The following is a 68740-nucleotide window of genomic DNA, read 5'->3' as shown; positions in this document are numbered from 1 at the left end:
TTCTCTTCTCTCTCTCTCTCTCTCTCTCTCTCTCTCTCTCTCTCTCTCTCTCTCTCTCTCTCTCTCTCTCTCTCTCTCTCTCTCTCTCTCTTTTCGTTTCTTTTTCTTTTCTTATCTTATCTTTTCTTTTCTTTTTTGTTTCTCATTGTCAAGTTTCATTTTTCTCTTTTTTTTACGTTTTCTCATTTTCTTTGGCTTTGTTTATATTTTTTTACCCTTTCACCTTCTCTTTGTTTTGTTTCTCGTTTGTCTTTTGTTTTCTCGTATCGTAAATATGCAGAAAACAGGTCAAGGTGTAAAAGAGACAGTCGTATTTACAAGCTACATGATCGTTGTTGTTGTTTTTCTCTTTCTCTTCCCACGGTAAAGACATAAGTGCGGGGAATTGGAGATGAGATAAGCGAATTTTGTTTTTTCGTGTTGTAAGTATGCAGAAGAGAGGTGAATGAGCTCAGAAGATAATGGTGTATACTCGCTACGTGATGATCCGCTTTTTTTTCTCTCTTCCCGCGGTAAAGCGATCTAGATTAGTGCTGAGAATTGGAAATGAGAGAGGCAAATCTTGTTTTCTCGTGTTGTAAATATGCAGAGGAGAGGTTGAAGAGTAAAGGAGATCATGGTATATACTCGCTGCATGATAATCTGCATTTTTTCTCTCTTCCCGCGGTAAAGCGGTCTAAATTAGTGCTGAGAATTGGAGATGAGGGAAGCAAATATTGTTTTCTCGTGTTGTAAATATGCAGAAACGAGGTCATGGGGGTGAAAGGGATAATGATATATGCTCGCTGTATGATAATCTGCATTTTTCCTCTCTTCCCGCGGTAAAGCAATCTAGATTAGTGCTGAGAATCCGAAATGAGAGAATCAAATATTGTTTTCTCGTATTGAAAGTATGCAGAAGAGAGGTAAAAGAGTAAAGGAGATATTGGTATATGCTCAATACATGGTAATCTGCTTTTTTCATTCTTCCCGCGGTAAAGCGATGTAGATTAGTCCTGAGAATCCGAAATGAGAGAAGCAAATGTTGTGTTTTTGTGTGGTAAAGAAGCAGAGAAGAGATTAAGGGGTAAGAGATAACAGTATGTGGTCGCTACACGATGGTCTTGTTTCTCCTTTCGATGTAGATTAGCCCTGGCAATTGGAAGCGAGAGAGGCAAATTTTGTTTCCTGGTGTGGCAAAAATGCAGAAAAGGAGTAAAGGTGTAAGAGAGATGATTGTATATACTCGCTACAGTTTTTTTTTTCTCTTCTCACGGTAAAAGAGATCCAAGTGGTTAATTAAGGTTGGTATCAAAAGACACTTTCGCTTCTCACATCAGCTATTTCTAAAGGTCAAAGAAGGGGTCAGTCGGGTTCTAATGAGTGTTTCTTCAGGCTCACGGTACAGAAGAAGGGTCAAACCACCACCAGGGTCATGAAACTACTCCTGGAAATGCCCCAAAATCCTACGAAAGCCTTGTCAAATATGTGTTTCTTTAGGTTCATGGTACAGAAGAAGGGTCAAACCACCACCAGGGTCATGAAACTACTCCTGGAAATGCCCCAAAATCCTACGAAAGCCTTGTCAAATATGTGTTTCTTTAGGTTCACGGTACAGAAGAAGGGTCAAACCATCACCAGGGTCATAAAACTACTCCTGGAAATGCCCCAAAATCCTACGAAAGCCTTGTCAAATATGTGTTTCTTTAGGTTCACGGTACAGAAGAAGGGTCATACTACCACCAGGGTCATGAAACTACTCCTGGAAATGCCCCAAAATCCTACGAAAGCCTTGTCAAATATGTGTTTCTTTAGGTTCACGGTACAGAAGAAGGGTCATACTACCACCAGGGTCATAAAACTACTCCTGGAAATGCCCAAAACTCCTACGAAAGCCTTGTCAAATATGTGTTCTTGGGCGATGATATGTCTTTTAATACGACACTTATTAAAGAAACTGGGAGGTGGATAATTGCTTGCAACATGCCGCTCCGAAAAGAGAAAGAAGAGGGCAGGGAAAAAAAGGTTCTCAAGAGGCAATACAAGTGTGAAGGTGTCTGTGTATGATATCCTCTCTTTAACGTGTTTAAGTCGAAGGAAAGTAAAAAAAACAGAGGTTCATTTTATAGACGTTGGTTACGTGTATAATTTTTAGTTGATGTTAAAAGCTGATAATGTCTTCTATTTTATCCCCTTTGAGATTACGAATAAGAGGTTTGATTGTCTTCCCCCCTTTTTAAATCCTTTTTGTGATTCTGAATAAGGGGTTTGATGATTTCCTTTGATCTTTTTTACACACATCCCTGTTGAGATTCTGAATAAGAGGTTTGATTCTCCTCTTCTCTTTTTAAATCCTTTTTGTGATTCTGAATAAGGGGTTTGATGCTTTCCTTTCATCTTTTTTACACACATCCCTTTTGAGATTCTGATTAAGAGGTTTGATTCTCCTCTTTTTACACACATTCCTTTTGAGCATCTAAGTAAGAGGTTTAAGGAGTTTTGATTCTTTCTTCCTCTTCCTACACACACTCGTCCTTGGAGCGTATAACACAGTGTTGCCAGAATGAAAATTGGCAGCCACTTGCGCTCTCAGCTGACAAATGAGAGGCTGTAATATTGACTCATGGGACTTGGCGTGTAATTTCGCTCATGTTGCGTGTCTGTGTGTGTGTGTGTGTGTGTGTGTGTGTGTGTGTGTGTGTTTTCAGGGAAGATATATGCAGGAACATCGGTAGCACGAACTCTGATTAAACTTGGAACGACTTTTTACGAATCTCGCATCGCTTAATTATCTTTTCAACCCAGAGAGAGAGAGAGAGAGAGAGAGAGAGAGAGAGAGAGAGAGAGAGAGAGAGAGAGAGAGAGAGAGAGAGACTCACCCACCCACCCACCCCTCCCACATATCTCTACGCTCCACACATGCTCGTATCTTCATGCATATCATACCTCGTAAATTAAGGGCTATGCAAGTCTTTTCATTAGCTAATCTGGCGCATTCCGGAGGGAGAAAGGACACGAGAGAGAGAGAGAGAGAGAGGGAGAGAGGAGGTGGAGGGGAGATAAACAGAGGGAAGAATGGTGAGGAAGAGAGGAACACAGCAGGGAAGAGACCAAGGGAAGGGAGACTCCAGGTTCATGTATTCTCCGTTGAAACAGGGGGATGAGGAGTGTCGCCAGGGAGTGTACAAGTTCCCCAAGTTTCGGAGTTGTATAATTGTTGGCAAGTGTAAAATAGTGTGTGTGTGTGCGTGTGTGTGTGTGTGTGTGTGTGTGTGTTGTCGCTTATTTATGCTGTGGTAGATGCAGTGTTACCAGAAAAAAGGAGGAGGATACACCGTCTTATTTTTAAAAGTGATCAGTGTTCCCAGGTCGGCGGAAAACCTTAAAATAATCGATATATCCGAGAGTGCAACGCTAAGAAACTAATCTGGCAACGCTGGCGAAGGGAAAGCAAACAGGAAAACAAGCGGAAAAACCAAAAGAAAACCGGTAGGAAGAGGAAGAGGGGGATTGAAGGGAGGACGGAGGAGGAGGAGGAAGAGAGACAGGGAAAGAAAGTGTCGTGTCATGCAAAAGGGACAAGGCAGGCAGAGGTAAAATGACATTCCTGAGGGCGAACAGAAAGCAATTTACGTGAAAACCTTGCATTCCTCGCCTTCCCCCCCCGCTGAGTGCTAGGCGGTGTGACGCTACGAAGGGAAGAGAACGCGTCACAGGCTTGTCATAACACGCATCTGCAGTAAACGTGAAAAAAGGTAAAAAGTGAGAAGAATCTAATTATAACATGGTGTGACGCTACAAAAGGAAGGCGTCTCAGGATTTTCATAACACTCGTACCGACGGAAAACGAGAAACGGAGAAAAAGTGGGAAAAATCTAATTATAACAAGGTGTGACGCTGCGCAAAGAATTGTCTGAGGCTTGCCATAACGTTTGAATCTGCGAAAAACGAAAACAAACTAGAAAAATAAGGAGATAAAGTAGAAATATTTGATTATAACATGGCTTGACGCTGCGAAGGGAAAGAGAAGCGTCACACACAGACTTATCATAACACAGGAATAGACATAACGAAAAAATGAAGGTAAAAAAGTGAAAAAAGAATCTCATTAAAATACGGCTAGACGCTGCAAAGGAGAGACGTCACAGGCAATCTTAACACGAACCGACGAAAAAGGAGAAAATAAAGCAAGAAAAAGTGAGAAGAATTTGATAATAACACGGTTGGAATTGCAGAGGAAAAGCATCATACGCGGAAAAGTAGGAAATAAGGAAAAACAAGTGGGAAGAATCTGATTAAAACGTAGTGTGACGCTGGAAATTAAAGGCATCTCAGGATCGTCATAACACAGAAACCGATGTAACGAAAAAAATAAAGCTGAAAAGATGAGGAAAATCTGATTAAAATACGGCTAGATGCTACAAATGAAAAGCGTCTCTGGATCGTCATAACACACAAAGCGACGTAACAAAAAAACAAAGCTAAAAAAAGTGAGGAAAATCTGATTAAAATACGGCTAGATGCTACAAAGGAAAAGCGTCTCTGGATCGTCATAACACACAAACCGACGGAAAAGCAGAAAATAACGAGAAAAAAGTGAGAAGAATCTAATTATAATACTTTTAGACGCTACAAAGAGACGCGTCACAGGGCTGAGGCTTGTCATAACACCTGAACCTGCGGAAAATGTAATAATAAGGAGAAAAAAAGTGAGAGGTATCTTATTATAATACTTTTAGACGCTACAAAGAAAGGCGTCACAGGGCTGAGGCTGGTCATAACACCTGAAACTGCGGATAATGTAAAAATAAGGAGAAAAAAAAGGTGAGAATCTGCTTATAACGCGGTGTGGCCAGACGAAAGGAAGGCAGCGTAACGAAAAAAGGATAAGAAAAGTGAAAAAATAAATATGAATTGTAGAGTGTAGAGAAAGCGGAAAGAGAAGGAAAATCATAACCAGCCGGAAACTGATGCAAAAAAAAGATAAAAAAGTGAGCCGAATTATTAGTATAGGTACGTGGTGGATTTGAGAGAAAACGAGATTAAGGAAAAGAAAACGGGAGGAAAATCTCAACGCGTCCTTGATCAGAGGGAAGAAAACATCGAGTTAGGAAAAAAGAAAACAAGAAAAACAAACAAAAAGATGAAAACAAACCGAAAAGTATAAACAAATCGAGTAGTAAGAAAATTAAGTGAAAAAAAAGAAAAAAAAGTGCAAAAGAAACCACGAAAAAAAAAAAAATCAAGAAGAAAACATCCCCCCAAAAATCTCAAGGTGGATCATACAGTGTTGCCACGTCCTCTTTTGACTCCAAGCAGTGTTGCCAAGTGCCCCAAAACCCTGGATCCGAACGCTGCGGACATCCATATGGTGGAGGCCGAGCTGGAGCGCGTGCCACTGCTGCAGGTAAGGGGGGGGGGGGAAGAGGAGGAGGAGGAGAACGAACGAAGAAGAAGGAGGAGGAGGAGGAGGTTGCAAGAGAAGGAAGATGCATAAGGGAGGGGATGCTTAAGGGGGAAGGAGAAGAGGTAAAAGAGGAGGAGGAGGAGGAGGAGATGGAAGAGGAGGAGAGGGAACGAAGAAGAAGGAGGAGGAGGAGGAGGTTGCAAGAGAAGGAAAAAGCATAAGAAAAGGGATGTTAGAGGAGGAAGAGGGAGAGAAGGAACAAGAGGAAGAGAAGGAGGAAGGAGAGAAAAATGGGGAAGGAAAAATGAAAATAAAAACAAAAACAAGAACAAGTAAATGAAGATGATGAATTGGAGGACGAAAAAAAAAGAAAGAAAATGCTGAAGAGAAGTAGATGGAGGAGGAGGAGAAGGAAGAAGAGAGGATTCAAGAGGAGGAGGAGGAGGAGGGGGAGGAGGAGGAGGAGGAGAAGGAAGAAGAGAGGATTCAAGGAGGAGGAGGAGGAGGGGGAGGAAGAGGAGGAGGGGGAGGAGGAGGAGGAGGAGAAGGAAGAAGAGAGGATTCAAGGAGGAGGAGGAGGAGTATGAGGAGGGAGGAAGAGGAGGAGGAGGAGGAGGAGGAGGAGGAGGAGGGTTAATAAAAGAAGAAAAAAAAGAGGGGCAATAAGAGGAGGAGGAGGAAGAAAAAGGAAGGAAAAAAGGTCAGATGATGAGATGGAGGAGGAGGAAGAGGAGGAAGGAAAAAAATAGAAAGAAGACGAAAATGAGTAAATAGCTGAAGAAGAAGAAGGAGAATAGAAGAAGAGAGGAATCAAGGAAAAGAAGAAAAAGGGAATAATAAAAGACAGAGTAACAAACGACACAAAAAAACGAGGATAAAAAAATAAAAAAAAGGAAGTCGGAGGAGGAGGAAAAGGCGCAGCAGGCGTTTGTATTTCCCTTCCCTTCCACTTTCGCGTCGTTTAGCTCGTTGTTGTCCCTCAGTTGGCTCGGAATTCCGCTTAGGTGATCGTGTCCTGGGTATTCCTGGCAATGGGAGCGCGGCGGGGAGATGAGGGGAAGGGGGCTGCGCGGGGGAGGCTGTGGAGGGAGATGAAGGGAATGGGAATGCTTGGGTGGAGGCTGTGAAGGGAGATGAAGGGAATGGGGATGCGTGGGGAGGCTGTGGAGGGAGATGAAGGGAATGGGGATGCTTGAGTGGAGGCTGTGGAGGGAGATGAAGGGAATGGGGATGCTTGAGGGATGCTTGGGGGGCTGGATATGAGGATGGGAAGGGATGATGAAGGAATGAGGAAGGATCATGAAGGAATAAGAAAGGATGGTGAAGGAAAGAAGGATGTGTAAGTGAAACTGGGAGAAGATAGGGATAGGGATGAAGGAAGGTGGATGCATTTGTGAAGCTAGTGAGGAAGATGGTGACAGGGATGGAGAAGGCAGGGACGATGAAGGGAAGGAAAGGGGGAGGCGTGGGAGAGGCTGGAGGGGAAGCTGGATATTAGAATGGAGAGGTCAAGGAAAGAGATAGGAAGAAAAACAGCATAAAAGGAGTGTCGGATGAGATAGAAAGTAAACAGGAGAAAAATAGGGATAATCATGGTTGAGGTATGAGTAAATAGATACAGATAAGTTAGATATAGATAAGGGGTGAGTAGATATAGATAAGTTAGACAGAAGAGAGGATGGAGAGGGCAAGGAAGAGATAAGGGGAGAAATAGTGAATGAGAAGTGATAAATGAGATAGACAGGAAATAAATGGTAGGAAAAGAAGATAGGGGTGAAGAACAAACGGATAGTAATCATGATGGAGGAATGAGTGAAGATACAGAGAGACAAGTTAAAGAGGAAATAGGAAAGGAGAGGAGGAAAATGGAGGAAAAGGAAGAATAAGAAGAGAGGAATTATGGAAAAGAAAAAGGAATAGGAGAAGAAAGTGTAACAAGAGACAAAAAACGAGGGATGATAAATGAATAGAGAGGAGGAAAATAGAGGAAGAGGAAGAATAAGAAGAGAGGAATCATGGAAAAGAAGAAAAAGGAATAGGAGAAGAAAGTGTAACAAGAGACAAAAAACGAGGGATGATAAATGAATAGAGAGGAGGAAAATAGAGGAAGAGGAAGAATAAGAAGAGAGGAATCATGGAAAAGAAGAAAAAGGAATAGGAGAAGAAAGTGTAACAAGAGACAAAAAACGAGGGATGATAAATGAATAGAGAGGAGGAAAATGGAGGAAGAGGAAGGAGTCAAGGTAGTGAAAGAGGGATGATAAATGAATAGAGGAGGGAAAAGAAGAGGAGAATAGAAGGATGGATAATAAATGGTAGACATAAGACTAAAAAAAAAAACATGAATGAGAGAAAGAATAATGGAGAAAGGACGAAAGGGAAACAAAACAACAACAAAAAAATTAGTTACAGATGAAAATGAAAAAAAAAAAGAAAAGTGGAGGAACAGAGGCGAGAAAAGCACGTAAATAAGATGAAAACAGGACAGAAGGGACAATTGAGTGGATGCAATTTGGAAAGAGCATGTTAGGAGGGAGAGAGAGTGGGAGGAGGTGAGTGGGGGATGCTGGACTGGGTGTGAGAGAGAAGGGGGGATGGAATATGAGGTGAGTGGGTGGATACGGGAGTGCGTGGGTGTGTTGAGGGCGTAGTGTCTGAAGCGGGTGCGGGGGGAGGATACACAAGAATACACAAGAATATTAGGTGACTACAAGAGGGGAGGAGATTGGTGTAAAGTAAGGGGAAGTAAGGGAAGTGAAGGGAAGGTAAGGTTAGGTTAAGTTAGGTTAGGTTAGGTTGTTAGGTAAGGTTAAGTTAGGTAAGGTTAAGTTAGGTTAGGTTAGGTTAGGTTAGCTGAAGTTAGGTAAGGTTAAGTTAGCTAAGGTTAGGTTAGGTAAGGTTAGGTTAGGTTAGCTTAAGTTAGGTAAGGTTAGGTTATTAGGTTAGGTTAAGTTAGGTTAGGTTAGGTTGTTAGGTAAGGTTAAGTTAGGTAAGGTTAGGTTAGGTAAGGTTAGGTTAGGTAAGGGTAAGTTAGGTAAGGTTAGGTTGTTAGGTAAGGTTAAGTTAGGTAAGGTTAGGTAAGGTTAGGTTAGGTAAGGGTAAGTTAGGTAAAGTTATGTTGTAAGGTAAGGTTAAGTTAGGTAAGGCTAGGTTAGGTTAGGTTAAGTTAGGTTAGGTTAGATGTGAGAGAGCGAGGTGCGTAGGTTGTGAGTGTAATGATTAACGAACGCCGAATTTTCAAACGTCGTATTAGTCATTATTTTATTTCTTCTTGTTATTATTTTACAGTAAGGGAGGCAGCTCAAGGGCAAAGAACGAAAAAAAAAAAAAAAAAAACCCAGCCACAAAAAAACTCACTAGACGCGTAATGTGACTGACAGTAATATGGCTGATTTGTCTTTGTCAACTCGTTTTATCATCCCGTTCGTCTTCCTTTACTCTCCTCGCATTGTGTTTCCCTCGTTGCAATTTTCCTAACAAGCTTCTTTTCGTCTCTTCAAACCTTCCGTGTCTTAGTAATTTTTTCGTTTCCTTTTATATTCTTTTCGTTGTTTCCCTCGTTACAGTTTTCCTACTCACTTCTTTTCGTCTCTTCAATCTTTCCGTGTCTTAGTAATTTTTTCGTTTCCTTTTATATTCTTTTCGTTGTTTCCCTCGTTACAGTTTTCCTACTCACTTCTTTTCGTCTCTTCAAACCTTCCGTGTCTTAGTAATTTTTTCGTTTCCTTTTATATTCTTTTCGATACAGTTTTCCTCACTTCTTTTTCGTCTCTTCAAACCTTTTCGTTTTTTTTTTATATTCTTTTCGTTGTTTCCCTCGTTGCAATTTTCCTCCTAAGATTCTTTTCGTCTCTTCAATCCTTCCGTGTCTTAGTAATTTTTTCGTTTCCTTTTATATTCTTTTCGTTGTTTCCCTCGTTACAGTTTTCCTCCTAAGCTTCTTTTCGTCTCTTCAAACCTTCCGTGTCTTAGTAATTATTTCGTTTCCTTTTATATTCTTTTCGTTGTTTCCCTCGTTACAGTTTTCCTACTAAGCTTCTTTTCGTCTCATCAAACCTTCCGTGTCTTAGTAATTTTTTCGTTTCCTTTTATATTCTTTTCGTTGTTTCCCTCGATACAGTTTGCCTCCTAAGTTTCTTCTTCTCTTCTCTTCTCTTCTCTTCTTATTTGTGGTTAGAGGGCACTCCTGATTTCTTTTAATACAAGTTTTTTTTTTAAGACGGAGTTTGTAATATATCAACTTAATTCTGTGAAAAGCCAACACTTCCAACTGACTTCGTCCCAAAAAGTGGAAATAGAAAGCCAAACTAACGAAAGGTCGACACGAAGATGAGTGGATGGATGCCAGGGTGTGTAGATGGACAGTGGATGTTATGGACTGATATAGGTGGAAAGAGGGAAGGGTATTGAGTATGTGGAAGTGTGGGTGTAGTGACTGACATGGGTGGAACAAAGAGTGGGTGGACTGGATGTATGGGTGGGATGTGGAAGCTGTGGTTGATGTAGGAAGAAGTGGGAAGTGTGTTAAGTGTATAGAATCGTGGTTATAGATACTGATGAAGATGGAAACGGTATAAGTGGAAGCATAAAAAGTATAGCCCGTGACCTGAGTGTGTGTGGTTCAAAGGGCCAATGGGTGGAAGGTTGGACGGGCGGGAAGGGGTGAGTGTGGGTGTGTGGGCGTGTGTGTCATGGTTGCATAGGTGGAAAACGGAGTAAGTGGAAGCGTAAAAAGTATAGCCCGTGACCTGAGTGTATGTGGATCAAAGGGCCGATGGGTGGAAGTGGGGACTGAAGGGAGGGCGCGTGTGAGGGCCTGCAGGAGGGCGTGTGGGCGTGTGGGTCATGGGTATAGAGGTGAAGAAGATAAGGAATGAAAGTGTAGAAATAACAAGAGGAAGAGAAGAGAATATAAAAGAAAAACAGATATCAAGAAAGACTAATAATAGAAGAGAGACAAAAGGAAGGGAGGATGATTGGGAGATGAGAAGGATAGGAAAGGAATAAGAAGGATAAAAGAAGAGGGAAGCAATATGAAAACGGAGAGAGGAGCGACCGTGACCTGAGTGTTTGTGGATCAGAAGAAGGAGGAGGAAGAAGAGGAGGAGGAGGAGGAGGAGGAAGAAAAGGAGAAAGGTTTTAGTAAGTGAGGGATAGGAAGAAAGGAAGAAAGGGGAGCGGGCGGAAGGGTGGACTGAAGGGAGGGCGCGTGTGAGGGCGTGCGGGAGGGCGTGTGGGTTATGGGTATATGCATTTATCGGATTCACAGCCCACAGAGCCACTTTAAATGCAAATCGGAAGCCGGCCACTGATCCTCCTCCCCCTCTTGATGGAGATAACAAAAAAATACATAAACGTTTGATAACCCGCATGCAGTTTGAGGTCAATATTGAATGGCCTGTGGTGGTGGTGTTAGTGGTGAGTGTGGTTAGTGTGGTAGTGGTGGTGATGGTTGGTGGTGATGCTGAGTGTGATAATGGTGGTGGTGTTAATGGTTTTGGTGGTGAGTGTGGTAATGGTGGTGGTGTTAGTGGTTTTGGTGGTGGTGGTAGTGGTGGTGGTAGCGGTGGTGATGATGGTGGTGGGGGTATAATGATTAGAAGTGAGATTTTAATGCATAACTTCTTTTTCCTTCTCTCTTTTTTTTCTCGTTTGTAACTCATGTCATCCCCTTTCGTTATCTTGTTATCAATGCCTTTCTTTATATTTATTATCCCTTTCTTCTTATTCTTTTTTTTTTCCTTTTCTTGTTTCCTGTATTTCAATGATTCCTAATTTTTATTCTTTCCAGTTATTTCTTTTTTTGCATTCAGTATTTTCTTTATATTTGTTTTCCTTTTTAATTCTCTCTTTTTTATATACTTTTTGGTCTTGCTTCGTGTGTTTTTTTTAATGATTCCTACTTTTTTTTTCTCTCCTTTTATTCCATTTTTTATTCTGTATTTTCTTTATATTTTTTTTCCTTTTTAATTCGCTTTTTTTTGGGTTCTTTTTGGTCTTGTTTTGTGTTTTTTTATGATTCTTATTTTCATTCTACCCTTTTATTCCTTTTTCTATTCAGTACTTTCTTTATATTTGTTTTTCTTTATAATTCTCTCTTTTTTATACTTTTTTGTCTTGTTTCGTTTTTTTTTTATCATTCTTATTTTCACGTTCTACTTTTTCCCCCTTTAATGTATTGTTATTTGCATTTTGTTTCCCCTTTTCCTTTTTTTCCCTTCTCTCTCCTCCCCTATTTTATCCCCTCTTCTGTATCGTTTATTAAAGCTTGAGTATCCGTTATTTTCTCATTCTCTTCTCTTCCTGTTCTTTTTTCCTACTCTTCCATTCCCCATCTTCTTCATCTCTCAGCTATTCTCTTCTTTTGATTCGTTTTGCTCCTCTCTTTCCGTTTTCTTATTCCTTCCTTTTTCTTTTATCCTTATTCTTCCTTTCCTATCCTTTCGTCTCTCAATCGTGTCTAAGGAATCATCTTCCCAAAAATACACGCCAATGTTAATCAAATACAAGGAATAAGAAAAAGGAAAGAAAAAACAAACTTATTCACCGCAATCTTGGGAGTGAAGGAAAATCTGAAAGCTTCGAGTTATTTATTCTTTGTCGTCCACGTTTGGTCTTGAGAGATGTATGGATAGCCCCGAGAAGACTGCTGAAGGAGGAGGAGGAGGAGGAGGAGGAGGAGGTGGAGAGGGAAGAGAAGGAAGAGAATATAAAATGATGAAATGGCCAAGAAAGGAAAGCAGAAGGGTGAAGGAGGAATAGTAAGAGGAAGATGAAGAAGAGGAGGAAGAGGAGTATAGGAGGATGCGTAGGTGAAGAGGAAAGAGAAAGACGAGAAGAGGAGGAAGAGAGAATGATAAAATGACCAAGTAAGGAGAAGAGGACGGTGGAGGAAGAGTAGGAAGAACGGAAGGAAGAAGAAAGAGGAGGAAAAGGAGGAGAAACTAAGGCAAAGCACAAATAAGAAGAGAAGGACCGAGTGAAGACAAGAATAGAGAAGAAAAGGACACAAGCAAGAAAATAAACAACCAGACGAAGAGGAGGAGGAGGAGGAGGAGGAGGAAAATCGAAGAACCACACAATGAAGACAAAGCAAAAGACACCAGAAAGAAGACAACCGAAGGAAGAAAGAAAGAAATCAAGAAGGAAGAAAGGAAGAAACAAAGAAGAAAACGAAAGAAGAAAGAACCAGAAAGAAGACAACCGCAGAAATCAATCAATCAATCAAGGAAGAAAGAAAGAAACAAAGAAGAAAACAAAAGAAGAAAGCACCACACAAGAAAAAAAAAGTACCAAAACACACCACGGAAGAAAGGCAACCAAAAGAAGAAAATAAAGAAAACAGAAAGGAAAAAAAGAAGAGAGCGATGTACCTCTATTAGGGACAAGATGAATCACACTCGTCATATAAGGGCAAAAGAAGGTAGATCAGGACCCTCCAAGACCCTCCTTCCTCCCCTCCTACAGACTCCCGAAGGTGCAGTCTCCTCGTGTCCGACCCGGCGTACCCAAGAGAGGGATGCTGAGAGGATGCTGAGCTACCTGTGATCTGTGTAGGATGCCTTGTAATCCCACGATGACATGCCTCTGACCAGCCTCCGTTCACCGTGCAAGGCATCTCTCTATTTTCTCTCTCCCTCTACTTCTACGGCTTATTCTCTCCTTTATTCCTTCAATTGGTGTTTTTCTCCTTTTCCTTTTCTGTTTTTCTTTGGTGATTCTTCCTTTCATTTGTGTTTTTCTTATATTTTTGTTTTGTTTTGTTAGTTATTGTTTTCTCGTGTTCGTTTTTCCTTTGTTATGGTGAAGAAGATCGTTAGGTAAGGTTAGCGTCGAAGAGAATGTTATTACGAAATGTGACATGTAGTGATAACGTTCATAAGTTCGTAAGTAAGTTCGTAAGTAGCCTAATAGTTGTGGTGGTGTTGGTGATGGTAACACTGCTCTCTCTCTCTCTCACCCAACCCACAGAGAGAGAGAGAGAGAGAGAGAGAGAGAGAGAGAGAGAGAGAGAGAGAGAGAGAGAGAGAGATGCTGGTTTGGTATTGATAAGAGGCCATTGAGGTTTGAGGGAGGATAAGGAGGAAGGGAATTAGTGGCGAAGAGGAGGGAGGGAGGAAAGGGAGAAGGAGAGAAAGTGGGAAGAATTGGAGAAAGAGGAAAAAAGAGAAAGGGGGAGAGAGGAAGAGGTGGGAGGGATAAGGAAATTATTAACTGGTTTTATGATGTAAGAGGAAAGGGAGAAAAAAATAAAACAGGAAGAAAAGGAAAAAGACGAAAAAAGAGGGAGGAAGAGGAAAAAGAGGGAGAAAGAGTAAGAGGGAGAGAGGAAGGAAGGGCGAGGAGGATAAGGAGACCAATAACAGATTTTATGATGTAAGAGGAAAGTAAGAAGAAGAAAAGTGTGAGGAAGAGAAGAAAGAGGAAAAAGAGAAAGAGGAAGAGGAAGGAAGGGGAAATAAGGAGACTAACAACAGATTTTATGATGTAATATAAAAAGGAGAAGGAAAAAAGTGAGGAAGAGGAAAAAGGGGAGAAAAAGGGAAAGAGAGGAAAGAAAACGAAAAAAAAAGAGAACGAGGAAGAGGGAGAGAGGAAGGAAAGGGGGGAGGGAGGAGGATAAGGAGACTAACAACAGATTTTATGATGTGATTGAGCTCAAGTAGAATCGGCTTGCTGACAATAGCAGGGACGTGATTACACTAAGAAACACACACACACACACACACACACACACACACACACACACACACACACAGAGGGGAAAGGGGACAGGTGAGTGTTTGTGTAATCCGAGTGTGGCTTTGCTTTATTCAGATTAAAACACCGCCACCACCACCACCACCACCACCACAACCACAACCACCACCACCACCAACAACAACAACAACCACTATTACCACCACTACCTCTGCTTCCCTGCTGCAACTTTTTCCAGCAATATCACCACCACCACCACCACCACCATCACCGCCACCACCACCACCACCACCATCACCGCCACCACCACCACCACCACCACCACCACCATTTCCACCCCACCACCATGACCAATAATTTAACTCGAGGTTAGCAAAAATACGTGCAAGAGAATTATTTCTGATTTATTGGCAAAAGGGGAAGCAGGAGGAGGAGGAGGAGGAGGAGGAGAAAAAGAGGAGAGTAAAGAAGCTCTGGACAAAATGAGAGAAAAACTGAAGTAAAATAATAGGAAGTGGAGAAGAAAGGAGAGTTGAAGGAGGAGGAGGAGGAGGAGGAAGAGGATAAGTAGGAGGAGGAGGAGGAGGTGGAGGATAAAGTGGAGGAGAAGGAAGAGGAGGAGGAGGATTATGACAAGGTGCCGAAAAATGATGGATGAGGTGACGAAGGAAATAATAATATAAAAATCGATCTATTAATATTGAAAGTGAAACTGCAATTAAGTGGTTGACGCTAATTACACAGGTGAAAGGAACCACACTAATTAATAGCAACACTGTCACCAGCTGTGCCACTTATCATTATTATTATTATTATTATTATTATTATTATTATTATTATTATTATTATTATTGTTACTATCATCAGTCTTTGGTGTTTTTCCTTTATTTTGGGTTTCGTATATTCAATCTGTCCGTTTTGAGATTATTTTTATTGTTTCCTTCTTGTTCCTGCTTTTGTTCTTTTCTTCTTGTTCTTTTTCTATTTTGGTCTTTTACTTCTTGTTCTTTTTCTTCTTCTTCTTGTTATTCTTGTTCTTTTTATTCTTCTTTTTTGTTCTTGTTCGTAATATTCTTTATGTTGATGTTGTTCTTGTTCTTGTTCTTCTTGTTCTTGTTCTTGTTCTTCTTCTTCTCACCTCTTCCTCAAAAACCTCACTCCCCAATCATTTCAAATCTTGCCAAATCCACCTGTAATCAATATTTGGAAACTATTTCAATCTCTCTCTCTCTCTCTGGATTACGAGTTTTCTCCCTTTCTTCCCTGTTTTTCTAATCCACTTGCTTTCCTCCCTTCGTCTTTTATCTTCGTTTCCTCTCCCAGTATTATCCCCCCCCCCCTCTCTCTCTCTCTCTCTCTCTGGATTACGAGTTTTCTGCCTTTCTTTCCTCCCCTCTTTTTTTCTATCTCCGTTTTCTCCCACTATGATTCCCCCTACCCCCTCTCTCTCTCTCTCTCTCTGAATCTCTCTCCATATCTAAAGCGCAGACAACAGGCGACATCTAACGGCAGGCATTCGTTACACATTCCAGGCTGTCCGTCCGAGTATGAAATTCTCTTAATATAATGAACAGACGCGCTCATTCCGTATGCACTGGGCGGGTTGTAATGCAAGGTCCCTGGTTTAATATGAGGAATGAACCGCTGTGCTCTCTCTCTCTCTCTCTCTCTCTCTCTTGCCAAGTCTTACATATTTGTGTGGTGACGCGTTTTGCATACTGTTTGGCGAACGTCTATTGCCTGTTTTCTCTTCGCTTTCTTTATTTTGTTTTGCTTGAATGTTAGTATCAGGATCAAGGGATTATCAAGGTTAGTAGTTAAGTAGGTAGTTAGTCTTCAGTCAGTAGTGCATGTTCGTTAGTATGTAGATTATCGATATTAATATGTAGGTTAGTATTTACGTAAGTAGTTAGCCTTTAGTTAGTAGTGGCTTCTTTGTATTTAGATTATCAAAGTTAGTATGTAGGTTAGTAGTTAGGTAAGTAGTCAGCCTTTAGTTAGTAGTGGATTCATTGTATTTAGATTATCAAAGTTAGTATGTAGGTTAGTATTTAGTATTTTAGTAAGTAGAAGTTAGTATTTAGATTATCAAAGTCTGTATGTATGTTAGTAGGCTAGTCACTATTCAGAAAAGTTAGTATTTAGATCAAGGTTGGTAAGTAGGTTAGAAGTTAGTATTTCGTAAGTAGCAGTTAGTATTTAGATTAAGGTTTGTTTTAATTTCTTCTGTTCGAATGTCACAGTATCAAGACCAGAAGATTATCAAGTTCAGTTTTCCAGTGCCGTTCTTTTCGTCTCTTTTACGTATTCGGCCTCACGCGATCGTCTTGTGAAATTGTGACAAGCTTTTTCGTACTCGTCCACTTTATTTCTTTTTCTGGTGATATTATATTTTTTTTCGTGTATTTGATGTCCGCCTCGTCTGAAATGGCGTTCGTTCAAGCCCTCGGCCGATACCTCTTTCGTTTTATAGCGCATCTTTAAGCGTTATTACCGTATCGCAGTTTCGTCTTTTTTTTCTATTTCGCTATGCCTTCACATCCCCTGTTTTGCTTTAGTACACATTAATTCATCTTTTATCGTCGCATTTTCGCAGTTTTTCCTTTATTTACGCGTTTGGATCACAATTAGAGTCTTATTTTTTTCTTCTGCACGTGTGAACATTAATACGATTCCATCCCTTGCCTGTTGTAGAAATTCATGTATGTATTCCACTTTCCTTTGAGTCCTATTAGTGATAACATTATTCAATCCCTTTTGTTTTCTTGGTGGATTTAAGTGTTTCTGGTTATGATGGTTTGATTGAATGGGAGAAAGCGTGAAGGTGCGATGGGAATAGACAGGAATAGATAATAGGTAATTGGGGAAGGAAAGATAAAGAGGAAAGGGATTGAATGACAGAAAGCGTGGAGGTGCGTTAGGAATAGACAGGAATAGATAATAGGTAAATGGGGAAGGAAAGATAAAGAGGAAAGAGATAAGTAATAGGTGAAAAAAATCTTTGATAACCTCCACACACCCTCTTCCCCTTCTTCCTTTTCCTCTTCGTCATCTTCCTCCTTCCCTTCTCCTCACCAACCACCACTTGAAAGCAGTCCCCCCTACACGCCTTAACAGATTGCCTTAAGCTAGCTCGCCTTCATAAAAGTCACAATGCAGCGTTCTATATTATACTGTGTGGTGAAGGTGAGTCTTGCGTCCAGTCATTTAAACCATGCAAAAAGGTGAAACGCAGGTCGGTCAAAGGAAAAATTACACGAGTTATCAATCTAATCACGACGTTTTCTTTTATTAGTGACCAAGCATGAGATGTTGCTAAGTAATGTTTATTTTCTTGACTTTCTTCACGGTATTGTCGACTTTTATAAGGTTTTGCGCGTTCTCTCGTTGCTGCTTTGTGTCATTCTTGTTTTCCGTTAATACTTAAAGGTAATTCCAGGCTGCCATACGTAAGAAAGCGAAGATTAGTTTTGCCATGTCTTAAATTCTCTCTTATAAGCATCTCAATTAACCTTCCCCTTCACGGTATTGTTGACTTTTATAAGGTTTTGCGCATTCTCTCGTTGCTGCTTTGTGTCATTCTTGTTTTCCGTGAATACTTAAAGGTAATTCCAGGCTGCCATACGTAAGAAAGCGAAGATTAGTTTTGCCATGTCTTAAATTCTCTCTTATAAGCATCTCAATTAACCTTCCCCTTCACGGTATTGTTGACTTTTATAAGGTTTTGCGCGTTCTCTCGTTGCTGCTTGGTGTCATTCTTGTTCTCCGTTAATACTTAAAGGTAATTCCAGGCTGCCATACGTAAGAAAGCGAAGATTAGTTTTGCCATGTCTAAACTCCCTCGTATAAGAATCTCAATTAACCTTCCCCTCCATTCATCGGCGCATTTCTTATTACTATACATATTTCTTGTCCTCTACGATTTAATGTGACAATCATGACGGGAAGGAGCCAGACTACCACCCCAACGAGCTACAATGTAATACGATAATCAAAGGAAACAGTCGAAATATCACCTAAGCGAGCGACTGAACAGCTTTACCCCAATCAGGCAATCACTCAACCGTTGCTCCTCGCCTTCCCGCGCTTCCCCCTTCACCCTAGCGTCCCCTTTCTTCCACCCCCTAGTTAGTTTGCTCACTGCTCAGTCTGGCAAATGGGGAGTCCGGGGAGAGGCGGCGGGAGTGATTTACCGAAGCAGCACGAGGTGGAGGAGGAGGAGGAGGAGCGGAGGGTGTCTATCATTTGTCGGTATCTGTCGTGATATTGATGTACGTGGAAGCAGTGTTGGACCGAGGCGTGGACATATACGTGTGAGTGACTTCCCGTGATCTCAGTTTTATCATTGACGCAACAGAAACAAAGACGGTGGTAGCATTTGAACTTCAGAAACGGTTGAGTAAGAATCGTGTGAACATTGCGTGAGAGAAGATGAAGAAGAGGACGGGAACGTGTATAAGAAGCGATTATGGAATGTACTACTCGATAGGAAGAATAGTGTTTGCAAGGATTCTAGGCCCCATGATTAAGCGCATGCAAGACAGCGAAGGTGAAGGTGCCCACGTAACGATCTTAAATGAGGTGAGTGTCCTTGTCATGCCAAAAACTCATGTCCAGGTTCAGTACGAAGTGTTCATAAGAGTAGCAATGTAACTAGGGCACTGAGGGAGAGGGGAGGTGGTCTAGGCTCGTTAACGTTCCTAAATGCGGTGAGTGTCCTTGTCAGGCCAAAAACTCATGTCCAGTTTAGTACCATGTGTTTTTTTACAAGGGAATCAGGGCGCTAAGGAGGAGGAGGAGGGAGAGGAGGAGGAGGAGGACCAAACATGAAACCTAACCTTGACCTAAGCGTGGCGGAGACAGAACAATTAACGAAGGTCTTTTAAGGGTGACGAGATGGCGTTAGACTCCCCAAACAGTCTCCACCATGTCTCTTTAATCTGGAACTTGCTTGCTATGCTCCGTTAGTGTGGCTAGGGGGTCACGTACGCCCTCTATCGGCCCGGCGCTGCGGCTGGCGTACACGGAATGGCTACCAAGTGTCTGTTCTGCGCGTGCCCTGCCTCCATGCCTGCCGCCTCCGGGTTCGAGAAGTGGGTAACCAGAGCGCGTTGTTGTGTGCGTGCCCCGTGCCGCTCGTCCGTCCTTTCACTCCTATGCCCGGGTTCGGTCGCCTCTTGTATTGATGGGTCTTGTTAGCTGTTCTTGGGGTGGATAGGATCTTGGTGTCTTGTGGTTAGTCTCGTCGTTGTTGTTGTTGTTTCTTGGGTAGTTTTAGGTTTTTGGTTTGTTTTTGATATTTGTGTGGCGGTGTTATTTGTTTTTGATGCGTTTGTGTTACTTTCCTTCCGCCGATATTTCAGCTGTATTTTTTTTTTTTTTTTACTGAGGTCTTGCATACGTTTTGATGATTTATGTCGGTGAATATAATGCGCAGTCAGTGATGTGATGGTGTAGTGTGTAGTGTGTAGGCTACTTATAAACAATGCTTCTTTTGGGGGTAATTTTTCATCGGATATTCGAAAAAAAAAAATCAACTTCGACACTAGAGAGTAGAATTCATGTTCATTCACTCTCACTTTCACCGCATACCCTCCCCCCCCCCCAAAAAAAAAAAAAAAAATCCTACAGCACGAGAAAACGGAATGAGTGTTAATATTCCTCGCTTTGATCCAGAAAGATAAGTCAAATACTAGGTTTCCGCCACCCCAGTAAAATTCATTATCAGCAATCAAGGGAACACAAAACAATTAAATACATAATCGCAAACCCTTCCCGTCACCCTCTCTACCTGCCAATTACCGGTGAGGCAACTGAAGGGTTACGTTAAGGAGTTTTTTGCGCCTTCCCCGTCCAGCGCAGGCAAAATTAATTAAAACACCTGTATGAAGCTTCAGATAACCACGTTGATTATGTCTTGCAGCCACACAGAAGGTTTACTTAAGAGATGAGAGCATAAATAATAGAATCTCATGACTGTTTCACGACGTTACGAGGAACAGTGAGGATGAGTGTGGTAAAGAGCAGTGTTCGTTAAGCTCCTCCGTGACCCAGTTTTCTTTAAAGCCTTACCCGAGTGACCCATTGCCAGGCCTCATAACAGGATAAAGAGATGTGCTCCTCGCCCTGGTCTGGTAGTTTTAAAGTCCGTGTTCTCAGGCGCTTTCGGCTCTTACAACAAATACCTCCAAAGCCCGCAACGGAGATAAGTCGAGTAGTCGGGTTCCCAAGAGTGTTTTTTAGATATTCAGGATACAGAAGCCTTTTCAAACTATCACAAAGCTCATCAAACTACCTGTGGAAATGTTAACAGCCTCTACGATTGCCTTACCAAATGTGATTGTGTAAGGGCTACATTATAAAACATTTCGTCGTCCAAGCATCTATCATAACTATCATAACTATCAAACTATCATAAGGTGCGTTAAACTACCCTTGCAAATAGCCACAACCTGTACGAAAGACTAACCAAATGAGAGTGTGTAAGGGACATACTTTTATAATACATTTCATCGCCCAAGCACTCAGAGTTCACATGGCTTTCCTAGGAGTTGTGGGTCATTCCAGGGATATTTTTTTTTTACCCTGGTGAAACCCATTTGACTTCTTTTTTGGCCTTTAGACATAACTGATGCGAGACTCGGTATAGCGTCTAGCGTGACACGGCTTTCGAAGGAGTTGTGGGCCATTCCAGGGATATTTTTTTGACCCTAGTGGAACCCATTTGACCTACTTTTTTGGCCTTTGGAAATAACTGATGCGAGAGTCGGTATACCGTCTACGAACATCGACCTAATCTCCGACTTTTGGGTATATGGACCTAGGTTATCTATGAAGTGACGACCCAAAATCCAGTCTATCCCGATCCATACTTTGCGCAACCCGTGCACAGTGTCGCTACCAATGATTAGGCAATGTTATGGATGGCGGCGTGTGTTCGTGCATGTTCTGGCCGATGGAATGCGTTACGAGGTATCAAATGAGTCACGGTAATTGGGTGCATTGTGGGTGCTTTAGTGTGTTTGTTTGAATTAGTGCGTGTGTCATGAGGGGGCTTTTTATAACACACACACACACACACACAGAGAGAGAGAGAGAGAGAGAGAGAGAGAGAGAGAGAGAGAGAGAGAGAGAGAGAGAGAGAGAGAGTAGGGGAGGGGGGGGTCAAGGTTCCACAGTGAAGGGCAAGGGAGCGAAGTGTGAGTGAATGTACGAATGGTGTGTGTGTGTGTGTGTGTGTGTGTGTGTGTTGCATCCAGCCGTAGGTCAGCCAATCAGAACGTCCTGCTGACAATCAAGCATTAATGTGCCGCGGCTGACCTCCTGTGTGTGTGTGTGTGTGTGTGTGTGTGTATCACTGTCTCATTATGAAGTCCATCTGCAGAAGTGTGTGTGTGTGTGTGTGTGTGTGTGTGTGTGTGTGTGTGTGTCATTGCCCTCTTTAGTGAGCTTAACACAAACTAAGTCTCCTTATGCATATAATTCTATACTTTAAAAATACCAAACGTGTGTGTATCTTTATTTATGTGTGTGGGGGGTGCTGCGTCATGTAAGCCGGTGTGTGTGTGTGTGTGTGTGTGTGTGTGTGGAAAGCGCGACTGTGTGTGCGGTCAAGTGTGTGTGTACATGAGTATACATATGTGTATCGATTACTGATGTGAGTGTTTGTTTGTTGACTTGGACTGATTGAGGTGTGTGTGTGTGTGTGTGTGTGTGTGTGTGTGTGTGTGTGTGGTTGATATATATATGCAAACAGTAAAACATTCTTCACTGCATTCGGATTTGTGAAGTTTGCCCGTGAATATATTTCCTGTTCGCGTGTCAGTCATTTTTAATCATAAATTCGGTACTTTTTTCCTCGCGCGTTATTTATCATCGCGGCAGCTTCATTTATTGCCACTTAATATATTTTTTTAATTCTACACTTGGGTTGAGAATTATATATATTTTTTTCTTTCTTCTTATTTTACTACTTTTACTACTCTTGGGTTCAGAATTATATACATTTTTCTCTTCTCAGTTTACTAATTTTACTCCTATTGGGTTCTGAATTTTATATATTTTTTCTCTTCTTATTTTGAATTCCTGCAATATCTCAGTTTTCATTCATATATTTCGTAAGATTTCGTAGCTTTCCGTACCGTTAGAGAGAGAGAGAGAGAGAGAGAGAGAGAGAGAGAGAGAGAGAGAGAGAGAGAGAGAGAGAGATTAGGATATGAAGCGAAGGAAAGGAAGGATGAAATGAGAGGGAGAGGGTGGAGGAGGAGACGAAGTGAGGGAGGGAGGGAGGGAGGGAGTGTGGGAGAGGGGAGATAATAGGGAGGATGGGAGGGTGTCATATCTAGACCTCCCTTACAGCCCGAGTCACTTAATACTCTCTCTCTCTCTCTCTCTCTCTCTCTCTCTCTCTCTCGTTTCTTTGTCCCAGCTGGGCAGTAAAAACGTTGTGTGTGCGACTGCGTGTGTGTGTTTGTGTGTGTGTGTGTGTGTGTAAACCTTGACGGTGTACGTATATGTGTGTGCTTGGGTGGGTGGTGGGTGTGGATGTGGGTGTGGGTGGGCGGGCGGGTGGATGGGTGGGCATCTTTTCGGCGTGTGTGAAGCGGTGGAAGTGATGAGGGTGGGGAAGAGGAGGGGGAGAGGGAGGGTGAGGGGAAAGGGAGGATAAGGGCGGGTGAGGGAGGAAGACGCGGGGCACTGAGGGTAAAGGGAGATGGGGAGAGGAGGAAGAGGGGTTGCTGCTGCTGCTGGTGATGTTCTAAGTAAGGGGAGGAGTGAGGGGAGGGGTGAGGGGAAGAGGAGCAGGGTGAGGGGAGGTACCGGTGGTGTGTGGTGGTGGTGAGGGGAGTCAGGGGTCGCAGTGTTGAGGGTTGTGCTCTAGTGAAGGGACACAGGCGTTGGAGTGCGTCAGAAAGAGTGTGAGAAAAAGGGAGAAGGAGGAGAGGAGGAGAAGGAAAGGAGGAAGAAGAGAAACTAAAGTGAGATGCTGAGTGACGAAGGGATGGATAGAAAGCGCATGAGAAAAGAGAGAGGGTAGGAGGAGAAGGAGAATGAGGGGAGAGGTGATGCTTAGTGAGAGAAGAGAAAGAAGAGAAACAAAAGTGAGATGCTGAGGAACGAAGGGATGGACAGGAAGCGCGAGAGACAAGAGAGAGGGTAGGAGGAGGAGAATGAGGGGAGAAGAGAAGGAAGAGAAACTAAGTGAGGATGAGAGGTGACTAAGGGATGGATAGAGAAAGCGTTGAAAAGGATGAATTATTGATCTGAAACGAGGATGTGGTGATGGTGGTAATACTGGTGGTGGTGATGGTGGTAATACTGGTGGTGGTGATGGTGGTGATACTGGTGGTGGTGGTGATGGTGAAGTTAGTTGGCAATGGTGACGACTCCAGTGAACGTTAGTTATTGTTGATATTACCGGGTTATTCTTGTGTGCATATGTGACATTGAGCATTATGGTGAAAATGTAACGATTAGAAAGAAAAGAAGTGAAAGAAAACATTGGCATTAACACTACACACATGCATTCACACACAAGCGAACGAAGGGAATGACAAACAGGCTGACAGACAATGATTGCGATTAAGATAGACAGGTGGTCGGTCAGGTGGACTCGCTAGAAAGTGGGTCGATCAACGGAGACAGACAAACAGACAGAAGAGGAGGCTGCCAGACAAACATAATGTGACCTATCAACCCACAGACAGATAAATCGATAGACAGAACGGAGATTGACAGACAGACTCATAAACTGACCTACCGACCCACGGACAAACGGACAGACAGACACACAGACAGGGAGACCGGCAAAAAGGCAGGAACATCACGCAGACACATACCAGACAATTATAGCAAGTGAAATATGTTAATTCTTAGTTTATCCCACACGAAACAGACCCAAAGAGAGAGAGAGAGAGAGAGAGAGAGAGAGAGAGAGAGAGAGAGAGAGAGAGAGAGAGAGAGAGAGAGAGAGAGAGAGAGAGAGAGAGAAAGAACAGACAGAAACGGAGACAAGGCAGAAAACAGACAGTGGCATGGGCGGAGACAAAGAATGCAGAATTAATGAAGACAGAAACATGACAAAAAAAAAAAAAAAAAAAAAGGCGATTGAGGAAAGACACGCATGGGACAGGATGGGAAACAACACTGAAAGGAAAGAGCAAATAGACAGGAAGAGAGTGAGATAGACGGAGAGAAAAATAAAGAAATACATAAAAAAAAACAGACAGGACAAAGGCAAATTAGGCGGTTGAACGCATGAATGAAACAAGAATAGAAAAAAAAAAAGTTAACGAATATACAGGAATAGAGAGAGACAGAGAAAGACAGTGACAGACAGGCAGATGAAAGAGAACAGGGAACAGAAAAAAAAGGCAAAAAAAAGATGGTTAGAGAAAGACACGCATGAATAAAACAGGATGAAAAAAAAAAGAGAACGAAAAGACAGGAATAGGGACAGACAGGGACAGACAGACAGATATAAAGGAACAGCGAACAGGACAAAAAGAAAACACAGAAAAATACAGACGGTTGGACAAAGAGCAAAAAATATAACGGAAAATAAAACAGACAGGAACAGAGACAGGGACAGACAGAGACAGACAGCCACATGTAAGGGAAGTTCTCTTAAGTGGACAGGAGGGAACGCCTGTCTCCATCCGAGTAATTTGAGAACAATAGCGACAGCAAGTGGCGTAACCTTGCAAACAGGAGGGAAGGAGAGAAGGAGGGAGGGAGGGAGGATAGTTAAGGAAGAATGAAAGAAGGGAGTGGTTAGAAGGAGGAGGAGGAAGAGTGGAAGAAAGGAGAAACGGAAGTGGAATGAGAAGGGAAAGAGGATAATGAATAAGGATGAGAAGGAAGAAGGGAGTTGGAATAGGAGAAGGAGGAGGAGAGAGAGAGAGAGAGGTGCAAGAAAGGAGAAACGGAAATGGAATGAAGAGTTACTAAGAATAATTGATAAAGATAAGAAGTAAGGAAGTTGGAGTTAGGAGAAGAAGTAGAAGGGGAGAAGAAGGAGAAGGAGAAACGGAAGTGGAATGAAGAAGTAATGAGGAAAATGGATAAAAAGGGGTAGAGAGAAAGGAGATTGATAAAGCGTTAAGAAGGAATGGAAGGGAGGGAATGGAAGGAAGAGATTAAAGAAAGGAGGAGAGGTGGAGGAAGTGAGAGACGGAGTTAAGAGGAAGGGATGAGGGGAAAGGCACGGAGGATAAAGGAAGGAAGGACACAGAGGAATAAAGATAAGAAAGTGATAGGATAAAAGGGTGAAGAGGAGGAAGGGATGAATGAGAGTGGAAGAGAGAGGAGTCGAGAGGAAGAGATTAGAGGGAAAGGAAGGAAGGAAGGGGAAAGAGAAATGAAGGAATAGAGAGGGAGAACAAAACAAAGGATAAAAGGAGGAAGAAGAGAGAGGAGTCGAGAGGGAGAGATTAGAGGGAAAGGAAGGAAAGAAGGAGAGAGAGGAATGAAGGAACAGAGAGAGAACAAAACAAAGGATAAAAGGAGGAAGAAGAGGAAGGGATGAATGATGGAGAGGAAGAGAGGGGAGTCGAGAGAAAGAGATTAGAGGGAAAGGAGAGAAGGAAGTGGAAAGAGGAATAAAAAAAAATAGAAAAGAAGAACAAAACACAGGATAAAAGGGGGAAGAAGAGGAAGGGATGAATGATGGAGAGGAAGAGAGAGAAAGAGAAAGGAGTCGAGAAAAAGAGATTAGAGGAAAGGAAGAAAGGAGAAAGAGGAATGAGAGAATAAAAAGGAAGAAAAAAAGAGAAACACCCAAGATGGAATGAGAGGAGAAGAAGGAAATAAGGAAGAAGAAAAGGGCGAACAAAGAAAGGATGCAGAGTAGGAAAAGGGAGGAAGGAAGAAAGGAGAAAGAGGAATGAAGGAATGAAAAGGAATAGCAAAAAAACAAACTAAGGAGGAAAGAGAGGGTAAAAGAATAAAAGAAAGAAGAAAAGGACAAAAAAAGAAAGGGTGCAGGGAGGAAGGGAGGAGCTAATTGAAAGAAGATAAATGCGAAAGAGGAGAAGTCACAAAATGGTTAATTAGTGAAGGGAAGGAGGATGTAAAATAAAGCATAACGAGAAGAAGAATGGGAAGAAGGGAGAATGACAATAAATAAGAACAACAGAGAAAGAGAGAGAAAGAGAGAGGGGGAACATTTATAGAAGGAAGAGATGAATAATAAAACAAGATAAAAAGGGGAATAAAGCAACAAAGGAAACGTAATAAAAGGAAAGAAACAGAGAAGGAAGGAAGGGAACGAAGTAAAGGAAAGGAGAGAGAGAAAAAAAGAACCAGGACAAATTGTGGGAAGTGAGAAAGAGGAAAAAAAGGAAGAATGGAGGAAAGAGAAGCAGAAGGAAAACTAAAAGATGGGGAGGGAAGCGACGGGGCGGAACGAGAGAGAGAGAGAGAGAGAGAGAGAGAGAGAGAGAGAGAGAGAGAGAGAGAGAGAGAGAGAGAATAGTGGGTTCAGGGGTACGAGCAAATTGGTGACCTAGGCAAAAGGAGGAAAATCAGGAAGAAAAGGAATAAAGGAAGAAATAAGAGAGACAGACAGACAGACGGACAGACGGACAGGGACAGAGACGGTTATAATGAAGGGAGATAAAAACGGGGTAAAGAGAGAGAGAGGGAGAGAGAGAGAGAGAGAGAGAGAGAGAGAGAGAGAGAGAGAGAGAGAGAGAGAGAGAGAGAGAGAAAACACCCCTCCTTACCATATTTTTTTTTTTTGCACATTAATTTCAACACGTCAACAGTCAACATACCGAGACAGTGAATAACACCAACCGACTAACCGACCGACCGACTAACCGCCACTGCATACCACAACAACAACAACAACAACAACAACAACCCTTTACTCTCCACCACCACAACAGCAACAACCAAACCAAACCAGCAAAGAAAACGAAAACGAGAGAGAAAGAAAACGGGAGAAAAACCTAAAAAAATACCCGAGTTAGGTAAAGCGGACACTAAACTTCAACAGTGGTCAACCCGCGCTGCCATTCCTTCCCTCCCATGCTCCCCTCCCATGTTTCCCTTCTGCTGTCTTCTCCCATGTCGTGAAAGGGGCGTGTATTATACCATGGAGGGACAGCTCGTGAAGAAGACACTGGAGGAGAAGGAGGAGGAGGAGAGGGTGAAGCGGAGACGTGGAAGCATTGAAAAAGGGGAGAATGTGGTCGTGAGGCGTTGCGGAGGTGTGTGGGAGGACAAGTTTATGGGAGAGAGTGGGAGTGTGACCCCTGGGAAGGACAGCGACTCACGAAGGGACAAGGAGGAGGAGGAGAACGAGGAGAACGAGAATGGCTGGCAAGTGATGGTGAAGAGGAGTAAGAAGAGGAAGAACCTGAAGACGAAGACGAAGGAGAGCAAAGAAGATGAGATTCACAATAAGAAGAATAAGAAGACGAAGAAGAACAAGATACAAGAGGAAAACAAGGAGGACTTCAATAGCAAAAAGAAGACAAAGAAGAGTAAACACGAAGAGGAGAACGAGATTAAAGAGGAGAGCGAAACCACTAACAAAAACAAAATGAAGAAGAAAAGCAAAGAGGAGGATGAAAACACTAACCAAACCAAGACAAAAAAGAACAAGAGCAAAGAGGAAGACGAACCCTCAAACCAAAACAAGATAAAGAAGAAGAAGAACAAGAGCTCCAAACTTAAAGGAGAAGAAAACGAAATCTCTGACGGCAAAAACAGCTTCGGGAGACTCCGGTCGAGGCTGCGGCGGAAGAAGGACAAGAAAGAAGAGGAACTGTTTACCTTCAGGATGGTGGAGGAGGAACGCCAGCTGGTCTTTCAGGTGGGCAGCGGACTCCCACCGGTGAAGGAAGTGCTGGTGGAGGAAGAAGAGGAAGAGGAGCACCACAGAAAAGGAAAACGAGGGAAAAAAGGAAAATCTAAAGGAGGGAAAAGGAGCATAGTTACACCTGACGGGGAATACCAGCGTGAGGAACAGGTGAATCCGGACGTCACCGTGAGCACCAGCTGGACCCTGCAAGCCGCCCAGGTGGAGTCAAGAGGAAGAGGAAGAGCAGAGGAGCCTGATCAGGATTCCTGCGACTACTTCGATGCTGCTGAGGTCAGGGGTGAGAGTGAGAGTAAAGGGAGAGGGTGAAAGGTGAGGGAGGGACAGATGGGAGAGGTGAGGGAGGAAGAAGTGTAGAGATGAGGGAGGGAGAGTAAGAGTTAAGTTAGAGAGAGGGTGAGATGAGGGAGAGAAGGGGAGAGGTGAGGGAGGGAGAGAAGGGGAGAGGTGAGGGAGGGAGAGAAATAATGGGTGAGTGGGAACGCGGGGAGAAACCAATTGAAATAAACGAGAAAGGGAAAAAAAAGGGACAGAAAGGGAGAGAAGGAGAGAGATGGAGGGAAGTATCAAGGGACAGAAAGGGAAATTAAACCTGAGAATAAAAAAGTAGGGAGGAAAAAGGAAAAAAAGGGAGGTTAAATTGTGGGAAGAAGGGAGAATAGGGTAGTTAAGGGAGGGAGAAGAGGGAGAGAAGGAAAAGGGGGTGAAGGTTACATAAGGGGGAAGAAACAAGGGAGATTGGAATGGAAGGAGGGAGGGAAGAGATAGGGAGAGAGAGGGGGAGAGAAATTACTAAGGGAGATGATTGAAATTAAAGAAGAGGGAGTGAGAGGGAGAAAGGAAAATGAGAGAGAGAGAGAGAGAGAGAGAGAGAGAGAGAGAGAGAGAGAGAGAGAGAGAGAGAGAGAGAGAGAATTGGCTTCAGTGGGAAAGAAAGAAAACGAAAGGAAAAGAAAAAAAAAAGTGTTGCAGCGTCAGCTTTTCCATTTTCTTTTCCTGTTTTTTTTTTCTCGTCCTTAAGGATTCAAAAAAATCTCTTAGTCTCTCGTTTTATTTTTTTTTAGCTCAACGGGAATTTGAATCCATTAAGTTCATCCCCCTTCGGCTGAGTGAATGTGCTCTCTCTCTCTCTCTCTCTCTCTCTCTCTCTCTTGTACCCTCACCACAAGAAACAGACGGATAAGGAGAGAGAGAGAGAGAGAGAGAGAGAGAGAGAGAGAGTCTGAACATCATCCAGACCTTTCCTCTCTCTCTCTCTCTCTCTCTCTCTCTCTCTCTCATGCACTCTCTCATGACAATCTCGTTTACGTGTTTCTCATGGGAGGGATAAAGAAGACACCGTGTACATGTGTGTGTGTGTGTGTGTGTGTGTGTGTGTGTGTGTACGGCCACCAACAGGTTCGTTCAGTTCCGTCCCTCGTTGGAGATGGTTTCAAAGGCAAAGGAAATGAACCTCGTAATGTCCTGACTGTAGTACGGTTCCGAGGAAGAGCAAGACGAAGCCAATCATAATATCTAGTGACCTTCAACTCCTCCTCCTCCTCCTCCTCCTCCTCTGTTCAGCTTCTGGGGGTCGTTACATAGGAAGAGGAGGATCAAAGGAGGGGAAGAGGGCGCGGGATTAAGAGGAGAGGAAGGAGAGGGAGAGGGAAGGGAGGGGACGGAAGGGAGGAAGAGGGGAAGGGAGGGAGAGCAAGAGAGAGTGAAGTCTTGTGGAATGTGCGTCTAGGAATATAATCATGAGGGAAGATCATGAGGGAGGAAGATGAAGAAGGAAGAGGAGGAGGAGGAGGAGGAAGAGGAGAGGAAGAAGGAGGAGAAGAAGGGAAGGAAAAGGGTCTAAGGGTCGCTGGTTGATGTCATATCCATGTGTTTATCCAGCTGAATCCACTCTCTCTCTCTCTCTCTCTCTCTGGCATATTCTCCTTCATCGCTCTCCTTCCTCTCTTCTCGCCTTCCCACGCCGCCTCACTCACTCCTCGGATGACACACACACACACACACACACACATAAAGGTTACAGATGGGGTGTTTTTAGTGCCTATATTGCCCCCTTACGCTCGCTTCATGGGGAGGTTTTGGTGTGTGTGTGTGTGTGTGTGTGTGTGTGTGTTGTTTTTTTGGTGATTTTTTATTTACTTATATATTTTCATTAAGGTATATTATATACTACAATTATTCTTCGTTTTCAATTCTGCTGTTTTAATATATTCTTTTTTAGTTTTTAGTACGGAAGAAATATTTGCTTATATTTACTTTTTCTTTTAATTGGAATCATAGTCTTAGGGAGCAGGACGTTTCACATTTTTCTTTTCTTCCTTATTTTTTTACAGCTAAAGAAACAGCTCAAGGGCAACAAAACAAGGTGTAAAAAAAAAAAAAAAAAAAAAATCCCCGCTAATCGCTGTTCCCAAAAAGACAAAAATAATGAGACGCCAAAAGAGAGGTCAATTTTCTGTATGTGTTTCAGGAAGGAAAACTAAAGTAAAGTAAAAAAGAAGAAGAAGCAAGGGATGTAGGCACTGCAGGCAAAACTTGTGTTATGGACAGAAAGTTTGATACTGCGACTTCAACATTTTTTCTCTGGTTTTCTTTCTGGAAGTGAGCAAAACGAAACGTGTTCTCGAGGATAAAATTGCAGCCTCAGACAAGGAAGAGAGAGAGAGAGAGAGAGAGAGAGAGAGAGAGAGAGAGAGAGAGAGAGAGAGAGAGAGAGAGAGAGAGAGAGTGTACACCAGAACAACTAACGAACCTACACCATACAACTGTTCACTCCTACTGTCTTTCCTATTCCCTACCTGCACCTTCACCACTAACCCACTTCCTCTTCGTACTATACCCTTGATTAAAGAGAGAGAGAGAGAGAGAGAGAGAGAGAGAGAGAGAGAGAGAGAGAGAGAGAGAGCAGAAGACAGCAGATGTGTTGTAGTTGAGCAGAGGGTCAGTTTTTAGATAGGACTCACCATACATCCTTTAACCGGTAAATCTTCTGAAAAAGCTCAAGATATTGTATAAAGAGAGAGAGAGAGAGAGAGAGAGAGAGAGAGAGAGAGAGAGAGAGAGAGAGAGAGAGAGAGAGAGAGAAAACAAGACAGCAGATGTTTCTCTTGATAATCGTTGTATTTGGTGGTCTGGATTCGTTAACTAAAAAGATATAAAGAAAATCATCCACTCTCGTCGCAACCATCCTGACACCATAATTTATATCCTACAAATTTCCTCATTTTAATACTAGTTTGGAAAATTTCGATTCATTCGTTAACATTTTTGAGGTGAGACAATAGTTTATGTTACTGTTTCTGGCACCATTTATGTTAGTTGTTCTTATACTAGTTTATATTACCTCTCATTAGAGAAACATACAAAATCCACCTGTACTTTTTTTCTTAACGAATCTTCCATCACAAAATTATGGAACCCTTTTTCAGGTGAGACAATATTGAGTTTATGTCACTGTTTCTGGCACCATTTATATTAGTTGTTCTTATACTAGTTCATATCACCTCTCACTGAAGAAACATACAAAATCCACCTGAACTTTTTTTCTTAACGACCCTTCCATCACAAAATTATTGAAGCGAAGTAACCAAAACCGACATGAGTGCAGCGACCCATCTTTTATTTATCGTATTGAGGTTTTCGATACGTTCATACTGGAAGTGAGAAAAGAAAAAAGTACTATACATTCTCCTTACCACAGCCTCCCCCAGCACAAGGTTACCCAAGCGACTAAACTAATACGACATGAATGCAGTAACCAGTCTTGTGTATCGTTCTGAAGTTTGCGATTTTTTCACTCATCAGAAACAAAAACTATCCGCCAGTACTGTTTTTTCCTCCTCACCACAGCCTTACCCACCACAAGATTACTCAAACGACGAAACCAGTCCTGACGCGAGGGCAGTAACCTGATTATTTTGTATTCTAGTTCTCGTTTTGAACATTTTTATTCGCACACTAAACCGGAAAAAAAAAATCCGCCAGCATGTATTCTCCTTATCACACACAGTTTCCCCCACCACAAGGTAACCTAATAATGTGTGCAGTAATATTTTTTTCTTTTATTATAACTCGTTTTGAACACTTAGATTCGTTTACAAACCCAAAAAATCCGCCAGTACTTTTTTTTCTCCTCACTACAACCTCGCCTACCCCAAGCCTACTCATTCGACGGAACCAACACTTACACGATAGCAGTAGCCTAACCCAGTTCTTTTCTTTCATTATAACTCGTTTAGATCACTTTTATCCGCTCAGTAACCATAAAAAACATCCCCCAGTACGTTTTATCTCCTCACTACATCCTCGCCCACCACAAGCCTACTAATTCGACGTAACCAACACGAGAGAAGCAATCCAGTTCTTTCCTTTCATTATAACTCGTTTAGATCATTTTTATCCGCTCAGTAACCATAAAAAACACCACCCTCCAGTACCTTTTGCTCCTTACTTCATCCTCGCTCACCACAAGGCTGCTCAGGCGACGTAACCAACACTGACGCGGGTGCACAAACCGTAACCCAATAGCCGTGATGTGCTGCCGCCCTCCCCGTCCCTTCGCCAAGCCGCGCCGCCGAGCTTCAACAAGTCACTCCTCAAAGGGCGCATCGTTTTCCTCACGGTCGTTTAGAGAGAAAATTAAAGTGATGAGTGACTATAAAGCTTGGGAGAGGGCACGTTCTTTTTCCTATCTCCTTGTACCCTTTCCTTTTTCTCCCTTTTCTTCTTCCTTTATTCTCTTCTTATCCTCACGTTTCTCCCTGACAGGTTCTCTCCTATCCCCTTTCTATCCCTTCGTTTCTCTTTCTCGCCTTTCTTCTTCTCCCCTAATCTTTTCTTCTTCCCTTCTTCTCTTTTTCCCTTTTTCTCTTCCTATCCTCTCGTTTCCCCTTACAGTTTCTTTCTTCCATTTCTATCTCTTCGTTCCTCTTTCTCCTTCCTCTCTTCCTCTCCCCTAATCTTTTCTTCTTCCCTTATTCCTTTCTTATCCTTTCGTTTCTCCTTTCCTTCTTCTCTTCTTATGCTCTCGTTTCTCCTTACAGTTTCTCTCCTCTCCCCTTTCTATCTCTCCGTCCCTCTTTCTCCCTCCTCTCTTCCTTTCCCCCAATCTCTTCCTCTCGACTCCTCTCAATTCCCTTTTTCTATTCCTTCCTTCCTCCTCTTCTCCCTTTTGACCTCCTTTGTTTTGTTCTCCCTTTCTATTTCTTCATTCATTTTCTCCTTTCTTTCTTTCTCTTATATCTTCCTCTCGACTCATCTCCCCTCCTCCCCCCCTTTTTTTTACAGTAAAGGAAGCAGTTCGAGGGGGAAAAAAAAGGAAGTGGGGAAAAAAAGCCCGCTAATCGCTACCCCTATAAAAGAGTGTCTAGATGAGTGGTCAGAAGAGGTCAGTTTCGGGCGGACAACATAATTACTTAACACATTACACCTTTTTCTGTATGCAAGACCTCGCGTAGGAAGAGAATAAAGAAGAAAGTAAAAGGATGCGAAAGAAACACACCAGAAACACAGATCTATACATTTTGATTCATACAAGCGAAAAAAACAGCGTAATTATCATATGTAACACTTCTCCATAGCAATATTTCAAGCATTCATTAGTTTGAACGTGGGTGATAGGTGATTTTCTCTCTCTCTCAGGCGATGGTGTAGTTGTACTGGACGAGGTTGGTGAGGTTGACGAGGTCGCTAAGGGAGACAGGCTTTACTCGGATGGACACCTGCCTCTGTATCCCTAGCCTCCGGAAGGGGTGACTGTCGGCGTACTGGAGGTCTCCTGGCGCGGGCTTATACACGTCCTCCTCGTTCTTCGTCAGGCTGTCACGACAAACGAATGAATGGTGAAACTAGAGGAAAGGATGATAGATATAGGAGTGTTTTGGGTTGTCAGTGGCGTGGAGGACTTACCAGAAGGGTGAAGTGGGGCAGCCGATGACGTAGAGTTGGTTTCCGTAGAAGGAGGACGTGAACATGAACTGCAGGCTTTCGTGGGCGTTGCGGTAGTTCAGGCCAATACACTGTCACGGGCGAGGACGAGGAGGGAAGCATTAGAGCACAAGCACAAAACATTCATACACTGCGGGGAGTCGCGTGTTGATGGGCTCATGTTTTCGTAATTGTGGTGATTGACTGATGGATTCATGCAGACAAGTTTGAAGGGGTTGAGTGTTAATTGGGTTGTATCAAAAGGAAAGAAAATGAGGGTAATATATTCAGCAACTTTGGAAAGGCGAAGGTGAGAAAGGAGAAGATGAGCCGAGTGCACTAGAGAGGGAGAAAGGGTGTGTGGTGGGGGCAGGTGTGTGTGTTCGCGGCACTCACCTTGGCCACCACGATGTAGGCGTCCCAGGTGGTGTTCTTCGGCACGTTGATGTACAACACGAAGTTCTTCCCCACCTGCGGGAGGGCGGGAGGTGAGGCACGCTGGTGTGACGGTGTTGTGTGGCGGCGAGTGTTGTGAACAGAGTGTAATAATGTCTGGCACGGGCAGGGCAGCGCTATAATGGTGAGGTGTTGATGCAATGCCTGGTACTCACCTTACGTTTGGGCAGAGGCATCACTTTGCAGGGGTGTTCCGTGATCCTGACCACCTCCGCCCCGGCAATGGCGGTGTAGTGGGTGTCCAGGTAACGGGTCAGCCGGGCCCTGTGGACACGGGACACGTGGTGAGACGGTACTGAGTGCAGCACGGGGTGGGTATATTCGTACAGTGAGTGGTAATTCATGCGATATTGCAATGTCTGATCGTGCCTCGGAGCATGGCTTGCGGCTCCTTACTCCTCAATGTCGAGGGTCACGAGTGGCTGCGCGTTGAGTGGCCGCTGGCCGTGGAAGAGTGCCTGCTCAAGCCCTGTGACGTGCACGCCGCCGCCGCCCACGTGCTTGGTGCGCGGCACCTCGGGCACCAGCAAGTCCCTCTCGCCCAGTACCACCTCCCGCTGCCACAGGTCCCAGTCCAGGCTCTGTCAACACGAAGGCAACACATGTAATGCAGGCAGCACACCTGTGTATACGAGAGGCCCGCCTGGATCAGCACCCTACAGAGTAGCACATTGCCGCCCAGCCAGGGGGTGTTGAAGGCTCCCTCGGTGCACTCACAATATTCCGGGGCACCCACTCCCGCACCATCTCCTCGGCCACGCGGCGCCGCACCATCCAGCCGTAGGCGGGGAGGCCGTGCACCCTGTAGAGGCGGGCGGGGTCCAGGGCGGTGTGCTCATAGGCGTTGTAGTTGTACGCATTGACGCAGAAGAGTCCGGGGTCGTCGGTGAGCAACACAGCCGTCTGCTGGAAGAACCTGCGGGCACGAGTGGCCGTCAGTGATGCATGATGAGCCTGTTCCGTGTGGTGTTATGATTCAACAAGACTCATGGCGGCGACAACACCATTTGGGGAGAACGTTCATGGGGGTGCGTGCCTCGTGTTGGTGTGGGGGAGGGGGAATGTACTTACGGGATGAAGTCCGGCGCCAACTCGAGGTCGTCCTCCAGCACAATAATCTTGTCCGCCGCGGGGTGGAGCTTGAAGGCCTGACTCACCACGTACTTGATGTGCTCGTTGATGCGCCTCGCCGACCCTGTGTGTGGTGGACCTGTATACCCAGGACCTGACACACACACACACACACACACACACACACACACACACACACACACACACACACACACACACACAAGAGCGCGCGCGCGCTCGCGGATTATATGTACTTCTTTTTATATTTACCACGTGTTCAAGCTTAGTTCATGACAGGGAACCTGCCATTTCTGACCTGGTTGCTCGTCGTTGTGGTGCTCGGTGAGCGGCACGCCTAGGAGGGCCGTCAGGCGCCGCGCCTCGGGGCTGTGGCCGTCGACGAAGATGGAGACGGGCGTGTGGAGGCCGCCGGGGCTGGCCCACAGCTGGGCCAGCTGGCGCAGCACGCGGGGCAGCCGCCGCGCCGTCACCACGGCCACCGGGATCACCTCAGGCAGCGCGTACGGCACCTGAGACGCGGCTCATTAGCACATGTGTGAGGCGTGTCGCTGTAAGGCACAAAGCAACAAGTCAACAACGGGTCTCACGGGCGAGGCGGGGCGCGGCGACCAGGGCGGCTCGTGGCAGCTGCAGAAGGCGCCGTAGCCGTCGAAGGCGCGGCAGAAGGCGGCGTGCTGCTCCATGCCCGGCGCGGCGTGCCACCCGCACCGCGGCTCTGCGGGCAGACGGGCGCCGCGGTCAGTGGCGCGGCGCAGTGACAGCCTTTCCTCATCTCCCCTTCCCCGTAACCCTCGCTGGGCACGTCTCTAACTAACCTGGTGTACAGGGCACCGTGGCACCCCTTCCCGTCCCCCCCTTCCCCCTTCTCTCTGGTCCCCAGCCCCCCCCCCCTCACCTGGCGTGCGCGGCACCGTGACGCGGGTGGTGAGCGGCGACACGTCGTGCTTGGTGTAGTTGTGGCCGGGACGGGAGGTGACGAGTGCCTCGTGGAGGACGCCGCCGCCCTTGTGCAGCAGCAGGCACCAGGCGTCCCTGTAGGCCAGGCGGTCCGCGAAGATGGACCCCGCCTGCCCCAGGACATCCGTCACTTCTTCACTCAAGGACTTCGTGAAGTCAGGCTGCCGTCAAAAGTCCTCAGTTAATTCGAAGCGGGCCAGACTAAGAAATCTACCCGCAGCGTCTCTTTAGGGTCAGTCTGACACAAATTAGGTAGTGAATTTTACATGAAATATCGACTCAAACTGTAAATCACATGGCCATCGCCTGGCATCGCCTCACCGCGCCCGCCACCAGCAGGAGGCGTCCATCCTGATAGTCCCGCAGCGCCTTCAGGAACTCTGTGTCACTGGTCACCTGCCACGTCGTGAAGGAGTTGGCGGCCGTCACGTGACCTGTGTGGGGGTGGAGCGAGATGAGGTGGAGGCCGGCGTGGAAGCGGACTCGCTCCGTGCCCCACAGCTTGGTCCTGTTGAGGTCACTGTACACCTGCAGGAGACACACACTCAGGGGGAGGGACACGCCGGGGCAGCTCCTGTATTTTGTTGGGCGTTAATATGGAAACTTTTGTCTGTTGTTTGAACGAGGAAGGTTTGCTTAGCTTCATTATCACCGTCACTATTGAACGTTATATTGATTTCCTTACCTGCACGCCATCCACCTCGAGAGTGACACCCGTGGCGTTGATAGTGATGTCCAGGTGCAGATGTCCGGAGGCTTGGTCGTCTGGAGTCACCGTTGCCTTGGAGGAAGAAGTTACTGCACCGGGGGACGTCTGAGGCTGGCGGGGCCCTTCCGTGTGCTCTGAGAGTCTCTGGTGGAAGGTTTCTTTGATCTCGCGTTTAAGAGGCTCAGACTGGGGCGCCTCTATGGCGGGGTGGGACGTGTTGGTCCACTGAGGGGGGGAGGGGTTTAGGGGTAGCGAGGAGAGGGATGTGGGAGGCGTGGTGGAGTACAGAAGGGGAAGAAAAGAAAGGGGGAGCTCAGTCTTGGGGATTGGGGAGGAGAGGTGTGTGGAAAGTGTCTTTGGGAGGTGAAGGGGAAGAGGGGAGAGAGGGAGATCAGTCGTGGGGTTTGGAGCCAGCAAAAAAAGGGGTTTGGGAGGCGTTTTGGGGTGTAGTAGGGGAAGAGGGGAAGAGGGGAGATCAGTCGTGTGGTTTTGGGGCAGGGAGGAGAGGGGTGATGGAGGCGTCGTGGGGTGAAGGAGCGGAAGAGAGGAAAAGGGGAGATCATTCTTCGGGTTTGGGGACAATGAGGACAGGGGAGTTGGGGGGAAGGGAGGAGGGGAAGGGGGGAGATTAGTCTTGGGGTTTGGGGGCAGCGAGGAGAGAGGTGAGGAAGGCATTGAAGGGTTAAGGGGTAATACAGGGGAGAGGAAGGAACCAGTCTTGCTTTGGGTTGACGTGGACTGCAAGGTACCAGAAGATGAAGCAATTTCCGTCCCTTCCACTAAGTTTATGTGGTGGAGGGTCTGTAGAGGGAGTGATGGATGCTTGGTTATGTGAGGCGTCGATGTTCTGTCTTCAAGGAGCTCAGTTTGTCTTCTCTCCTCCTCTGGTGTGCTCTGAAGGGTTGTTATCTGCGGGGAGGTTGTCATGAAGATTTCTAGCTTGTTAACTGAACTGGTGACGTTTTGCTTTCTCATACTGTCTTCGTCTTTCTTCCTGTTGGCTGTTTCATTTGTCGACATGGTAACTAAGCTGGTGATTTTTAGGTCCCTTACATCGTCCCTGTCTTGCCTTCGGTCGATCATTTCTCTATTAAAGCTCGTGATGTGTTTCTCTGCCACATCCTCCCTGTCGTTGGTTCCACTTGTCAACGGGGGATGAGTCTCGTTAGATGATAGACTCTGCGAGGAAGTCTGACTGTGAATCTTTCTATCGACGTCCACATTGTAAGACGTTCTTTCTGTTACCCCACTTGCTAAGGAGGAGGACAATGGGGGATGAGTCTTGTTTGGTGAGGAGGGAGTATCCGAGGAAGCCTGACTATGAATCTCTCCATCAGCGTACATATCCAAAGGCGTTGTCTCCGTCATCCTACTTGTTGAGGAGGAGGACAAGGGATGAGGAGTCTTGTAAGATGAGGAGGAACTATCCGATGAAACATTACTGTGAATCCCTTTATAGACTTCCACATCCAAAGGCGTTCTCTCCGTCATCCCACTTGTTGAGGAGGAGGGGACAGGCCAGGGAGTCTTGTCTGAGGGGAGATTGTCGGAGGAATCGGCGTCCACATCAAAAGACGATCTCTCTGTCATCCCCTTTGATATTGATGAAGACAACGGCCGAGATGAGGAGTGACTGTCCGAGGAAGCATGACTGTACATCTCTCTATCAACACCCACATCCAAAGGCGTTTTCACTGTCTTGTTTGATGAAGGGTGACTGTGGCTCCCTCCATCGGTGACTGTGGTTGAGGTCACATTACTCCTCCTCCTCTCCACGCCGCTGTTCCTTTCACTATTCGGTCGTTGGATATTGATAACGAGGAGGATGAGGAGGTACACCAGGTTGAGGAGCGCCACCCACATCACCCGGCGGCACTTCTTGGACAGTGCCACCGCCATCTTAGTGCCAGGGGTCTGAAGGCGCGGCGGCGGTGCCCTGTGATAAAGACGAGACTCAGAACACACAGACGACGCCGCCGACACGAGCCTGGCCGCCCTAATGGAGCCTTCGCTGCCTCCCTTAACACACTTGACCGACACAAACATTCTCATTATGTAATTATTCACTTGCTTGGAACTCGAGGCTACGCGACCACCAGCCAGGCGTCGTTGTGGTGTTTTGTTAGCTTATCAGAGGTCATGCGTGTAAAGTGCCCCGTCTATTATTGCTATTATTAATTATGTTTTTATTACTATTATTTTTTTTCGTTTGTTATTTTTGCTATCTTTCTTATTACGTTTTGTTTAGGAGATGGTGTTGTTTTGTGAGCTTATCAGGGGTGACGTGTGTAAAGTGATCCATTATTATTATTATTATTATTATTATTATTATTATTATTATTATATTACTATTATTATATATTACTATTATTTTTTTCATTCCTGCCATCACCCTTTCTACGTTTTACTTGAGAGGTTGTGTACTTAAGGGCGTATATATGAGGCACAAACACCTTATTTATACGGGAGAACAAACGAGAGAAAATATCCATGACTATAACTTTTATGTAAACGAAATCCGACATCAAAGAAACGATGAAATTATAACCAGAAGCTACAACCCTCATGCCTGTTGCCTCCTGTCTCCTGTTAACTCCTACTGTCATTTCACTCCAAGAACAGGAAGTACAAGAACACACATACCTCCTAAGGCTCCCTCTTCTTCCTATCTCCCTTCTCCTGCGCCCCTCCCGTTTCCTCCTGTGCCCCCTTCTTCTTCCCTTTGCTCTCCTCTTGGGCCTCCTGTAACCTATTCCCCTGTGCCCCTCTCTGTCTTTCCATCACATTCCCTTACCTCTCGTTACTCCTGCTCCCTTTTCCTCTCCTTCACGTCTCTCCTTTGCCTCACATCACCATTCTTTAAACCGAAATATTACGTAGTATTCGAATTGTTTTTTTTTTCTTTTGTCTATTACGATATGGTGCACTTCACATCTGGTTAATTTCTCGCACCTTTACGTGATGCCTTTCAGTCTCGTGGTTTGATTACTTGTGACTGAAGATGTGGCTAAAAATAAGGAAGAAGGAAAAATAGATGCAAATGTTTAATCTCTTACTTTCCTCCTCCTCACTTTTTTTTTCTCCATCCCATTTCCTTCTTTCCTTACTACACTTTAATTTTCTTTTTCCTTTTTTCTTTATGTGGGTGAATGAGAGAGAAGGAAAAATAGATGCAAATGTTTAATCTCTTACTTTCCTCCTCCTCACTTTTTTTTTATCTCTCTCCCACTTCCTTCTTTCCTTACTGCATCTTCATTTTCTTTTAATTTTTTTCTTTCTTTATGTGGCCGAATGAGAGAGAAGGAAATGGAGATGCAAATGTTTAATCTTCTACTTTCCTCCTCCTCCTCACTTTTTTTCTCTCCCAACCTTCTTCTTTCCTTACTACACCTTCATTTTCTTTTCCTTTTTTCTTTCTTTATGTGGCCGAATGAGAGAGAAGGAAATGGAGATGCAAATGTTTAACCTTCTACTTTCCTCCTCCTCACTTTTTTTCTCTCCCTCCAACCTTCTTCTTTCCTTACTACACCTTCATTTTCTTTTCCTTTTTTTATTTCTTTATGTGGTGAATGAAGAAGGAAAAGAAGATGCAAGTGTTTGATCTACTTTCCTCCTCCTCTCTCTCTCTCTCTTCTTATTTTCCCACTTTTCCTTCATTTTTCTACCATTTCTTTTTTTATGATCTGAATGAGGGAGAAGGAAAAGGCGACTCAAATGTTTTCTCTCCTACTTTCCTTTTTATATTTTCCCCTTTTCTTTTCTTACTATACTCCCATTTTCTTTTCCCTATTTTCTTTCTTTATGGGTTACTGAAGTAGGTCCTGTAGGTGTGTCTCCCAGGTGTGCGTCGCATGGAAAAGTCTTGTGAGGGAATTGTGTTGAGAGTTGTCACCGGGAAGGATGGGAGCAATGTCCTTGATGCGAGTTTTTGGGTTTACTTTCCTTCTTCAGATTTTTTTTATTTTTTTTTTAATTTTTTACTTGTATTCCTTTGTCAGTCTGTTTGTTTATATATTAGATTCTTTAATTCTCTTTCATTCTTTCTTATTTTGATTTTCTTTCATTTTTGTTCTTTCACGTTCATTGTATTTTTTTCTATATCTTTCATTCATTCATTCGTTTTCTCCTCTTTCATTTTCCCATCTTTCTAACTTTTTTCTTTCTTTCTTTTCTTTTCCTCCTTTCTATCTTTCTTTCATCCTCTCTTTTTTTCTCGCATTTTTTTCTTTTCTTCGTCCTTTGCTTCTCTCTTCCTTTATCTATCTTTCTTTCTCTTTTCTTTCTTCCTTCTTGCATTCATTCATGCATTCTGCTTTTATCTCCTTTCATCTCTCTCTAAATAAAACCAATGCACGTAGCAAATTCCTTCACCTGTCTTTCCGCTCAGGTGTTCGGGTGGAGCTCAGACTCACCTGTCGCCGCATGTCACCTGGGGAATGCCAATTAAGGCGCTCCTTCATTACCTGGGCCCCGGCACTCCGCCTACCTGTCACCTGTACTACTCTCTCTTTACTGCCACTCAACATTGTCTTGCTATAATATATTACCTGGAGTCCTTATGCTTCTCTGATTATATTATTTTCTTCTTTCCAGGTATGTGAGCTTGTGGTTTTGTCCCTCACCTGACCTGATCTGACGTTTTCATGTGAGTGTTAGTTTTTTTTGTGTGTGTGCGTGTGTGTGTGTGACTTGGGGAACGCGTGCATACATGAGTGATTTTATTGCCTGTGTGCCTCATTTGTCGATCTCACATTATCCCACACGCCCAATTTGTCCCTGTCTGTGTGTCTGTCTGTCTGTCTGTCTGTCTGTGCGTCACTCAATCATTCTGTCTTCCTTGGTTTCTTTCTCTCTTTTTCCGTCCGTTTTTGTATTCATCTCTCTCTCATCTTGCATGTCTTCTTGTCTGTCTATCTTTCCGTCTGTCTCTCTGTTCCATGGCTGTCTATTTTCCTCTCAAGATATACAAAGAGGGACATTTTTTTTTACATCAAAGGATACGGCTCAAGGGCAACAAAAAGGGTAAAAAAAAGGCCCGCTACTCGCCGCTCCCACAAAAGTAAAAAGTAAAGAGTAGCCATAAGAGAGGTCAATTTCGGGTGGAAGAGGTCAATTTCGGGTTTAGTGTATTTTATTTCGTCTCGTTTCGTCTGTTCTCGTTTCTATATATAATCTTTTACTTATTCTTGTCGTTCCTCGTTGGCGGCGTTGCAATAAATGTTTACGAGTGTGTTCTGAGGGGAAAAAATGTGCGTTGGTGCGGTTTTATTAATTCATGAGAGAGAGAGAGAGAGAGAGAGAGAGAGAGAGAGAGAGAGAGAGAGAGAGAGAGAGAGAGAGAGAGAGAGAGAGAGAGAGAGACGGAAACAGATTCAGACAGAGAGAAAAACAAAACAAAACATATAAACTGAGACAGATGACCAAACAAACAGACAGACAGACAAACACCAGACGCAGACACATAGAGAGAGAATAACTGAAGAATAAAACACGCGAAGGATAACAGGGAACACACACACACGCACAAACACACACAAACAGCCACAGTGCTAAAAAAAAAAAAGATAAAAAAGCGGGTCGTCTAGTGAGTCTCGAGCTACTTGTCGTCAGCAGCATAAACACGTCCACGAGACCTCTATTAGCATGGGGCAGAGTGATGGCATTCCCAGACAGCATATTCCTCCTCCTCCTCCTCCTCGTCGTCCTCCTCGTCCTCTTCCTCCACCCCCTCTTCGTTCTTCTTGTTTGTTTTTAATTTCCTTTATTTTTCCTCTCGTTTCTGGTTCAAATCTTTTCTTGTTTTCCTTCTTTTCCTCATTGTTATTCATAGACATTATATTTTCCTTCTTTTCCTCCTCCTTGTTTTTTTTCCTAATTGTTCTCTTTGTTCTTTTCCTCTTCGTTCTCCTTTTTTTTGTTCTTCTTTTCTTCACTCTTATTCGCAGACATCATTTTCCTCCTCCTTCTCCTCCTCTTCTTTCTCCTTCTCGTCCTTCTTGTTTCTTGTTTTCCTCCTTCCCTTAATCTCGTTTTCCATCTTAGTTCTCTTTCTCATCTTCTGCTTCTTCCCTTCTTCTTCTCTTTCTCCGTGTTTCTTGTTCTCGCTTTCCTCATTTTGGCATCTTTTTCCTCCTCCTCTTCTGCTTCTTCCCTTCTTCCTCTCTCTCACCGTGTTTCTTGTTCTCGTTTTCCTCATTTTGGCATCTTTTTTCCTCCTCCTCTTCTGCTTCTTTGGTGTTTTCGTTCCCATCATCATCTTTCTCATCGTTCTTTTCATCCTCCAACTGTTTCTTTTCCTCTTTGTCATTTCCTCCTCTTCCATTTTCTTGTTATCCTCCTCCACTTCTTCCTCGTCCTCATCTTCGTTCCTCTCTTCGTCTTCACTCACGTCGTACTCGTCCATTTATTTTCTCCCACGTCCTTATTCTACTTGTAACATATTTTCTCATTGTCTGGTTATTATCCTTTATTTATTCCTCTTTCTTTACATTTTCTAGTTTCACCTTCCTCGCATACCTTTTCAGCATAGCGATATACATAACACCAAAGGGCATCAACATCCTCAACACAGGTAAAACATCCGAACTATAACATCACTAATATACAACGTTCCACTCACTTGTTACTCACCCACATCTCCTCCTCCTTCTGCTACTTCTTCTCCTGCTTCTCCTTTTTCTTCCTCTTTCTCGTCTTAATTCGCATCATGCTTCTCATCCCCTCTGTTGCTTCTTTTCCTCTTTCTCTCTTCTTTCTCCTCTTCCTCCTCCTTCTTTTTCTTCCTCTTTTTCGTTTTAATTCGCATCATCCTTCCCATCCCCTCAGTTGTTTCTTTACCTCTTCCTCTCTTCCTCCTCTTCCTTCTCCTCCTCCTCCTCCTCCTTCTTCTTCTCTAAAATCAATGCTTATCAGGTTGTTTAGATTCACTTCATCCCTGAAAGAGCTCGCTCCCCTCACCACTAGCCGCACCCTCTGTCTGAGTTTCCTGAAGGGGTGCAGCTTAGCGTACGTCACATCCTCCTCCCCTGGGCTGTACATGTCCTCATCGTCCCTTGTCAGGCTGCCGGGAAGATAGAGAGAGAAGAAAAGTTAGAAAAGTGAATGAAGGAATGAATGAATGCAAGACGAAAGAAAGACTGAAGGAATGAAAGGATAATAGGAGAGTGTGGAAAGATGATTAGATAGATCGATAAATAGATAGAGGGAGGGAGGGGAAAGAAGAGAGCATGAAAGGATATGATAGATAGATAAATAGAGAGAGAGAGAGCGCATGGAAAGATAATATGAAAGTGTGTGATATATGATAAGATAGATAGATAAATAGATATATATATATAGAGAGAAGGAGGAAGAGAGCGTGCTTTGCTGCTTTATCTACTCTTTATAGTAACGTTGAAAATAGTTAATAAAGTCACGTGTTTCAGCCATCAAGTTCTAATTCATGAAACACGTTAAAACTGAGAGCCTGCACAAATGATCCGAAATTGACCTCTGTTCTGACCTCTCATACTAACTCTTTTTAAACATGAACAGCGCTTAGTGGGCTTTTTTGTGTCCTCATTTTGTTGCCCTTAAGCTGCTTCCATTGCTGTCAAAAAAGTTTTATCTCTACCCCCCCCCTCCCCCCCTCCCCCCCGAGTACCCACCAGAAAGGAGAGAAGGGGCAGCCGACGAGGTAGAGCTGGTTGCCGAAGAAGGGGAAGGTGTGCATCAGGTTCAGGTTCTCGGAGGCGATGTGGTCGTTGAGGCCAAGACACTGAGGGGCAGAAGGCTTCATTAGGCGCGGCGCTGACAGGCTGGGTGAAGGGCCTCGTCAAACTGTGTGTCAGAGGGAGGTGTGTTGTGTGTGTGGAGGGGGGTTGGGGGTGAGTGTGGGTGTGTGGAGTATTTTGGAGCGTTGAGGAAAGGTCAGGAAGGAAGGTTATGTGTGGTGGGGGTGAGGATTCTGCATGGTAACTCACTCTGGCGGCGACGTAGTAGGCCGAGGAGAAGGAGGAGGTGTTGACACGCTGGTGCAGGTAGATCACGAAGGTCTCATTCACCTGGCGAGGGCAACACGATGATATAAGCTGCAGAGAGACTTGTATCGGAAGCTACTGTGGTGACACACCCTGTATGACGGTCACTTTATAATAGAATACATTGCCTGCGCTGGGGCAGCGCCTTGTACTCACGGTGTGTCGTGGCAGGGGCAGCACCTTGCACGGGTGTTCCCTGATCCTGACCACCCGCGCCTCGGCGATGGCGGTGTGGTGGGTGTGCAGGTAACGATCCCGCTGCGCCCTGAGGAGACGAGGGATAGCATGAGACTTATTAGTGGCTGCTTAAGTTGTGAGTAGTTCAGGCTGTGGCTGTGAAGGTACAGCGTGCAAGTGGCTGTCTAGCAGAATCCATCGCCCTCACCCCGTCACGTCGAGGGTCACGAGTGGCTGCGCGTTGAGAGGCCGCTGGCCGTGGTAGAGTGCCTGCTCGAGGCCTGTGACGTGCACGCCGCCGCCGCCCACGTGCTTGGTGCGCGGCACCTCGGGCACCAGCATGGCTCTGTCCCCCATCACCACCTGCCGCGCCCACAGGTCCCAGTCCAGGCTCTGTCAACACTCACAATAGTTCAGTGGTCAACACGAGACGGTCATGCCATTCCACGGTTATGGCAACAGTGACTCACCGTGTCGTCGGGGGCCCATTGCTGCACCATTTCGTTAGCCACACGCCGCCTCACCATCCAGCCGAGGCCAGGGGCGCCGTGCACGCGGTACAGCCGCGCTGGGTCATGGGCAGTGTGAGGGAAGGCGTTCCTGTTAAAGGCGTTGACACAAAACAGCCTGGGGTCAGCCGTGAGCAGGGGCGCCGTCTGCTGGAAGAACCTGCCAAGCCACGGGGAAACAGTTGTCAGCAGCAGCAAGTGTGTTGCTCTGTGAATGTATTGATGAGGCGCAACACAAGGGAGGACGATGCTCACGGGATCAAATCTGGAGCAAGGTCAAGGTCGTCCTCCAGGATGATGGCCTTGTCGGCGGCGGGGTGCTGCTGGAACACTTTCTGCAGCACCGACTTGACGTGGGCGTTGACGCGCCGCGTGGACCCTTGCGAGGGAAGGAAAGAACAGTTTGATTACTGCTGGCGCCACGCTCTGTTCTCTATGTTTCTTGCTGGAATGTTCTCGCCGTGAAATGAAACCAGATATCACGGAAGGTATGATGATTCTACAGGACTCTGACCTGGTTGATCGTCGTTGTGGTGCTCGGTGAGCGGCACGCCGAGGAGGGCCGCCAGGCGCCGCGCCTCGGGGCTGTGGCCGTCGACGAAGATAGAGACGGGCGTGTGGAGGCCGCCGGGGCTGGCCCACAGCTGGGCCAGCTGGCGCAGCACGCGGGGCAGCCGCCGCGCCGTCACCACGGCCACCGGGATCACCTCACGCAGCGCGTACGGCACCTGAGACGCGGCTCATTAGCACCTGTGTGAGGCGTGTCGCTGTAAGGCACAAAACAACAAGTCAACAACGGGTCTCACGGGCGAGGCGGGGCGCGGCGACCAGGGCGGCTCGTGGCAGCTGCAGAAGGCACCGTAGCCGTCGAAGGCGCGGCAGAAGGCGGCGTGCTGCTCCATGCCCGGGGCGGCGTTCCACCCGCACCGCGGCTCTGCGGGCAGACAGGCACCGCGGTCAGTGGCGCGGCCCAGTGACAGCCTTTTCTTTCCTCTTCCCTCTTCATAATCCTCGGGGCACCTCTATAAATAACATGTTGTGCGGGGCATCGTGGCACCCCCTCCATTTACCCCTTTCCCTTCCCCTCTCCTCGTTCCTGTCCCCTTGTGCCCCGTCCCGCTCTGCCTTGCACCTCTCACCTGGCGTGCGCGGCACCGTGACGCGGGTGGTGAGCGGCGACACATCGTGCTTGGTGTAGTTGTGGCCGGGACGGGAGGTGACGAGTGCCTCGTGGAGGACGCCGCCGCCCTTGTGCAGCAGCAGGCACCAGGCGTCCCTGTAGGCCAGGCGGTCCGCGAAGATGGACCCCTCCTGCGTCAGGAAGTCCGTCACCGCCTCGCCCAGGAACGTCGTAAAGTCAGGCTGTAAATGCAGAACAATGGCAGTGCCGTCACTCACAGGGGAATACAGAGAGTTATATAACACCTTCATATCACGTGGCATCGGTGACTCACGGCGCCCAGGAGTACCAGGAGCCGCCCTTCTTGAATTTCATTCCAATATTGCATAAAACCCTTGTCGAGTTCTGGCTGCCACGTCATGAAGGACTCCGCGGCGACGAGGCTGCCGGCGGTCTGGTGCAGCAGCAGCAGGTGCAGGCCGGCGTGCAGGCGCGCCTCGTCGGGCCCCCAGGCCATCGTGTGCAGCTCGTCGCGGTACACCTGTGGGAGGGGGGGGGGGGGTCAGGCTGACTGATGAAAAGTGTATGGATGGATTTCCAATTTCGAGATTCTTGCGTGTCATTATGAGTGATGGTGAATTTCATTCATATCACGCAGGGGTTCGATATTCCTCACCTGCCGCCCGTCCACCGCCACGGTCACGCCCGAGCCACGCACGGTGATGTCCAGTGTGAGGGACTCCGCGGCGCCTGGCTCTGTCGACGACATCAGTAGGCGTGGCGGAGGAACTGCTGTAGATACGGTTGTCAGCAGTTGACCTTCTGTGTGACCACTCTCGCTGCTGAATCTTAGCGGCTCCTCAGAAGATGTGTCGAGGGGGGGAGGGCGTGAGGGACGCAGCTCTTCGTGTCTTGAAGCTGCCGACTGAGAGAGTTTTGCAACGCCCGCAACGTTCTTTGGTTCCTCTGGGCGAAGATCCTCACCGCTGATTGTATGGAGTCTCGCTCTTTGCCTCGGCACGCTGGAAGGGGACGCTGGTTTTAGGTCCTCTGGAAAAGTTTCACGTTTCTCGGTGTTGGAGTTGATCATCAAAAGTTTTCTCATCGACACCTTGCCTTGAACGTCCTCCCGCCTGGCGTCCTTTGAGAAAACCACTTGATATCTTTTGCTTTCAGGATCGTCCGTCGTGGGATTGCCTTGTACTGTTCTTTGTGCCGCAGAGAACTTTTTCCCTTCGTCCCACATGTCACCTTTCTGTCTTATTGTCTTTGTGTCAGTAACTCCCCTTTTATCACCACCAGTCATCGTCACATTAACAACCAGCGACCTTGCACCTTCACCATCACCTTCAACCTTGGCAACACGACTTGAGTTTCTGACTGACGCATCATCCTCACTATCTTTTGTGTTCCCTTCCTCTCGGTCCTTGTCCCTCGATCTCACCTCCTTGTGTCCGGTGTCTCCTTCTTTCTCCTTCCTCACAACTTTCCGGGGCCGATCCAAACTCCACTCTGACTCGATCTTCAGAAGCACCAGATACACAACACTGAAGAAAACGATAAAGACCAATTGCTTTTTTGCGTTGACGGGCATTTCTTTGGAGTGGGAGATGTTTTTTCTGTCTCTTTTCTCGTTTTCAGAAGGTGTATTTGTTGTCAGGTATATTGTAGGGAGGCAACAGGTGTGTGGTGAAGGTGTGACGGAGGCTGCAGGTTTAAGGCAGGTGTTGGGAGAGGCGAGGAGGTGGTGGCGTGTTGCAGGAGCTCAGGAAGGTTAGTGAGGAGGGTAGGGAATGGCGCTTGCAGGCGTAGTGAAGTCACCTGCAGTTATGGATGACAGGTGAGATTTATGGCGTGCGTGTTGGCTCTTGGTTTTTCCTCCTCCCTATGTCTTTTACTTTCATCTTTCTATTCTCCCTTTTTCCTCCATAGTTTCGTCTTTGTTAACATGATACTTAGTTAATATAAATTTTGGTGTCTAGTTCGTTGATTCCGCATATAAACGCAAGGACAGCTTTCTTGTACCTCGTAGCGTGATAATTTATAACTGTATATACTAAGTTTTTTCGTATGTTATCTTGTTCCTGGTATCCCCCGTTTACCTACAGGGGGCGGGAGGCTGCCAGGTGTATTGCGTGCCATTTTTTCGTCTTTTCTTCCTGCATCGCGAGGGAGGAAGAGACGCTCAGGAAAACACTGTGCTTTCCTGCTTGCGTGGCGCCTGTCTGGTAGCTTTATTTATATTTGCTTTATTTTTTTATCATTGCAGTCTTGAGCACGCCAGATTTTAAGATTTTGAAATGCATGACGAAAAGCGAGTCACCGAATTTGCTCTGATGTGTCTTCTTTCCTTGTTTTCCTTGTTTTCATAGTGTTGGGTTGATTGCCTGTTGTTATCTTGTTTGCTTTTTATGACTGGCTATCACCTGAGTTCAGTTTCATTTGTTGTTGTTTTTCTTTGTTGCTTTCTTTTCTTTGTTTTGTTTGTTTTGTTTGTTTTTGTTTGTTTTTGTTTGTTGTTTTCTTTGTTGTTTTCTTTGTTGTTGATGTTCTTTTTAATGCCAGTGTTAAGTTTCATTTGATGCTTTTCTTGGCCTTTTTTCGTATACTCCTGTCTTTTAGTTTCATTCTATTTTTTTTTGTGTGTGTCAAAGGCGATTTTAATTTAGTGTTGAGGTATTTTATTAATTTTCTGGGAGCTCCATTCAAACATTTTTTTTCAATCGCTTCCCCTCCTAATTTCCTCTTTTTTAGTTATATTTTTTTGCGTGTGTGTCAAAGTCAGTATCAGTTCAGCGTCGATATTTTATTCATTTTCTGGGAGTTCCTTTCAATTTTTTTTTTCCTTTCCTCCTCCAATTTTAGTTCAGTGTAGAAATATTTGATTAATTTTCCGAGTGCTCCTTTCAAGAATTTTACTTTCGTTGCCTTCCCCAATTCTGTCCGTTTCTGTCAACACTCATCACAGATACAGGTGTGGGAGGGCTTGAGGGTCCACGCCTGTGCCTGTGTTGCCTTTGGGACACGAACTTGCTCAGGTGTGCTCAGGTATGGTCAACAAGTGCTCGAAATATGTGCTTGTACAGGTGTGCGTGGACAGGTATGCATTCAGAAGCGTAGGTGGAAGACTCGTTTGGGTTATTTCGATCTACTTTTGCATTTTTTTTTTAATCATCGATGGTAAAGGAAAAAAAATACTGGATGAGCGACGATGACAGGGTTCTTTAAATACCTGTACCGTCGCCATCTTTCTTTCTTTCGTGGGTTTTCTTCTAAAGCTTCCGTTCGTTTGTTTGTTTTCTGATTTACTTTTGTGTACGTTTTGTTGTTGTTTTTCTCTTTCATGTGATTTTCTTTTTATGATGTAACAAATAAATGCACGTACTGTCGCTCTCCTTCTTTCTTTCTTTTTTTTTCTTTCATTCGCGGGTTTTCTTCTGTAGTTTCCGTTTATTTGCTTGTCTTTAATCTACCTTTGTGTCCATTTTATTGTCCTTTTCTCTCTTTTAATGTAATTCTCTTTTTTTTTTTGTACAATTATCAGGTATCGTGGTGAGTGTGGCAGAACAACGCGGTGATGGTGATGGAATTGTAAGGGGATGGTGAGGATGATAAGGGTGTGGTGAGGTTGACAAGGAGATGGTAAGGGGGTGAGAGAAGCGGTAGGGTATGGTGATGGTGAGGATACTGGTTTGGTGAGGGTGATGAGGAGCTGCTAAGGGGGAGTGAGGGAAGCGGTAGGATATTGGGATAGTGAGGATGATGGTGTAGTGAGGGTGATAGGAGGTGGTAAGGGGGGGTGAGGAAAGTGCTTGGGTATTGGGATGGTGAAGATGGTGGGTGCGTTAAATATGTGGCAGGGGGCATAACTTCTCGTCCCCACCACTACGTAATGCCGCTAAGTCGCTAAGCTGTTTGGCGTGAATATAATTAATGAACGTAAATCCGTGTATCAGCGTCTAGGAGCGTAAATAGAAAACGGTGGCGGTCACGGGGTGGACTGCAACAGTTTCCCGACGCACGCTGTCAGGTAATTACGTGTTTAGTGTGGTAATAATCCCCGGTTTAATGCACGGCGCAGTAAACCACACAGCACCGGCGGCCTCGGATAATCGGCGAACGCTCCTGCCGCGGAATGTTCTCTCAAACGTGCATGGAGGATCACCTGTGTGGGAATGTGTGTGTTGGATATATTGTAATTTTATCCGAAAGTTTACGCATTTATTTATTCATTGAGCTTCATGAATCTATAAGCTCGATACTTTATTAAGGAAAATAAAAGATGTTTCGTCTTTCCGGCTTCATTTATAAACATTTCTTATAAAATATGTTTGCTCTATATGTTTATGAGGAGGCGGTGGCCCCAAGTGTCAGCGTGTGGGCGTGGTGAGCCTGAGTGGCGGAAGATGACCCACATGCTGCCCAGATCTTCAGTCAATCCTAACTTCAGCAACTTTGGTCAAGAGGAGCACCGGGGGGCAGCATGGGCCAAGAAACAGTCATACAATACGGCAACCACAATAAATAAAATTCGCCTGCGCCTCTAACGGACTGGTGTCGCCCAAGAGCCCCCTCAAGAAAGCCCACCGCCGCTATAGCCAGCACCTTAAAATAATGTCTGTTGCCTATCTATTTACTTCCCCATTCATTCATACATGAGCCATGAGAGGTGGTCTTCTTCACTTGTATAAATATTCCAGGTTTCTAAGTCTAGGTTTCTATTGTTAAGAATCAAAAAGAAAAACGAATGATCCTCAAAATGTAATCGTTGCTGTGTGTTACTAGGTTGAAAACCGTCTTAGAGTGGAAAGCATAATACACTTGGATATAAACACGAATGCAAAATATTGAAACCATAACTTAGGTTCCTCTATGGGACGTGAGAACAACTATTACTTTCTAAGAAGGGACTTCGGTGACTGAAACGGAATTTAACTAATCTTTAAGGTTCCTAAGCATTATGTAACCTAGGATTGCGCCATATTGTGAAAACCCCCCTTGTGACACACGTACGTACGCACACACTGATTATAACACTTTCTATCTATCTGTATCTATTTATCTTTGCCTATTTATTCGTCTGTCTATCCATCAATCTACTTTTCTATCTATCTATTTAGCTGTATCTTTCTGTTTGCTTACCTACTATAGTCTGTATCAGTCTACTTTATCGATCTATGTCTAACTATATCTTCCTGTTTGCCTATTAATTAGTCTTCCTATCCAATAACATGCTTATCTTACTATCTATCCAACTATCTTTTTGTTTGCATACTATTAGACTGTATCTATCTAGTTTATCTGTCTATCTACTTATCTAACTGTCCATCATTCTGCTTGCTTACGTATCAAACTGTTTATCCTTCACTTTACTTATTTGTCTATTTGTCTATTTGCCTTTGTATTAAACTGTGTATCCATTAGTGTACTTAATTATCCATCTGTCTATTTAACTATCCACCGTTCTGTTTGCCTGTCTATTAGCCTATCCATCCATCCATCTACTTATCTACTTATTTGTATACTATTGCATTTTTCACAACTCATCTACTTAATCTACGCCTCTCTGTCCTCGGTGGGAAGGTAATGGCCGAATCCACCGCCCATGTAATTCACGACGTATCTGTTCTCAAGGGCAAACTCCTGCTGGGGATCCTTCGGGGGAGTTCTGAGGGCGTATGTGACCCTCAAGGGGGGCTTCATCACGGGGTTCCTCAGGGCGTAGAGTTGGTCCTTCTCTGATGCGCGGTAGATCACTCTTTTGCGTCCGGGGCGGCTGTGTGTGAGGAGGATGTTGTGAGTGTGATGAGGGAGTGGTGAAGAGGATGGTGAGGGTGTTAAGAGGACGTGGTGATGGTAATAAGGGAATGGTGATGATGAAGAGGGGATGGTGAGGGATGGTGAGCTTGTTATAAGAACCTGTTGAGGGGGATAAGTGGATAGTGAGTTATTAAAATGTGGTGAGGGGGATAAAGGAATGGAGGTGAGGGTTGTAAAGGGATAGCTATCGGTCCTTCTTCTTTCCTGTACTTCCCTATCCTGTTATGCTTCACCTTTCTCTTTTCTTCCGTCCATCTTTTTCTGTACCTTTTCCTTCTCCTTTTATATCCTACCCTTTCCTGTCCTCCTTCCCTTTGCTATCAGTCTTTCTTTTTAACTTTCCTGTACTTCCTTATCCTGTTATGCTTCACCTTTCTCTTTCCTTCCGTCCATCTTTTTCTGTACTTTTTCCTTTATCTTTTATATCCTACCCTTTCCTGTCCTCCTTCCCTTTGCTATCAGTCTTTCTTTTTAACTTTCCTGTACTTCCTTATCCAATTATGCTTCACCTTTCTCTTTCCTTCTCTCCATCTTTTTCTGTACCTTTTCCTTCTCCTTTTATATCCTGCCCGTTCCTATCATCCTTCCCTTTGCTGTCAGTCTTTCTTTTTAACTTTCCTGTACTTCCTTATCCTATTATGCTTCACCTTTCTCTTTTCTTCCGTCCATCTTTTTCTGTACCTTTTCCTTCTCCTTTTATATCCTGCCCGTTCCTATCATCCTTCCCTTTGCTATCAGTCTTTCTTTTTAACTTTCCTGTACTTCCTTATCCTGTTATGCTTCACCTTTCTCTTTCCTTCCGTCCATCTTTTCCTGTACCTTTTCCTTCTCCTTTTATGTCCTACCCTTTCCTGTCCTCCTTCCCTTTGCTATCAGTCTTTCTTCTTCACACTCCTCGTCTTCCAAATCCTGTCATCCATATCTCTCACCTCTTTCCCATCCTTCCATTTATTTGTTTTTCATTTTCCTCTACTTCCCTATCCTGCCATCCATATCCTTTCCCCCATTTCCATCCTTCATATTTTCTCTTTCTCCCTCTGCGCTATGTAACATTGGTAGTTCCGACGCCATGAAGGAACGCCACAATAAATCAATCAGTCTCTTCCCACATTCTCCCTTTTATACACTCACCAGTAGGGGGAGTTTGGGCAGGCCACCAGGTACACTTGATTGCCGAAGAAGGGAAAGGTGATCATCATTCGGAGGTTCTCGTGAATGTCCCTGTCGTTGATCCCTAAACACTGCAAGGGAAGAGGAGATCGTGAGGCTGAGAATGCGAGTTTGGGGGGCAAGAGGAGGCTGTGGGCTGGGATAAGGGTGGGTGGTAGATAGTTCAATAGGAAAGTTTTATCGGGTGGTAAAGATGTGGTCATTAAAGGAAACGGAAAACTCACAGGTAGGAAGACGAGTGGATGGCTGGGAATGAAACTGGGTAGGTAGAAACATTAGTGGGTAGGTAGGGAATTGAGTTTAAGGTACAGAGAAAAATTATATGTAGGGACGATAAAGTTAATGGTAAAAATGAAAATTCTAATACAGTTTAAGATAGACATTCTTTCTTCTCTCAGTCGCATTTGTTTATTTTTGCTCATCTCACACTCACTCACAGTTACTCACCACGGCCACCACCTCATAAGCATAGTGGTCCTTGTTCTCGTCTGGCTGGTCGATGTAGATCACGTAGGTCTTATTCGTCTGCGGGAAAACACTCTATTAGGCCATGTTGGCTGGCCATATACTCCCCATTCCTTGCCTCTGTTAGCTCTTTGCCTCCTCTCGATTCGTCTTTCCATTTTCTCTTCCCACTTTAATCAATCTCTCTTTCCCTTCTCTTTCTCATATTCTTCCCTTTTTCTTATGTCACTTTTAATGCCTACCTGATACCGCTCACTCCCTTCCCTCTTACTACTTCCCATTTTCTCATCTCACTTTATAATGCCTCTATATGTACCAAATACCACTCTTTCCCTACACTTTCTTCCATATCTTTCTTCTTTTCTAACTCTTGTCCCTTTGTTATCACTTTTTTTTATCTCTTCAAGACGTATTTTTATCTATATTCCTCCTCTTCTCAGTATTATCTCTTTTCTTCTCTCTCTTTATCTCTGGTTCCTCCTCTTCTCAATACTCCCTCTTCTCTTGTTCCTTCTTTCCCTTGTACCCTCTTTCTCCTTCCCTCTATTGTTCCCTCACCCATACTCTTCTTCCTGTGACTCTACACCTTTCTTTCCCGTCCCCTGCTGACCTGACACACCTCCTTCCGCTCCCTGCTGATCCTTCACCCCTCCCCCCCTCCACCCACACTCCTACATTCCTCCCTCCTTTCCTCAAGTAACTCTTTTCTTCATTCCTCCCTCCCTGCTCTCACTTCTATGGTATCATGGCTTTTCACGTCTAAATAATCAATGGTAATAATTTGCTCTTAATCTTCAGTGTGTACAAAGATACTTAACACTTTTTTTGACATTAAGGCGTTGTTTAAAAGACCTTCTGTTGAATAACCATAAAAAGTACCGATTCTTGATGATTCTATGACGAGACAAGCCTGTTTTTATCGTATTTTGTGTCAAGTATTTTTGGTAATATTTTTTTGCCATTAATGAGGTTTTAACTGTGACCTGTATAGAGGCTGACCTTGTGTGTGGGCAGGGGGGTGACCTCGCAGGGGTGGCGGGTCAGGACCACCACCTCGGCGTCCTTCAGGTCTTGGCGAAGGTGTTGCTCGTAGTCCAACTCACGCGCACTGCAGGTGAGGGCGCCCCGTTACTCACCTTGATTTTTTTTCTTCTCTCAGTAAAGGAAGCAGCTCAAAGGCAAACATAAATGAGGGTAAAAAAGCCTGCTAATCACTGCTGTTATAAGAGAAAGTTTGGATGAGTGGCCAAAAGAGAGGTCAATTTCGGGTGGAGAGATGTATTGATACCTCGATATTCACGTTTTTTTCTTTTTTTACAACAAAGGAGACAGCTCAAGGGCACAAAAAAGGAAACAATATTAAAAAAGCCCGTTACTCGCTGCTCCTACAAAAAAGAATCAAAAGAGGTGGCCGAAAGAGAGGTCAATTTCGGGAGGAGAGGTGTCCTGATACGTTAGATAATACCATCACGAATATTAACACACCTGGATCTCCAAAACATCTTTCCCACGCACCTGTCTTCGTCTATATTCACTTTGGACCATAATTAACATCACGAATACCAACACAACTTTAACATGAAAAACTGGTCCCGTCTTCTCTTCACTTGTCCACATCGAAGCTACGTTGGTCAATAACATCACGAACATCAATTTACCTGGAACGTGAAAAACTAATCCCGTCTTCCCACCTGTCCACATCGAAGCTTACGTTGGGGTATAACATCAATAACATCAACTTATCTGGAACTCGAGAAACTGATCCCGTCTCCCCACCTGTCCACATCGAAGCTTACGTTGGGGTATAACATCAATAACATCAACTTATCTGGAACTCGAGAAACTGATCCCGTCTCCCCACCTGTCCACATCGAAGCTTACGTTGGGGTATAACATCAATAACATCAACTTATCTGGAACCCGAGAAACTGATCCCGTCTCCCCACCTGTCCACATCGAAGCTTACGTTGGGGTATACCATCACAAACATCAATTTACCTGGAACCCGAGAAACTGATCCCGTCTCCTCACTTGTCCACATCGAAGCTTACGTTGGGGTATACCATCACAAACATCAATTTACCTGGAACCCGAGAAACTGATCCCGTCTCCTCACCTGTCCACATCGAAGCTTACGTTGGGGTATACCATCACAAACATCAATTTACCTGGAACCCGAGAAACTGATCCCGTCTCCTCACCTGTCCACATCGAAGCTTACGTTGGGGTATAACATCACGAACATCAATTTACCTGGAACCCTAAAAACTGATCATGTCTTCTCACCTGTCCACATCGAAGCTACGTTGGGGTATAACATCAATAACATCAACTTATCTGGAACTCGAGAAACTGATCCCGTCTCCTCACCTGTCCACATCGAAGCTTACGTTGGGGCATACCATCACAAACATCAATTTACCTGGAACCCGAGAAACTGATCCCGTCTCCTCACTTGTCCACATCGAAGCTTACGTTGGGGTATACCATCACAAACATCAACTTACCTGGAACGTGAAAAACTAATCCCGTCTTACCTGTCCACGTCGAGGGTCACGTTGGCTTCGGCGTTGAGCGGCTGGCTGGAGAAGAGAACCTGATCGAACCCCGAGATGTGGACGCCGCCGCCGCCCTGGTGTCGCGTCCGTGGCACCTCCGGGATGAGCATGTCCCGGCCACCCATCACCCGAGCCCGCAGCCACCAGTCCCACGAGGCGCCGGTCTGTGGAGGGTGACGCCCGGAGACTTCATCCACGCCTTCTTAACCCCTCCGCTGCGACTGGCACGGATTTGGCTTTCACTGGTAGCCTGGTAACATATTATAGTCCCAGGTCTTTCTCTGCCCCTGTGGTGGATAGTGAGTGTTTCCCATGTGGTATTGGTATGCTGGATATCCCCTCCCAAGATGCAGGACATTATATTTTTCTTCATTGAATTGTAGCAGCCACTTTTTATTCCATTCCTGTAGCTTGGTGATGTCTTCTGGTAGGATATCCGCAGTCAAGGGGTTAATAATCCTAAACGTCTATTCACCCTCTTAGGCGTGATGAATTAGCTACACCTGATCATATTGCTTTATACCTGTCGTTACATTACCTGCAGTTTCGTCATAATCCATAGGAAGTTGAAGTCTAGAAGTTGACGTTAGTTTTTGCTTCCTCGTGCATTTTTGAGACATTTATCATAATTTCATTCAGTTCCCAAAAGGTTATTAAACGTTTCGAGTATTGAGGCTCGTAGGCTATAGCTGAAAATTGACCGAGTCCATATTCTTTTTGCAGAACTTGCCGGGATTTTCATGAACTGTTTTGCAATCCTAGTGACGCATTACACGACCTCTGCATCTTGGACGGGAAAACAAGCCATGAAAACCCAGTTGATCTTCTCCGCGGCCGTGGAAAATGGTCGTAATGGGAGCCTGAGACGTTTAATAATACGGACCCTGGATCGCTGCCGTGACCTTGGGGCCGGAACACTGACCTGGTTTAAGGGGACCCAGCCAGCCAGCATCTCCACGGCGGCCTTGCGCGTGGTCATCCAGCCGTAGCCGGGGATGCCGTGGGCGCGGTAGAGGCGGCGGGGGTCGAGCGCCGTGTGTGGGTACGCGTTGTAGTTGAAGGCGTTCACGAAGAGCAGGAACGGGTCCGTCTTGAGCAGCTTGGCCGTCTGCTGGAAGTACCTGGAGGAGTGGGAGTGGTTGTTGTAGATTGTAGTCGTTGTTGCTAGGGCTGTACTAGTAGTTATGGTGCCATTGTTGTCATTTTATCATTATTAGTATCATCATTATTACTTCTCATTATTATTCGTAGTAGTAGTAGTAGTAGTAGTAGTAGTAGTAGTAGTAGTAGTAGTAGTATCGTTGTCCTCGCGCACACTCACGGGATAAAGTCTGGGGCGAGTTGAAGGTCGTCCTCCAAGATGATGGCGAGGTCAGCTTCCGGATACTCCTGGAACACCTTCGCGAGCGTGAACTTGACGTGCTCGTTGATCCTCGACGAGGTGCCTGCGGATGAAGGGTGAGGAAGGTGCTGGGGCGCGAGGCCAACGATTATGTGTAACAGGGGGGGTTAATGAGGGGCTAGGAGCAATAAAAGGAATAAGTGGCTGCTACAGGTTGTAATAAGGAGATCTCTCATTACCATCATATTATTCCAATGCTATGAAACCACAACAAAAACCTTTGAGCGCCGGTTCCTGCCAACCCAAAAACTGCACGATGAGATCTGACCTGGTTGCTCGTCGTTGTGGTGCTCGGTGAGCGGCACGCCGAGGAGGGCCGCCAGGCGCCGCGCCTCGGGGCTGTGGCCGTCGACGAAGATGGAGACGGGCGTGTGGAGGCCGCCGGGGCTGGCCCACAGCTGGGCCAGCTGGCGCAGCACGCGGGGCAGCCGCCGCGCCGTCACCACGGCCACCGGGATCACCTCACGCAGCGCGTACGGCACCTGAGTTTCGGAAAGTTTCGTTTAGTCGGCGCAACATCTGTAGTCATATGCCGGAGAGAGACAGAAGGGGAAGAAATTATAGCAGAAGGGAACAGATCCCAGGAGACGGGACATAACTCCCGATTAATACTTGGTACCCATTCACTGCTGGGTGGACAGGGGCATAGGGTGTCGGAAAAACCGCCCAAATTTTTCCACTCCACCCGGGAATCGAACCCGGGCTCTCTCGGTTGTGAGCCGAGTGTGCTAACCTCTGCACCACGAAGCCTCCACGGCACCTGAGACGCGGCTCATTAGCACCTGTGTGAGGCGTGTCGCTGTAAGGCACAAAGCAACACGTCAACAACGGGTCTCACGGGGGAGGCGGGGCGAGGCGACCAGGGCGGCTCGTGGCAGCTGCAGAAGGCGCCGTAGCCGTCGAAGGCGCGGCAGAAGGCGGCGTGCTGCTCCATGCCCGGCGCGGCGTGCCACCCGCACCGCGGCTCTGCGGGACAAGTGGTGTCCATGAATGAGGATGGATGCCTCAGCCACATGTAGGAGACTAATTGTGATATTTCGTGTTCCTAGAAATGACATGATGGCAAGGATCAAGCGAGCAGAGTGCTCGCCGCTGCCACCCGCCACCCACCAGGCCTCAGAGGGAGGAGCAGATGCAGCGTTATCGGCGACCCCTGCTTCGTGGAGGAGCCGTCCTCGTGATGGATGGTCGTGAGCACCTCGCTGGACACACCCGCGCCCTTCCACGCCACCATGCACCACGCCTCGTCCTTGGCGAGCCGCTCCGCGAACACCGAGCCGAGGGAGGCCAGCTGGCGCGCCACCTCGGGCCCGAGGAACTTGGTGAAGTCCGGCTGCGGGAGACAAGGCGGAGGGAGGCTGCGTGTGAGTTGCCATGAAGAAACTGGCCATCCAGGAAAAGATCACGACGCAAAGCCTGCCACACAAGTGATTTTTCAGGCATTTTTTCCTGTCCGCTGTCTGTAAGGCTCTGGAAATATAGCATGATGCATCTATTTTTGGGCTTTATTTTGTTTCCTCACGGCTGACCGCGAGGAGTTTTCAGCAGTACGCGACGCGTCTTGACCCAACTCACCACGCCGACGAGCACCAGCAGGCGGCCCTCCCCCACGTCCCGCAGCGCCTGGCCCACCTGGCGACTGGCCTCAGGCTGCCAGGTGAGGAAGGTCTCGGTGCGCATCACCTCACCTGTCCTCTCGCTTAGCGTCACCAGGTGGAGCCCCGCGTGGAGGCGAGCCACCTGGCCTCCCCACGGTATGGTTTGGTTCTGGACATGGAACACCTGCGGGAGAACACATACGGGGGAACAGCTGCGACGGAGCGGACAGATGGATCACAACAGATCTTCCTGACCTGAGCCCCGCACCCTTCCCCTCGTCGTTTTGGCAGCTGTTTCACCAAGAGGTCAACCCCAATGTAAGCAAGTATAGCCCTCCTGCGATAATGCCCTGAGAAAGGTTTAGTTTGGGCTGGGCAGATGATAAAATTAAACCCTTTCCTTGTGGTTTTAGCAATTGTTTCACCAAGACGTCAACTCAAAAATGTAAGCCAGTTCAACCCTCCCGTGGTAAGGCCCCCAGAATGCTTTAGTTTGGGTTAGATACAATGATGAATATAGAACCCTTTCCTCGTGTTTTTAGCAGCTGTTTCATCGAGGAGTCAAGCATAATGTAAACCAGTATAGCACCCCCGCGATGAGACCAAGAGAGAAGATTGGTTCGGGTTGAATATACTCATGCAAATAAACACCTTTCCTCATTGTTTTTGGAAGCTATTTCACAGAGGAGTCAAGCACAGTGTGAACCAGTAAACCAGTATAACCTCCCTCGTGATAAGGTCCAGAGAGAATGGCTTTGCCTCATACTGACCTTCGCCCCGTCCACCCACACCGCCGCGCCCGCCGCCCCCACCACCGCCTCCACCACCAGCACGCCCAGAGAGCCGCCCCCCGCCGCCTCCTCGCCCTCGTCTCCTGGTGGGGGGTGTGAAGGCCCAATTTATCTGGTGTGTTGCTGAAGCTTATACACAATTTTTTTCTCCATTATTTTCCTTCAAGACGTGGAGGGAGAAAATAGTGTGTAGCAATTTTAGCATCCTTTTCGCTGATGTAAATTTGGTTCTAAGAAAGTTAGGATGATGATGAGATAAAGAGGGATGTTAAAGAAAATAGTGACAGGTAAATTGTGGCTGTTTTTATTTTCTTAGTTGTATAAATTTAAATGAAAAGAGATGGAAAAAAGGAAAGAAAAAGGTTGATGTTTGTTTACTCACATCAGAGAATAATAGCTAGAGAAAAAAAAAGGAAAGTGAAGAAAATATTGATAGGTATTTTTGTGGCTGTTTTTATTTTCTGTTGTGTAAATTTAAATGAAATGAGATGAAAAGAGGGAAAGAAAAAAGGTTGATGTTTATTTACTCATATCAGAGAATAATAAGTAGAGAAAAAAAGGAAAGTGAAGAAAATATGGATAGATAGATTATGTCCTTTTTTATTTTTTCACTTGTATAAATTTGTAAATGAAAAATAATCAGCCTTCTAATTTGTGTTCACCTCACCTCACCTCTCAATGCTCCTTTGTACCCCCACTCCGTACCTGTGTGACTCACCCTCCCACCTCACCTGATCCAAGCCCCCATTAATTAGTGCACGGGGCAGAGACTTACCTGTTGTTCCTGGTTTTTGCTCCACTCCGCTCAGGTCGACCACATCCCGGCGGTGCTGATGGTGGTGGTTGTTGTTGTGGTGGTGGTTGTGGTGGTCGTTGTTGTTGTTGGCTTGTATAGTATTGATAGTTGTGGTACTGTTGTGGTTGTGGTGATGTTGGTTTAGAGTTTTATATTTGTATGTGGTTTGGTTGTTGTTGTTGTTTTGGTGGTTGTAACTGGTTAGGTCTTCATCGCTGTTGTTGTTGTTGTTGTTGTTGTTCTTGTAGTAGTGGGGGTGACGTTCTTTGTGGAGGTCATGGGCGAGGAGCAAACTAGTGGCTTTAAGATACACAATGACGGAAGCTGCCAGAAACGCCAGTCTTCTGAGGTGTCGCGTTGAAGCCATGACACACACACACACACACACACACACACACACACACACACACACACACACACACACACACACACACACACACACACACGGACACTCAGGCAGAAACGAAGACCACAAAATCTCTGTTACCAAAATTAGCTGAGAACCACAATACTCTTTTTTTTTTTCTTTTTTACCAGGGATCTTAATGACTCAGTAATGGCTACGCGAATCACAGCTTTTCACCACACTTCACCACACAAGCACCATCACGCATCACAGGAGGGTACATACCACAACTCAACACCCCAACAGACACCACACAAGCACCACACACCGCCACAGGCCACACTTCACCACACACAGCACCCTACACACACCACACAGACACCACAGACCACAACGCAAAACCACAACACCGCAACACAACACCGGAGCACCACAACACTATACAACACTATCTCCTTCACGACACAGCATCCTAAACAGCATAACTTCAAGGCCGGGGAACATGGAGAGGAAAATGCGGTGAAATATTCGGGAAGGTTAAATACATGCCGCTAGATGGCGCAGAGAGGTTCCTGTTCGTTGATTTTTATAGCTAGTTAGTTAGATAGATAGAAAAATAGATTGTTAGGTTTTGTTTACTTTGTTTCTTTTTCTTTGTTTAGTTAATTAGTTGATTAGTTAGATAGAGAGATTGTTAGGTTTTCGTTTGTCACTTTGTTTCTTTTTCTTTGTTTAGCTAGTTAGTTGATTAGTTAGATAGATTGTTAGGTTTTTGTTTGTTATTTTGTTTATTTTTCTTTGTTTAGTTAGTTGATTAGTTAGCAGGAAAATGCGATGAAATATTCGGGAAGGTTAGATACATGCCGCTAGATGGCGCAGAGAGGTTCCTGTTCGTTGATTTTTATAGCTAGTTAGTTAGTTAGAAAAATAGATTGTTTGATTTTGTTTGTTACTTTGTTTCTTCTTCTTTGTTTAGTTAGTTGATTAGTTAGATAGATTGTTAGGTTTTGTTTGTTACTTTGTTTATTTTCTTTGTTTAATCTGTTAGTTGATTAGTTAGATAGATAGATTGTTTGGTTTTTGTTTACTTTGTTTCTTTTTCTTTGTTTGGTTAGTTTGTTAGTTAGTTAGTCAGCTAGTTAGTGTGTGAGTGTAGTTAGCGCCTGTGTGTGTGTGTGTGTGTGTGTGTGTGTGTGTGTGTGTTCATGGTCTAGAAGTGATCACCCTTCTTATTCCTGCCCGAAATACCACCTCACCTCATCCACCCACTCTTACCACCACCACCACCACCACCACCACCACCACCTCAACAATTCCGAACACGATATAGTTTGCCTCAGTATTATATTCAGGCAAGACAAACACCTGCTTTACACGCTCTTATACCTTTATACGCACTGCCTCTATTATAGCTATTTCCACTTCCTTGTTTGAACGACGGTGATTTAAAACGGTGAATAATAATTTGCGTGTGTTTTTGTCTGGCTGCGTCCGTGTGTGTGTGTGTGTGTGTGTGTGTGTGTGCGTGTGTGTGTGTGCGTGCGTGCGTGGCTGAAGATACGTGTGTTGGGGTAATTGTGTCGCTTTTCCTTGTTTTTATAATCTGAGGGAGAGGGAGAGGGAGAGAGGGAGAGGCAGAAGGAGAGGCAGAGGGGGAGGGGGAGGGAGAGGGAGAGGGGTAGGAGTAGCGAGAGGGGGAAAGGGGGAGGGAGAGGGGAAGGGGGAAAGGGTGAGAGGAAGGGGAGGAGAGGGGGGAAAGGGGGAGAGAGAGAGAGAGAGAGAGAGAGAGAGAGAGAGAGAGAGAGAGAGAGAGAGAGAGAGAGAGAGAGAGAGAGAGAGAGAGAGAGAGAGAGAGATTTTTCAGACGGGAAGTGTGGCACGTAGTGATTTGCGCTAAGTACTTAATGTTTTTTTCTCTTTCTTCGTCTCGTATGTAACGTTTCCCTTTTATTTAGTTTTTGTTGGTGTTCCTGATCTCTAGTTTTTTTTCTTTCTCGTGGTTTCGTTTGATAAGAGAACATGGTTAACTCCAAGAAAACAACGTCACGCTCTCAGCACTTTATCGAGGCCCATACATACTCCCTCCTTAATACCCTAAGCCTTAAACAGCTCCCGAAAGAGACCTACTACAATATCATCTGAACCTTTTCGAACCCCCTGTAATATGGAGTCCTAGCCTCTCCAAAACTTACACGAATTCCTTCCTAAACGGCAATTTGAAGATTAATAACACTATGAAAGCCCCGGAGAGGACCCAGCACGTCCCCTCTCAGCATCACGGGCGCCCTAAACGCTGTCTAGAAACACTGACAAAAAGACTTAACAGACTTCGCTTCTTCGAAACTTCCGTGAAGAAAGACAAGGTTCGGGGCACAAGACAAAGCTTCGCGTAGCCTCGGTGCTGATCTCCGTCACATTAGCCCTGGAACCTGTGCCTGGTAACAACCCATTACCCCGGGAGACAAGGCAGGTGCAACATCCGGGTTATCACAGTTTACCTTTCTCCAGGTTTTCTCATGCCCGGACCGGGAAACGAAACCAGGCTCACTGATTCGTAGCTAGGTGTGCTAATCACTGCACCACGGAGGAGCTGAGTCTTTCTGAAACCATCATAAAATCTCAATCCTTCGAGTCCTCAAAGACCAACCAGACCTCAAGCGAACAAAGCGAACAACTCTTCTTTGGATCGTCTATAAACAACACTCTTCCTGACCTCTACGTATAACCTCTCACGCCTTCAACATGACTTCGAAGCCAGAAATGTTTTCTAAGCTGACCTCCTCCTGCAGGGACTTGGGGGGCACGCGCCACAGCTCCACCGAAGACTCGTTGGTGTGGCGCCACTCGAACCGTCCGGCCAGCTCCACCGCGGCGTCCGGGGGATTGAAGATGAGGGTCCGGGGCACGTTGTCACTGCAGGGGGGAGGAGGAGGAATGGTGTTGGAAGGGGAGGAGGAGGAAGAGGAGGAGGAGGAAGAGCAGATGAAGATGAAGATTACAATGAAGCTTACGATGAAGAAGAAGAAGAAGAAGGTGAAGAAAAAGGAGAAAATGACGATGAAGAAGAAGGAGCAGGAGGAGGAGGAAGGAAGGAAGGAAAAAATGAAGAACAAGCGAACGAACGAACGAAAGAAAGAAAGAGAAAGAAAGAAAGAAAAGAGGAAGCAAGAAGAGAAGTAAAGCGGTAAAAAAAGTGAATATATGATTGAAAGAAGGGAGGGTGTAAAGAGGAGAAGGAGGAGGAGGAGGAAGAAAAAAAAAGAAGGGTGACAACTCAATCTCTAATATTTGTCTCGTTAGATGATACGGTCGCCAGTTGCTTCTTCCTTTAATATCCTTTCACGCCTTCTGTTCATTAAAGCCAATTCATGTACTTCTTTTATATATGGTTCTATGTTCCTACTTCACACACGTTACCATGATATAGGTACTAGAATAAGAGAGGCAAACGAAAGGAGAAATAACTAAAGGCAAAGAGGAAAGAATAATGATGTTGCATGATATAGAAAAAAAATACATAGAAGGAGAAGTAACTGGAGGAAGGCTGAAGGATAGAAGTGAACAGTTAAGGAAGGAGAAGGCGAGGGACTTACCAGTAGACGGAGGCGTAGCAGGACACGAGGATGAGCGGCGTCTCGAAGAACTTGAGGGAGTAAGTTCCTCGGTAGTGTTCGAAGAGACCCTTGGCGTAAAATCCCAAGCACTGCAGAAGGAGGAGAAGATTTAGATAGTACGCAGGATAAAAGAAAGAGACAAGAGAAGAAGGAGGAGGAGGGGGAGGAGAGAGAGAAAATTAATTGGAGAAGGAAGAAGATAGGAAGGCGCAATGGTAAGGGAAAGAGACAAAGGGAAAGGGGCAGGAAGATGATAAATACGTAGAGGAAAGAGGAAGAATAAGGGAAAGAATAAGAGAACAAAAACATGATTCGGGAAGGTTCGGAGGATGAAGAGGAGAGAGAAGAAAGAGAGAGAAGCAAGAATTGGAGGAGGGAGTTGAAAGGGTACACGTGAGAGAAGGAGGAGGAAAAGGAAATAGAGAAGAAAGAAAGAGAAGCAAGAATTGGAGGAGGGAGTTAAAAGGGTACACGTGAGGGAAGGAGGAGGAATAGGAGAAATTGGAGGAGGAAGAGGATAGACGGAGGAGGAGTAGGGAGTTCCATTAGTGCAGGTGAATCGAGTTTGCCTGTCTCCCATAAGATTAGCTTCCCCTTAATTAGTTTATATCACAATTGCCACGTCGGGGTTGCCTACATTAGACCCGCCGGAGCCTCGTTAGGTGTCAGGTAACGTCGTGGCCTCGGCTCACCTGTGGCTTACCTGAGGGTGGCCGGGCAGGTGAGGGGCAGGTAAGACTCACCTTGGCCAGCACTTTGTAGGAGTTGTTTTCTTCGTTCTCCCCCGACAGGTTGATGTAGATGACGTGCGTTGTGTTGGGCTGCGGGGAGGGTCTCATTAGCAGGTGACATGGACAGGTGACATTGGACAGGTGACATGGGAACGCTTTCACCTGTACTACGTTAAGAAACATACAGTATCTCTTTGTATCTCGATTTTTTTTTCTACTTGTTAAATTAGAAGTTGAACGGTATAGTATTAGAACATTTTAAACTCCACCCGATATTGACCTCTCGTTTGGTCACTCTAAACTATCTTCTGTTGTGGGAGCGGCAAGTAGCGGGCCTTTTTTTTTTTTTTTTACACTTTTCGTTGCCCTTGTGCCGACTTTTGTTGTAAAAAAAAAAAAAAAAATTACATGAGAGAAAAAAATCGTTTGGGTGCCTGTTTTACACGAATAAGAGTATTTTTTGAAAGTTGTGTTAAATGAAAAGTTAGATAACATAACAATAGAACAGTTTGAACTCCATCTATTTACTTGTATCCCGAAATTGACCTCTCTTTTTGGCCACCTCTTTTGATTCTTTTTTGTAGGAGCAGCGAGTAGCGGGCTTTTTTTTTTATTATTGTTTCCTTTTTTTGTGCCCTTGAGCTGTCTCCTTTGTTGCAAAAAAAAAAAAAAAAAAATCAACCTCACACTTGGTACCTGGTTATTGTTTCCTTTTTTTGTGCCCTTGAGCTGTCTCCTTTGTTGTAAAAAAAAAAAAAAAAAAAAATCAACCTCACTCACCTGGTACCTGGGTATCGGGTGCTTGAAACAGGGGTGGATCGTTATCTTCACCACCTTCGCCTTCAGTATCGTAGCCATGAAATCAACCGCGTAGGCGAGGTCCCAGTGGCGGCGCATGTTGATAGTGGGCTGTGGCAGAGTGTTGAGGGGCCGCTTGCTGTACGTGACCTCCTGTTCGAGCCCCGACACGTGCACGCCGCCCCCGCCCTCGTGTCTGGTGCGTGGAATCTCCGGGATGATGATTTGGAGGTTCTCGGCGAGGTGTTTGAAGCGGGCGTAGAGGTCCCAGTCGGCGTTCTGTTGGGGGATTGTCCTTCTTAATTTGAGGGAGTGGTCTGAGGAATGAGAGGAGGGAAAAGAGTGTGGAGAGGAGAGAGCTGCAAGAAGAATGAGTGGTTGCAGTTGGAAGAGGAGAATGAGTGAGTGACCTGATGATAGATAGACAGGCAGACAGACAGACAGACAGACAGACAGACAGATAGATAGATAGATACATAGATAGACAGAGATAGATAGAATCACCCCTTTCCTAGTGGTCACAATTTGAAATGTTAAAGAGCAAACTTGGCACCGGGTCTTCAGAAACTCCCGGAGACTCCCTTTCCCTCCTCCTCCTCCTCCTCCTCCTCCTGTTTTGACCGCGGCCACACACACACACACACACACACACACACACACACACACACACACACACACACACACACACACACAAGGGCGGCGAGCAGGACTATTCTAAAGCGTTCAGTCACCGTATCTCTAAAACTATTGGTGTTTAAGGACATGAAATTCACACACTCCGAAATTGTGAGGAATGCGATTTTTTTTTGCTATTTTTAGGGAGAGTAATTTTCTTATAGGCACATACATAAGAAGGAAGCTGTCAGGAATATGCGATTTGTGGTATATTTTGAGGGAATGGCATTTTCTTACGGCACATAGCTATAGAGAAAAAAAAACAAAAACCAATGGAGCCCCCAATAGAAAGACAGTAAAATAAAGTAAAAAAACAACAACAACAACAAAAAAAAAACAGGTAAGTTGGCTAATATATGAGTAGATAAACAAATAAATGAAATCAGAAAAAAATGCCACTATTATTCTGCAACATTCTTTGACGAGTTTATTTTCCTTAAACGTAAACTCGAACGCCTGTCCTTTCCCACCAGTCAACCACCCCAGAACACCAACACTATAAATAGACACTGGAACACTATAAATAGACGCGACAGGAACGGGAAAACAACATGTAACAAAGAAACAACAGACGAGAAACCGAGGTGACGGGACGAAGGGTACACACACACACACACACACACACACACACACACACACACACTCTCTCTCTCTCTCTCTCTCTCTCTCTCTCTCTCTCTCTCCCCCCTTCCCTCCTCCCTCCCCGCTCTTACACCCACCTGGTCGAGGGGCGCCCAGTCTGTCAGCATGCGCGCGGCGTGTCTCCTGCTCGTCATCCAGCCGTAGTATGGGTAGGACTGGACGCGGTAGATGCGGTGCGGGTCGTTGGCCGTGTGGGGGAAGGCGTTGTAGTTGTAGGCGTTGACGCACAGGATGGTCTCGTCCAGACTCATGAGAAGCGAGGTTTGTTGGAAGTAGCTGGGGGAGGAGGAGGGGGGAGGAGAGGGCGTGATCCGGAGTGAGACTGCGATTGGAGGAGGAAATGGAACAGTAGATTGAGGAGAAAGAAAGTAGGAGGGAAGAAAATGGGGTGAACATGGAAGAGAAAAAGAGGGAAAAGAGTATGGCGATGAGAGATTTGCAAGAAGGATGAGTGGTT

General features: G+C 45.3%; 5 protein-coding genes across 6 annotated transcripts in view; 1 reads left to right on the top strand and 4 right to left on the bottom strand.

The window, feature by feature from the left end:
- Nucleotides 1-22939: 22939 nt before the first annotated feature.
- Nucleotides 22940-28223, top strand: LOC126997813 (DNA ligase 1-like). Its single transcript, XM_050859025.1, has 2 exons — nucleotides 22940-23004; nucleotides 26977-28223. Exon 2 carries the CDS (start codon nucleotides 27132-27134, stop codon nucleotides 28221-28223), a length of 1092 nt encoding a protein of 363 aa, XP_050714982.1. The 5' UTR covers nucleotides 22940-23004; nucleotides 26977-27131.
- Nucleotides 28224-33546: 5323 nt separating this feature from the next.
- On the bottom strand, nucleotides 33547-40026 carry LOC126998079 (mucin-4-like). The gene is made up of 13 exons (XM_050859456.1): nucleotides 39848-40026; nucleotides 37030-38989; nucleotides 36666-36872; nucleotides 36283-36505; nucleotides 35975-36102; nucleotides 35683-35896; nucleotides 35367-35490; nucleotides 35013-35211; nucleotides 34692-34876; nucleotides 34451-34559; nucleotides 34236-34310; nucleotides 33822-33931; nucleotides 33547-33731 (listed from the first exon to the last, which is right to left on the bottom strand). Exons 2-13 carry the CDS (start codon nucleotides 38950-38952, stop codon nucleotides 33551-33553), a joined length of 3678 nt encoding a protein of 1225 aa, XP_050715413.1. The 5' UTR covers nucleotides 38953-38989; nucleotides 39848-40026; the 3' UTR covers nucleotides 33547-33550.
- Nucleotides 40027-43478: 3452 nt separating this feature from the next.
- Nucleotides 43479-61031, bottom strand: LOC126998077 (protein O-linked-mannose beta-1,2-N-acetylglucosaminyltransferase 1-like). Of its 2 annotated transcripts, none has more exons than XM_050859454.1 (11): nucleotides 59868-61031; nucleotides 59403-59625; nucleotides 59131-59258; nucleotides 46272-46485; nucleotides 46013-46136; nucleotides 45719-45917; nucleotides 45457-45641; nucleotides 45228-45336; nucleotides 45015-45095; nucleotides 44700-44809; nucleotides 43479-44113 (listed from the first exon to the last, which is right to left on the bottom strand). In XM_050859454.1, the coding sequence occupies exons 1-11, from the start codon at nucleotides 59970-59972 to the stop codon at nucleotides 43858-43860; spliced, it is 1734 nt and encodes a 577-aa protein (XP_050715411.1). In that variant the 5' UTR covers nucleotides 59973-61031; the 3' UTR covers nucleotides 43479-43857. The 2 variants fall into 2 exon arrangements, with proteins under 2 accessions (XP_050715411.1, XP_050715410.1); XM_050859453.1 differs by lacking the exons at nucleotides 43479-44113; nucleotides 44700-44809; nucleotides 45015-45095; ... (3 more) ...; nucleotides 46013-46136; nucleotides 46272-46485 and adding exons at nucleotides 51178-52653; nucleotides 53829-53938; nucleotides 54315-54392; ... (3 more) ...; nucleotides 58212-58335; nucleotides 58561-58774 and having other exon boundaries at nucleotides 59868-61019.
- On the bottom strand, nucleotides 46360-47405 carry LOC126998078 (uncharacterized). The gene has a single exon (XM_050859455.1). The coding sequence runs from the start codon at nucleotides 47198-47200 to the stop codon at nucleotides 46760-46762; it is 441 nt and encodes a 146-aa protein (XP_050715412.1). The 5' UTR covers nucleotides 47201-47405; the 3' UTR covers nucleotides 46360-46759.
- Nucleotides 61032-63881: 2850 nt separating the features above from the next.
- The window catches only part of LOC126998275 (protein O-linked-mannose beta-1,2-N-acetylglucosaminyltransferase 1-like), a 13516-nt gene continuing 8657 nt past the window's right edge, over nucleotides 63882-68740 (bottom strand). Inside the window, exons 8-12 of the mRNA XM_050859744.1 lie at nucleotides 68361-68559; nucleotides 66949-67245; nucleotides 66181-66258; nucleotides 65417-65526; nucleotides 63882-64736 (exon numbers count right to left, since the gene is read on the bottom strand). Of these exons, the coding sequence (XP_050715701.1) occupies nucleotides 64553-64736; nucleotides 65417-65526; nucleotides 66181-66258; nucleotides 66949-67245; nucleotides 68361-68559 (868 nt within the window). The 3' untranslated portion in view covers nucleotides 63882-64552. The remainder of the gene's footprint in view (nucleotides 64737-65416; nucleotides 65527-66180; nucleotides 66259-66948; nucleotides 67246-68360; nucleotides 68560-68740) is intronic.

This window comes from Eriocheir sinensis, chromosome 13 (assembly GCF_024679095.1).
Source record: "Eriocheir sinensis breed Jianghai 21 chromosome 13, ASM2467909v1, whole genome shotgun sequence".
Taxonomy (NCBI): Eukaryota; Metazoa; Arthropoda; class Malacostraca; order Decapoda; family Varunidae; genus Eriocheir; species Eriocheir sinensis.
This window is presented reverse-complemented; position numbering and strand designations above follow the sequence as displayed.

Coding starts and splice junctions, on each gene's coding strand:
- LOC126998078 (XM_050859455.1), bottom strand. CDS start 47,200: ATGCCACGTGATATGAAGGTGTTATATAACTCTCTGTATTCCCCTGTG.
- LOC126998077 (XM_050859454.1), bottom strand. CDS start 59,972: ATGCGCACCGAGACCTTCCTCACCTGGCAGCCTGAGGCCAGTCGCCAG. Junction 46,137..46,271: donor CCACAACGACGATCAACCAG/GTCAGAGTCCTG, acceptor TTCCCTCGCAAG/GGTCCACGCGGCGCGTCAAC. Junction 44,114..44,699: donor TGCCCCTTCTCTCCTTTCTG/GTGGGTACTCGG, acceptor TCTTCCCGGCAG/CCTGACAAGGGACGATGAGG.
- LOC126997813 (XM_050859025.1), top strand. CDS start 27,132: ATGTTTCCCTTCTGCTGTCTTCTCCCATGTCGTGAAAGGGGCGTGTAT.
- LOC126998079 (XM_050859456.1), bottom strand. CDS start 38,952: ATGGCGGTGGCACTGTCCAAGAAGTGCCGCCGGGTGATGTGGGTGGCG. Junction 35,491..35,682: donor CCACAACGACGAGCAACCAG/GTCAGAAATGGC, acceptor CACCACACACAG/GGTCGGCGAGGCGCATCAAC. Junction 34,877..35,012: donor AGTGGGTGCCCCGGAATATT/GTGAGTGCACCG, acceptor TCGTGTTGACAG/AGCCTGGACTGGGACCTGTG.